The 71,182-nt window shown below is 48.1% G+C and overlaps 1 protein-coding gene and 1 long non-coding RNA gene across 3 annotated transcripts; both read right to left on the bottom strand.

Moving 5' to 3' along the window:
• Positions 1-442: 442 nt before the first annotated feature.
• LOC147369698 (uncharacterized) lies at positions 443-1,854 on the bottom strand. Its single transcript, XR_015167759.1, has 2 exons — positions 1,765-1,854; positions 443-680 (listed from the first exon to the last, which is right to left on the bottom strand). It is a non-coding gene; the product is annotated as an uncharacterized LOC147369698 (long non-coding RNA).
• Positions 1,855-3,237: 1,383 nt separating this feature from the next.
• On the bottom strand, positions 3,238-50,183 carry ANXA6 (annexin A6). Of its 2 annotated transcripts, XM_086412504.1 has the most exons (26): positions 50,076-50,183; positions 40,191-40,234; positions 35,236-35,326; positions 34,138-34,232; positions 33,529-33,642; positions 32,468-32,558; positions 31,480-31,559; positions 30,190-30,246; positions 29,303-29,396; positions 28,784-28,879; positions 27,472-27,530; positions 26,396-26,518; positions 25,047-25,105; positions 23,655-23,733; positions 21,884-21,965; positions 21,203-21,297; positions 20,614-20,727; positions 19,076-19,166; positions 18,216-18,295; positions 17,379-17,432; positions 12,841-12,858; positions 11,872-11,965; positions 10,637-10,732; positions 7,921-7,979; positions 6,465-6,587; positions 3,238-3,660 (listed from the first exon to the last, which is right to left on the bottom strand). In XM_086412504.1, the coding sequence occupies exons 2-26, from the start codon at positions 40,206-40,208 to the stop codon at positions 3,601-3,603; spliced, it is 2,022 nt and encodes a 673-aa protein (XP_086268630.1). In that variant the 5' UTR covers positions 40,209-40,234; positions 50,076-50,183; the 3' UTR covers positions 3,238-3,600. The 2 variants fall into 2 exon arrangements, with proteins under 2 accessions (XP_086268630.1, XP_086268631.1); XM_086412505.1 differs by lacking the exon at positions 12,841-12,858.
• Positions 50,184-71,182: the final 20,999 nt, after the last annotated feature.

Below are 71,182 nucleotides of genomic sequence, written 5' to 3' on the forward strand. Positions count from 1 at the left end.
TTGGGAGCTGGAGGGAGGCTGACTTTGGGCTGAAGCCCTCTAGGGAAGACTGAAGGAAGTGGAAGGACCTGCGGGGGTGTTGATAAGTGCTGGACTGGGGTCAGGATGTGCAGTTCCGGTTGTCTGCCACTGAAAGGCTCTGTGACCAAGGGCCTGTGAAGTGTCAGCTGTCTGTCTGGCTGAGAGGGAGGTGAGAATTTCTGAGGGCCCCTCCCACACTTAGGATGTCACGACCATCCTCCCGTGCTCCCACTTTGAGACAGCAGCGGTCTGGGTTCCGCTTTCTCTTTCCTTTCGTTTTTAATTTAGACCCCACCGCTTCTCTCTGTTGAACTTTGGCCACAGAAACAAGCTCCAGTGTCGTGTAATACTGTGTTTTGGAGAGAGGTGGGTGGGAGGGACACTGGAACAGAATCTCTTAAGGATGAGGACCACAAAGGTCTAACTTTTTTTATATCTTTAGTATCTTGCAAGTGGCATGGCACATAGGAGGCATTCGTAAGCACAAGCTGCCTGAGTGGATGGTTGGAGGAATGAGGTGTCTTGGATTCAGAACAGCGGTGACTCCTTCCTTCGTCACAGATCCGAGGAAAAAGCATGGTTTCTTCTGCAGGCACCCGGGACTTAGTGGGACTATTTTAATAGCCTTCCAACTGGTCTCTCTTCCTTCATAGCCTCTCCTTTTTAAAAATAAAATTTTTTTTTGGCATGCTGTATGGCACGTGGGATCTTAGCTTCCCGAGCAGGGATCGAACCCCTGCCCCCAACGGTGGAAGCACGGAGTCGTAACCACTGGACCACCAGAGAAGTCTCCCACTCCAAAGGCCAACCCTGGATTATGATATAGTCCTGATTTACAATCTCCTCTAATTGGACGCCAATTCCCATTTCTAATCATGTCTGCTGCTGCTGCTAAGTCACTTCAGTCGTGTCCGACTCTGTGCGACTGCTAAGTCACTTCAGTCGTGTCCGACTCTGTGCGACCCCATAGACGGCAGCCCACCAGGCTCCCTCGTCCCTGGGACTCTCCAGGCAAGAACACTGGAGCGGGTTGCCATTTCCTTCTCCAATGTATGAAAGTGAAAAGTGAAAGTGAAGTGGCTTAAGCGTGTCCGACTCTGGGAGACCCCATGGACTGCAGCCTTCCCGGCTCCTCCATCCATGGGATTTTCCAGGCAAGAGTACTGGAGTGGGGTGCCATTGCCTTCTCCCCTCAAAACACTGAGAGGGGACTTTACTGATGGTCCAGTGGCTAAGACTCTGAAATCCCAATGCAGGGGGCCTGGGTTCTATTCCTTGTCAGGGAACTAGCTTCCACAAGCTGACAACTAAGACCCTTTGCAGCCAAATAAATAAAACAAAAACAGCTGAGGGTCTCCCTCCTGCTGCCAACCAATCTCAGAAGGCAACATCCCTTAACTGAGAAAACTGCCTGTCGAGGGTTTGGAGTGGTTAGTACACAGGTAGGACTTCCTGGTTTCTAGGAATTCTAGAAATTCCTGGTTTCTCTGCTTCTGTGTTCCTCTGGGCCTATGAGGCCTTCCGACATCTATTCCCTCAGACTCCATCACTCTTTCCCTTCCACCCCCAACCTATTCGTCCCTCGGTGTGTATTTTTAGGACACTGTCGTATTTGTCTTGGGATGCCTCTGTGATCCACTGCTGACAAATTCTTGAAAGCAAAGCTCAAGGAAACATCTTGGGAGCCACCTCTCAGCTCTGACAGTGGCGCCTGGCTAAGGGTGGGTGGTCCCAGCCCCTTACTCTGGTCCAGGCAGCCCTGAACTTCCATAAACTATCTCATTTACTCCACAAAGGCTGTGCCGGAGGTAGGACTGGGCCCTGTCTTAGAGATGAGGAAACAGGCTCAGAGAGATAACATGCTCAGTCAGTGGCAAAGGTCTGACTCCACAGCTCTGAATCGCCGTGTTAATTTATCTAGGGTAACAATTAAGTTGGGCAAATACCCAAACAAGTCTCAGCTGACCCTCACAGGGTTGGGCTCACAGCCTGGTGGAGGGAAGGAAGTGGGAAAGACACAAGGTAACTGCCTTTCAGACTCATTACATTCAGATGGAGAGAGGGCTCTTCAAAACTGTCAGGTCCAACCCCTCACTGCACACATGAAGAGACCCAGAGAGGGCAGCGGCTGGTCCAAGGTCACACACGACCAGACCTGGGCCTTCCCTGGTGGTCCAGGGGTTAAGACTCTGAGCTTTTGCTGCTGGGGGTACAGGTTCAATCCCTGATCACTGAACTAACATTCCCCCATGCCACACAGTGCAGCTAGGAAAAAAAAAAAAAAGACTAGACCAGCATGTTTCCCAACACCCCTCACCCCGTTCCCTGATCAGTGAATAAACATATACTGAACTGCAGGAGAGGGCAGGTCAGCTGGGACAGGGAGCAGAGCCCTCCAGCCCCTAGGCACCCACATGCCACGGTACTAGACAGTTTGAGATCTGAATCCCAGAGCAGAGCCAGAGCTGAGGTAAGGGAGATGGAGAAAGTGCAGCTGACCTGTTCATCACTGATCTTCACAAAGAGGAAGCTTTCCACAGGCCTCCCCAGATCACGATCACATCTGGTGCCCCCGAAGAGTTCAAAAGAGGAAGTCTGGGCTCAGAGGTTAACAGATGAAGATCTCACAGAGAAACATCCAGGCAGCAGAGGGGAGAGAAGGGACCTGAAACCTAGAGCCAGCTGGGCCAGCCTTCCCAGTCTGGAGCCAAGCTCTGACCCTCATTTGGGGTGGGAAGACAGAAGCCACTCCTGGGTAGCTTAACACCTTGGCTCTAATGGCGACAACTCAGGCTGCAGGTTCTACATCAAAATCACAGACCCCCCTTGGAAATGCGATTATGCGCCTGTATGTGTCTGTTTATTTAAAGAGAGAAATGGAAAGGGGACGATTTGGAGGCACATCCTAGAATGTCAATGTTAGAAGAATAAGCCAAGATCTTTTTGTCGAACCCATATTTTGTGGATAAGAAAATAGAGACTCGGGGAGGGAAAGAGACTGGTGTAAGGTCACAAAGCAGGTGTGTGGCAGGTGCAAACTTGCACGCAGGTCTCCGGGCTCCTGGCTCAGTGCTCTAGCACCACAATCGGGATGAGGTGGCAGTGAAACAGTGGGAGGACTGCCAGCTGGCTCAGCACATTTCCTCCTCTCTCCCGCCCCCCAGAACTGGCACCTGCCACCACACCCCACCATAAAAGCACACACACATCACTCACTTCACAGACAGAGGCTCAGTATGTTTTTGGCTTCAATAAAGCCCAGACCAGGGCAGGGGCTGTGACAAGAGATGGAAGCTGGGAAGGCGTGAGGAGGAGGAGGATGGGGAGTGGAGGTGGACGGGATCAATGGCTCCGGTTCTTCGGCCGCTCAGACGTGAGCGGGGGTGACCGTGCCGGGCCCTCAGTGGCTCATGGGAGTGGGAGTTTCCCCTAAACCCCAGCTGAAGACAAGCGCCCACCCTGACCCCTCCCCCCACCCTGTCCCTTCTTTAGTCTCTCAAGCTGGAGCATCAGGCTGGGTCGTGGCAGGTGGTGCCGCTGACCATCTCTCAGCAGAGGTGCCCGTGAGCACCAGTGGCCTCAGTCCTCGCCTCCACAGATGGCCAGCAAGGCCTTCAGGAAGTGCCCGGAGGTGTCACCCTGGCAAGGTCAGAGGGAGAGCAGAGTGAGTGGAACAATACTGATGATCTCAAGGCCCCCTCCTCCCAGCTGCTCTCAGCCTGGATATCAAAGGCCCCCATGTCCCTTCTGTGGCTCCCTGTTATCCTCAGATGTCCAAGCTCTCAGCTTGGCCTCAAGGCCTTGTGTGGTCTGACCCTCATGAAGCTCTGTGGCTTCACCTCCCTCCTTTCCTTCTGGAAGCATCTTGAGCATCTTACTACCTAAACGCCTACCATTCCCCCATCCAGCATGCCCTCTGCACTGCCCCCAAATCCTGTCTACCATCAGGTGCCCCCTCTGCTGTGATCACAGCCCTCTATTCTGGCCTCTTCCCTTGTACTCTGCTAATACTTTTCCCCTAAGATCATTAATACATGTGTTATGGGATTCCTTATTTGAACAAACATTATTGAGCACTTGCTGGGTACCAGCCCTTGCAGAAATTTATGTGAACATCATTAGGTTTATGTTGTATGTCTGGCATGTTAGGGAAATGGAAGTGGAGGTAGCCTTATTTAGGCTTCAGAAGCAGGCCTCTGACCAACTCTGACCTTGCCTAGACTACGTGCCTGCCTGCAAGCACACCAGCAGCACTTTGGGTAAGAAAGCGGGTAGGTCTTGCACGTTCTTGAGCCCCTAATATCAAAGAAGTCTTATGATCCACAAGATGAAACAAAAAGCACTGTAAAAGTTATAGGAAAACCAGAGCTGCATGTTTGTGTACAAACTGATGATGATACCAGTCTGTAGCCTGAGATTATAATCGGGAGCACCCAGAGCTCACCTGTGGGGTGGATGCATCACCAGAGACCTTTTTCCCATTGAGACTCCAGATAGCTTTTACTTGGAACTTCCAAGTAAAAGCGCTATTCAAGTCTGAATGTGGGTTTCGGCTCAGTTTGGTGATGTATATGCTATTACCTTTCTCTATTGTTTCTATTTCTTTTCTTTTAACGACTGTACATGAAATTAAGTCAAATAATCCTCTTTTAAATATTAAAATTGTTTAATGTGTGTGTAATGAGTGGTCTCTTTTGTTAATGAATCCTTCAAACCTAAAATGAAAGTAAAACTTTCAGCCAAACAGGCCATTATGGAAAAAGTATGGAGATTCCTCAAAAAATAAAAAATAGAACCACCATATGTTTCAGCAATTTCACTCCTGGGTATTTATCCAAAGAAAACAAACATTACTTAGAAAAGATATATGCACCCCTATGTTCATAGCAGAATAATTTACAACAGCTAAGATGTGGAAGCAGCTCAAGTGCCCATCAACTGATGAGCAGATGAAGAAGATGTGGTATATACATGCAATGGAATATTACTCAGCCATAAAAATGAAATCTTGCCATTTGTAAGAACATAGGTGGCCCTAGAGATTATTGTGCTAAGTGAAATAGATCAGAAAAATACTGTATAGTTTCATTTATACTCAGAATCTAACAAAATAAATGAACAAATGTAACAAAAAAGAAAGAGCTATAGATACAGAGAGCAAATACCAATTCCCAGAGGAAAGGGGATTGAGGGAGGAAAGAAAAAGGTGAGGGAGACTGGAGGTACAAACTTCTAGTTGCCAAATAAAATGAGTCATGGGTATGAAATGTACACTGTGGTCATTGACTGTAATACAGTCAATAACTAATACTTTCGTATGGTAAGTAGACTTACTGTGGTGATCATTTTGAAATGTATAGAAAAGAAAAATCACTACATTGTATAATAGGAAATAACCCAGGGTTATAGATCAATTATAACTCAAAAACAAATAAATTCATAGAAACAGTTCAGATTTGTGGGTGGTGGGAGGAGGAACTGGATGATGTAGTCAAGAAGTACAAACTTCCAGTTAGAAGTACTAGGGATGCAACATACAACGTGAAACATATAATTAACACTGCTGTAATATATAATCTATATAAATTATATAATAATATACAAAAGTTGAGAGTAAATGCTAAAAGTTCTCATTACACACACAAAACATTTTTCTACTTCTTTAATTTTGTTTCTATATAACATGATGGATGTTCACTAAAGTCATTGTGATAAGCATTTCATGATTTTTGTAAGTCAACCATTATGCTGTACCCTTAAACTTACATGGTGTTATATGTCAATTATATCTCAATAAAACTGGAAGAAAAAATAATAAAGATGTTCTACCAATTCACATCTCCACCAAGTCTGTATGAGACTGCCTGTGAGCCTCCCCATGGTTTTGTCAACCAAGTCCAGCATCAAGCTTTAAGATCTTGGTCAATTTCAACGTCAAAGAAATGGGCTTCATAAATGAAAAAAGCAGACATATTATACCTGATTCCATTTACATGAGATAATCAGAAAAGGCAAATTTTTAGAGACAGAAAGTCACTTGAAAGTTGTCTAGAGCCGGCAGTGGAGACAGGTACAAGGGACAGCAGTGGGTTGGTGGAAACACTGAGCTGTGGAGAAGACTGTGCAATTTGTTCCATTTACTACAAATTACTGACTTATGCCCTTAAAACAGGTGAATTTTGTGATCTGTAAATTATGATTCAATAAAATTGCTTTTAAAAAGCAAGAAAAGGGGCTCGTTTTATTTGGAAATCCTAAATTATAAGCCTGCGATCCATCTGGAATTTATTTTGGTATGAACAGCAAGTAAGGCAGATCTCCTATCATTTAGCAACGTCTTAGTTGTTCTAAGAGGTGACACCCTGGGAATAAAAATAACTTCTATGTTGGAGCATCTGACACTCCCCCCTACCCCCTGACCTCTCATCCTGCTTGCCCCTCACCTCAATGGCTTGGTGGAGAGACTTGTCGTATTTCTCGATGAACTCCCGCCGGATGTTGAGCAGGTCGATCTCACTTCGTGAGACCATGATCCTGGTGAGGGTCTTCTCATCCGTGCCGGCACCCTGGTGGAGTCAGGTGACAGGGAGACACAGGGCAGGAGGAGGAAGAGGCTAGGTCAGGTAGGAGCTCGTGGGTGTCCATCTATCTGCTCCGCTCCCTTTCCCCTGCAACCTGGGGTGGGACATCCTGCCTCTGTCTTCCATAAACATTTCTGACTCCAACTCCCCTGTGCCTAGGACTGGGCAGACAGAGACAACAATTGCCTATATGAGCTGAATAGCATGCTCCCTGAATTCATGTCCACCTGGATCTTTACAAGGTGACCTACTTTGGAAATAGGGTCTTTGCACATGAAATTAGTAGAGGACATACTGCACTGGGGTGAGCCCGAGATCCAGTGACTGGTGTCCTTACATGAAGGACACGTGGACATACACGCAGATAAAGGCAGAGACTGGAGGGACTCAGCCACAAGCCAGGAAACACGAGGGTTCCAAACAACCACCGGAAGCTGGGGGAGAGGCATGGGAGAGCTTCTCCCTTAGGGCCTCCAGGAGGAACCCATCCTGCCAACACCTTCATTTTGGCCTCCTGGCCTCCAGAATCATGAAAGAATACACTGTTGTCACTCAATTTGTGACAGCAGCCCTGGGAAATTAATACAGGATCCAAGGAGCAGACATAGAACACGGAATATACGGGCAGCCAAGGCCCACCTCTGCCCCCCAGGAAGCTCAGAACACCAGCTGAGGAGTCAGGGCTGCACATGGCCAGGGCTCAAGAGATGGTTGTCATGTTTGGGGACAGCAGGCTAAGAGGGGTCTCAGGCGCACTCCCACTAAACAGAATGTTCAGGCTCTGTCAGCAGCTGGGGCTCCACTGTTGGGTTGGGAGGCTGGCCTGAGTGGCCTGGGTTTTCAGGAAGCCAGAGCTAGTCCCAGAGTTGAGCGCTCGCTTCCTTTTGTGATCATTTGTCACAGAAGACATTGTTTCACTTGCTAGAATGGGAGTGCCAAGGGGGCAGAGACTGTCCTTTTCAAGTTCCCAGAATAAGCTTGTCAACCTTGGCATCTGGGACCAGACCATTCTCTGCTGTGGGGGCTGTGTGAGCACTGGAGGATGTTCAGCAGCATTCCTGCTCTCTACCCACCAGATGCAAAAAGCAACACTCCCCAAGTTTTGACAACCAAATGCATCAAACATTGTCCAGTGTTCCCCAGGGGGCAACGTAACCCCTGGTTGAGAACTACTATCCTAGAACCAGACCTGGGACAAAGGCTGAGAAACATCAACCAGGTGGAAGCAACCCAATTCCTGACCCGGCGGGTGGTGCCCACCTGTGCACCAAAGTGGAAGTGCTCAAAGGGAAAGGAACACACAAGTAAGTTTTCTTACCTTCATGGATTTGTAAAGTTTGTCAGCAAAGAAGAGAGGCTTGTTCTTGACACTTTGAACTGGTAGGAAGAGGAAAGAGATGCAGGGTACTTGGTCAAAGGAGGTGTGGCCAGACCATGGGCTGCTGATGCTGCTACTGAAGTAGCATAGCCTATCCCAGCAACCTGTGCCCAAGGTCGTGGCCACACCAGGCTCACCCCCAGGCCTGACACCTTCACTCCCCCTTCCTGACACCTCCTCCTCTGTCTCATCCATGGACCTGGCTCTCACTCAGTTGCATCTCGTTTCCTGCTGAGGCGCTTGTAGCTAATCAAGGCTAGCAGAGGACTCAAAGGGAAGAAACCACTTGTGAAGCCACGGTACAGGGCCTCAGACTTCTAAGTGCAACAGAATCAAAGAACTTGAGGAAAACTCAGGTTTTAGGCTCCACCCTAGAGACTCAGATTCAAGAAATATTTCAAGCAGAGGTTCTCAAAGTTTAGTTCCTGGAAGTTGTCTGCATCATCTGGAACCTGGTAGAAATGTGCATTCTCGTGTCCCACCCCTGGGATGTGCTGAATCTGTACCTTGGAAGGTGGGTGACCAGCTCAGCCCACTTTGCCTGGGGCGTTCCTGGTGTTAGCACAAACCTGGCTGGTTGCCCACCTCACTGTGGCACAGCCTAATGTTTGAGAACTCCTGATTGAGAGAAACACCACACCAAAGAGAGACTGTCAGTGTAATTCAGGACGCTGCCAATCCCTGGGGCTGGGTGTTGCCCCAGAGTCTGCACATGTTTGCATCAACCTACCTAGCGCCACCCCAAATACTGCTTGCCTGATGTAACAACCTCCCACCCTCCAAGGCTGGGGAGGGTGGGTAGGTCTCTAGCCCTCAGCAGCTGCTGGATTCTAAGGCCCCAGAGCTCATAGGGATCAGAGGGGTGTCTCAGGTAGCTTAAGGAGGAGGATTCAGATGCCAGAGCCAAAACACTAGAACGACTCTAGATGTAAAAGTATCTCTATGAGGAGGGCAGGGGCCGAGAGGCTGGAGCGTGCATCCCAAGAGCACACTCATGCAGGAGACAGGCATATACCCTCCCCTGCAGCAGGTTCAGGACCCTCTGGGAAAGACTACATTATATACTGACCTTCCTGGGTCCTTATGTAGTTCCCTACCACCTCCTAAACAAAACCCAAGCTCCTTGACCTGAAAATCAAAGCTCCTGTCTCCCTTTGCTCTCTCATCGCTTCTGTTTCCCCAAGGTAAGGAGAAGTTTCCTGTCTGTCCTCCACTACTTTACCTCCCCAAATCTACATCCCCAGTCCTGTCACCTCCTCCAAGGAGACTGCCCTGACTGCAAGTGTGGGGCTCAGTCAGTGTGGCTAAGGAGGAGACTGGGCAGAAACTTCCATCCTCTATAACCAGCCCAGAAAGCCTTCCCCGGAACCTGAAGCCCGCCCAGCTGCCTCAGAGGACCCCGGGACCTGGCATGGGATGGAGTGAAGTGGAGCGGAACATCTATGCACACACTTGCACATACACGTGTTCTAGGTGGGAGAAGGGGAAAGCGGGAGCAACAAGAGCAGAGCAAGGTCGAGACGTGTCTCCAAAGATCAGTTACTCTGCGATTAATACGAGTCTGGGCTTTGGGCTCAGACGGCCTCTGGTTCCCGCCCTGCTTCCACTACTGCTACGTAACCTTGCTGAACCCCAACATCCCACTTTGTAAAACAGGCAGATAAAAGCACTTTGTGAGCATTCAAACAAAGCTGTGTGCAACTAACTTCACACAGGGCCTGACAGGAAATAACAATAGAAGCTAATATTTATCCAGTGCCTTTTATGTGCCAGGAGGCTGTTTTTTAAGTGTCGTATAATTAACTCCTTTAAATCTGGTACTATCATCACACGCACTTTACAGAGGAGGACAACTGAGGCACAGGGTTCTCATGACCTGTGAAAGGATATAACTGCACAGCTAATAAGCGGCACAGATGGGACTTAACCTGGATTTACTATGCTATTCTGTCTCCTAAGCGTTGCTCCCAGCGGGTAAAGATCCACTATAAATCAAATAATAACATCACGACAATAACACCTCTGCTTCCCATGTTCTAAAATAACTTTTCCTCGCATTTGAAGTCCCTAAAATCAACAGGCATCCTGTAATTGATGGCAATTATGTGAAAACGTTTCACTGATACCTCAAGGTAGGATTAAAAAAAAAAGTGCATCAATACAATGCATTGTATTGTAGTCATAAAATAAGATACTGCTAATCACTAACGCTAATAAAAACAAACCTGACCTTTGCTTGTATCTACTCAGTCATTTGTATACATGGAGAATTGAGATCCAAAAGGGGAGAGATTTTCCAAAGGCAAGAGCTAATATTACGCAATAAGAGAGTAACCAAAGAGCCCAGGTGCTGGGAGGAGGAAAAGGTGTGCGCGCGTACACACACCCTAGACCTGCAGGACACTGCACCCTACCCAGCCCAGCCGTCGCCCTCCCAGCCATGTCCCCAGAGAGAGCTCTTTCCTTACACTACCCTGCCGCCTAGAACGAGTCCTCATGTTACCCCGCCAATCACACGCTGACAGACCCCAAGAAGTGGCAGTGCTTATTTCCCAGAACTAGTAGTTTAAGAAGTTACAAAGGCCACACTCATCCAGGGACTCTGGACACGCTTCCTGTCCCTCCCCAGCCCTTGCCCTTGGTCCCCGCCAGTTACCAATGGCCACAAACACGTCTCGGACATCCCCAGACATCTCCTTCTTGATGGTGTGCTCCACGTCGTAGTTGGTCATCTTGACGAACTCCTGGAAGACTGGCCCCCAGAGAAGTCCCCGAGGTGGGAGGTGAGCTCTGATGCAGGGTTTGGGGGGACATCATCCTTTCCCCCACCACCCAGCAGCAGCAGGCGTGGCTGCAGCCCAGACCTAAATCTACCGGGCAGGGCTGTTGTGGAAAGGACATTCTGACCTCAAGGCTGCCTTGAGCTCTGAGCCAAGCCTGTATCAAGTCAGACACTGCCCCAGAGCTTCAGGCAAGTTTCAGGAACTCAGGCTGGGGTAGTAGAAGGAGCATGCATGCTATTCACAGCTGTCCCCAAGCTCACCGAAGGACCTTGGGTGAACCCCTCTCCCTTTCTGGGCCCCCCTTTCCTCCCGAGTCAAGTTGGGATAGAGATTAACGCAAGTAATCACAATGATAACACTAAGAAGTTATCAGGTACCAAGCGCTTTGGTGCATTAATAATTATCTTTTGCATCCTCACAACAGTCATGTGAGGTAGAATTAAAATCCCGTATTTATAGGTAAGGGAACAAAGGCACAAATATTCAGTAACTTGCCCAGGGTCACATGACTGATTAGTGGGAGATGTGAATCAAGCCAGTCCAGCTCCCAAGTCCATTCTTTTAGTCACTGTGCTAAAGCCCCTTAAGTATTTTACTGCAAGGTACCAGGTACGTGCACGTAAAAACCTCACTGTCTCAGTAGTCAGGGCCCCTCACAACCGCCAATGTGAGGGTCGCCGCATACAGCGGCGCATGTGGCAGCCTGTGTGTGTCTCTAAGACATGCACGTGGTCTCTGTGTCATCACCACCCTTGCTCCTGGCAGATGTCACCAAAGAACCGTGACACAGAACCTTCAAATCCTTCTCAACACAGCATTCTAGGCAGCCACTACCAACCCCATAGAGTTGGCCTTGGAGGCTAAAGCCACCTGCCATCCTTTATCCCAGGCATCACACGTGTTTCCCTAAGGAGGTGAGGGAAGTTGGCCCGAGGCTCAATGATGCTGTTAGCAGCAGAGCCAGGACCAGACCCTGGGGTTCCTGAGTCCCCGTCAGCCAACAAACTCCCTTGCTGGGGTAAGGGGCGGGTGAGTGGGCAGCTGGCTCCTCTTGTCAAGGGTTGGGGATCTTCCCACTGCCTTGGGAGGGGAGGGAGTTGGGTCTCACCTCTCCGGAGGTGCGGATAGCTCCGCGTGCAGAGGATCATCATGAATCGTGTCTCCAGGGAAGACTTGTCTCCACTGGTTGTGTCTGCTATTTCCTGCAGAGCCCAGGTGGGGGCAGGAATGGGGAGGGGAGACACAAGAAAGCCTGGTTGTTTTTCACTTTCCTGTCTGCCTGCGTCGAGGACGGTGAGAAGCTGGGCTAACCCAGCCACCCAAGGAGGCCCTTCCTCGGTCTCCACATCCCCTGTCCGGCTCCCAGGGACCATGCGGACTCACCCAGAGGAGCTGAGCACAGAGCACTCCCACCTTAGCCTTGGGGACACAGGACTGGGCCCGGGGAAAGGGCAAGCGGGGACTGGGCATGGAGACTCAGATTCTTCTTCCATCTTTAAACCCCTCTGAAAGCCTCTCTGGGGAAGTGTCTGTGCATGTGTGCAAGGAAAAATGGTCTAGCCAGTGTTTCCCCAAGTGTGGTAAACAGGCAAACGTGTTTACACACCACATATTTATTTCCACAGTGATCTTTGGGTCAGTTCTATTTACATCGATATGAAATTTCCTTTAAAGTAACTCAATTTGGGACTTCCCTGGTGGTTCAGCAATCAAGACTCTGTGCTCCCACTGCAAGGGGCAAGGATTTGATTCCTGGCCAGGGAACTAGGATCCCACAGGCCACACGGTGCATCCAGAAAGTAAAAAATAAAACAACTCATTTGGGGTTAAGATGAGAGTCCATTTAAAGCACTATTCACAGTTGGTGGTATATAGCACCATTCTGGCAAGTGGTTGAGTGGTGAAGTTTGGGAAACACTTGCCCAGCCCATTTTTCATGCAGTGGGGGTTTTTGGAGGTCCTGAAGGGGAGAGAGAGAACCTGGGGGACAGGCCCCCAAATCGTGCCCACTCAGCCCCACCCAGAGGCACAGCCAGACTCAGACCACTAAAATCCACGTGAAGAACACGGCACTCACCAAGATCTCAGCAGCCACCTGAGAGCAGGGAGGAGAGAGAAGGGAGAGAGGGGAAGGCGAGAGTCAGAGGAGGCTCAGAGAGGGGGCCCTGGGGTGCAGGTGAGGTAGCCTGGATTGGCAATGGGGAGCAGGGAGGGGCTGGGGGGACACCTTCCCCTGATCTTTGAGTTGGACTCAAAACGAGGACAGGTCTGAGAATTAATGATGGATGTGCTTACTGGAGGGATAACCAGAGGGTACAGGACAGGACCCCCTGCCCCTCATGCCTACCACTGAGAAGTTCAATGTGAGAAGTGCCCTGTTCCCTTCACCTTTTACCACGTCGGGGTTGAGGGTCCTCCAGAGACCTGTCACCACCCTCTCGTGTTACAGACAGGACACAGGAAAGCTGAGGCCTGGGGGGTGGGGACATGCAGCCAGTCGGGTGGGAAAATGCCAGCTGCCCCAGTCATCTCACAAGGGTGAACTTCCATCATTGCATCATGCTGAGCACAAAGTTCTGAGGTTAGGACACTATTTTGTTAGGCAAATGGCTGTGACTTGCAGGGCCTGAGAATGAAATACAGTCAGTCCTGCGCACCCCCCGGATGGAGTTTTGTTTTGTCTGTTTACCCAAAACCCTGCTGACTGATTTATTCTGTTGGGCAGACTGAAATCATCCTCTTTGTAAACTTCTCAATAGCCTTACTCTTTAGAAACCATTTTTGTTGCATAAATTTGTAATGTCTATCAAAATTCAAAATGCGCATGCCTTTGATCAAGCAACTATGTTGCTAGGAATTTCTCTTGCAAATAAACTAGCCAACTATATCTTTGGAGATATACTACAAGGGTGCTCACTGGTAATAGAGAAAAACTGGAAACCATCATCAGATTGCTTGTTAATTGAGCTATGGTTCATCTAGCAATGGAAATCCACTCAGCTAGTAAAAAGAATGGGACTGGTCTACAGGACTGCTAAGGAGAGAGCTTCCATTTAAATTAAGCAAGAAAGTACATTATGTTGCATATAAGTGTTTCTTTTACCTTGATAAGAAAAGATAAAGTGTGCCCACTCTTACATATTTACTGGGAAGTTGTGCTAGAGGGATAGTCAAGATACTATTGACAGTGATTACCTTTAAAGAGAAGGACTGGGGGAAGAACTTTGGCATTGTATTTTTCCTGAAATTTTATGTTTATATTTTCTCAACATGCAAATACATTATTTTAATTTTTTAGAAAAAAGTTAAATAGGAGCTGTCAGAGCCACTAGGATTATGGGATATTTCTGGGTTTTCTGTTGTTGTTTTGTTTGCTTTTTAAATGTATCTGGCTGCACCGTATCTTAGTTGCGGCATGTGGGATCTAGCTCCTTGACCAGGATGGAGCCCTGGCTCCCTGCATCGGGAGCATGGAGTCTTAGCCACTGGACCACCAGGGAAGTCCCTGCTTCCGGTTTTTATTTACACTTTCCCATATTAAAAACAACCTCGTTGAGACTTCCCTGACAGTCCAGTGGTTAGGACCCCTCGCTTCTACTGGAAGGAGCATGGGTCTGATCCCTAGTTGGGGAACTAGATCCTCCATGTGGAGCAGTACAGCAAAAATAAATAAATAAAAGCTCTTAAAGAAAAAGATCTATTAAATAAACAAACAAACCTAGTTGAACCTTGAAGACATTATGCAAAGTGAAATTAGTTAGAAAAGGACAAATACTATATGATTTCAAATATGTGAGGTACCTAGAGTAGTCAATTTCATGGAGATAAAAAGAACTAGAGCCTGTGGGGGCGGGGGGAAGAGAGGTTACTGTTTAATGAGTACAGACTTTTAGTTTTGTAGGATGAAGAGGTCAGTGGATGGATGGTAGAGATGGCTGCATAACAGCGTGAATGCACTTAGTGAGGAACCACACTTTGAAAAGGTTAAGATGGTAAATTGTAAGATGTGATAAATGTATTTTACCACAGTTTTTTCAAACGTTATGCTAAAAAGTCTAGGATTGCTATTTTAAAAAGAGGGAGATGTTTAAAAAAATTAAACAAAAAGGAACCTAAAGTACCAAAGATTCTTCACTTTAGATCAGAGAACTCCCAGATGTATTTGTTTTTTCAAAGCATGTTTAAAATCATAATATTTGTAATATGAGAAACACAGTGAGCTACTATAATAATTTTCCAGATAGTCAACACAAGAGCTTTTCCTTATTAGCTTGGCTACTTCATGCCAAAATTAATCTGGGCGATTCCTCCAAAAGGTAGACAGAGAGTTATCACATGACCCAGCAATGCTACTCCTATATAACCAAGGGAAACGAAAATATTCATGCACATAAAAACTTGTACATACATGTTTATAGTAATATTCATAATTGTGAAAAGTAGAAACAACCCAAATATCTATTAGCTAATGGAGGTAAAATATATATATATATATATATATCCATGAAATGAAATATTATTTGGCAATGGAAAGGAATGAAGTATTGATATATGATATGATATGGATGAAAATATATAAAAATATTACAATAAAGTAAAAGAAGCTAGCCACAAAAGCCACATATTGTAGGATTCCACTTATATGAAATGTCCAAAGTAGACAAATCTATATAAACAGACAGTAGATTAGTGGTTACACAGGGCTGGGGGTTGGGAGGAAATGAAAAGGAACGCAATTTGTACAGGGTTTCTTTTAGGGTGATGAAATGTTCTAAAATTACCACAGTGATGACTGCACAAGTCTGTGAAGATACAACCACTTAACTGTGTACTTTAAATGGGTCAGTAGTATGGTATGCAAATTATATTTCAATAAAGCTGTTGTATGAAAAAATAATCCAGAGATTGAATTATCTAAAAATGGCCACAACTCTTTATTTCACTCTGGGGCTATAATAATGAGATCATTTACATGATTTATTGCTCACATGGGAACACTAAGAGTAAAGAGGAAGCTATCTGCAATACTGTGGGGCAACAGGTAAACACCAGACATATGTCACCTGATCATAACAGAGCCAGACTCCCAGAGCTTAGGGTGCTCTCAGTGTCCTGAGCGAGAGCATGGGAAGGAAGAGGTATAAAACCATCAAGCGTTAATGTCATTATTTTTCTGGGGAACCTTGGCTCTGCATATCAAATGCCTTCAATTTTTGTATACATTTCCCTCTAGTATTCCCAACTCACCTCTAGAAATCTATTCTAAGGAAAAAAAAATAATAAAGATGATGAGAGTTGGTTACTAGGGAATGGGCTGGTTAAATAGTTCGGCAGATTCTTAGATGGAATAGTATTTAGCCATTAAATGATGCTGTTGATTTTTTTAAAATGATATATGGGATTTCCCTGACAGTCCAGTGGCTAAGATTCCGAACTTCTACTGCACAGGGCACAGGTCTGATCCCTGGGTAAGGACCTAAGGTCCCACATGCTGTGTGGTGCAGCCAAAAAACAAACAAACAAAAAAAAAAGTAACCATATTCACAAAATATTCATTTTTAACTGTTATAAACCAGGAATCTATTTCTATAAATCCATAAAGACAACTAGAATGATATACCCCATTAACAACAGTTATTACTAGTAGCAGGTTATATGGGGTTTTGTTTTTGGTATTTTCTAAAGTTTCTACAAAAGAATATGTATTACTTGAGAAACCAGTGTTCCTAGCTGTCAGACAGTGAGTCCACACTAAGATCAGGGTCCGGCATCTGTGAATCTGGAGAAGCAGCTGAGCTGGACAGGGCCTGGCTCTGGCTCCCTCAGTTGACTCCACCCAGGTTCTCTCTCCCGGCTTTTCTCCGGAAAAGGGGCTGCCAGCAAGGCCCACTATTGCCCCCTGCTGGCAGCAACTAGAAGCACAGCTTCCCAGGGAGACCCAAACACCGAGCGGAATTCCCTGGAGGATGAATTTTGGGATAGAGGATGGATTTGGGGTGAGTTTTAAGGAGGATGGGCTTCCTCGGTGGCTCAGGTGGTAAAGAATTTGCTTGCAATGCAGAAGACCTGGGTTGACCTCGATGAACTCCCTTTCGAGGGCTCCCAGGACATTCCCTTCGACCTGGATCCCATTTCAAAAATAATGACCCGAGACCTTTAGCACTCAAGCCCCCTTCCCAGTAAGCTCCAAGACCTGCTCAATCAGTGGCCCAACTCCACCTGGGCCACTGATTTGCTGTGTGAGTTTCAGGGGTCATTCACCTTCTCTGGGCCTCCATCTTCCAGTTATATTATAAGGAGTCTGACTCTGAGACACTCCTTAAGTCCTTTCCAGATCTGAAGATCTAGGGCTCAAGTCCTATTCTTCACACAGGAAATATCAGTAGAATTAGCACCACCCTCCCAAGTATCTCTCTGAAAGTTTTGGAAACTGTCACAGTCTCACTTCTAAGAGTGGAGAGTTGCAAGGGGCCAAAAGTCTTAGTGTCAACCAGTCACACCAGCCCTGCCCTGCCAGGCACCCTCCTCACTCCCAGACAGCCAGGGCTGGCATGGACAAAAGCCAGCTGGAGTCACTGGGCAGGGGGAAGGGGGTGGTGGGATGGGGTGTCTCACCTGGGCATCTTCCCGGGCCCGTTCCCGATCTTCTCCTCCCTCCTCACGGTTCCCCTGCAGCAGGACCAGAGAGAAAGGTCAGCCTCCAAACATCCGCTCTCTCCATCCCTCAGCAGCCAGAGGGCAGTACTCAGCCACTCACCTCTCTGAACGCTCTCCCCACATCTGTAACATGGGGACAGCGATCCTGCCTCCCCAGGGTGGCAGTCTTGAACATGAACATGATCACTGGGAAGGTACTTAGACCAAGGCCTGACTCGCACACAGTGAGCTTGCCATAACTGTGCCTCAGGGTGTGGTACCCGGGTTGCGAGAATTCAAGAGATGATAACAGCTGTTCCTTTCTTCCCCCCGTATTTATTTAATTTTTATTGGAGCATAGATGCTTAGTTTCTACTGTACAGCAAAGTGGATCAGCTCTACGTATACATGTATCCCTTCTTTTTTTGGATTTCCTTCCCATTTAAGTCACCACAGAACACCAAGTAGAGTTCCCTGAGCTATACGGTAGGTCCTCGGTAACAGAAGCTCTTGGATGATGACACAGGGAAAGGTCACACACAATGGCTCTGTCCTGTCAGCTGGGGGCCAACAAGCCAGGCTAAGAGCAATCAGGGAGGGCTGCCTGGAGAAGGGGGCACTAAGTCAGCTTTGAAAAGTGAACAATGGAGAAGGCGTTGCCCAAGTAGCAACTGCCTCAGTGGTAAGAATCTTAGGAGGCAGCAGGGGAAGACACCCTCTTTTCATCAGGAGTGAACCCCCTGCCTCTCGTAGCAACCCTTTCCCCACCTAGGGCCCCAGAGGGCCAAGCAGGCCTGGAGCCGTGAATTCACCCACCGTGGCCAGAGAGATGAGGATCCTCCTGAAGTGGCCAGACGTGTCTGAGCTCAGAGCATCCTCCAGGGACTTGTGATAGTCTGAGACAGGAAAAGGAGGTGTGAGTGGCTGCTGGCCAAGAGTGGGGGAGGGGTCCAGGAAGCACAGATTTAAGCCAGAGCAGTGCTGGCAGGGTGGTGGGGATGAAGGAGTTTGTCATTGGCTCCTGGGGGCCACCAGCCACCCTGCTGTTGATTTGCCATGGGTCCATCACCTCATTCTGCCCGTCCCTGCTGAGCGCTCAGTGCATCTCCCCTCTCCCAGACAACAGCCTCCCTGTCTTCACTCTCTCCTGCATAGCAGTGGCTGAACCCAGAAGCACAGCTCTGATCACGTCACTGCCCTGCTCAAAGACTCTACCATTTTAAAGCTGCTTAGAAGACAAAAACCTTAAACATTTTTGACTGATACTCAAGGTTCTTCAGACTAATACGGAAGCACTTATTGAAAAGTTATGAAGAATTGCAAGATGGTGATAGTTAAGCATGCAAACAGACACAGGGCCTTCTGAACATGGGGCCCTGTGTGAGTGCACAGGCCACACACCCGTGAAGCCGCTCTCCCCTCTCCAGGGGCCTGGGTGCTCTCTCTCCCACTCCCAGTCAAAACCCTCCTCTACCTCCAGGCCTTTGTCCTGCTGGGACTCTCTCCGGGGCACCTTCCCCAGACACAGGGCTGGGCGCACCCAGGGGGCTTATCACAGCCTTGTGGCCTGAGGTGGGCAGGCGGGGCAGGGCTACAGGGTGAGGTCAGGAGCCGGGGGGCCTGGTTCTTCCCCAAGGCCTCCCTACAGCACCGGGCCACAGGTCTCCTGCACTCACCCTCCTTGTAGGCCTTATTGATGGCCTGGATTTCGGCGTTGGTCCGAGTGGCCAGGATCTCGATGAGAGCCTTTTCATCTGTGCCAGCTCCCTAGAGGGTCAAGGCAAAGAGGATCTGAAGCACAGCCCTGACGCCTGTGGAGAGGCCCAAGGGGCCCAGGTCAAGGAGACTCCTGTTCCAGGACACTGCAGGTCAACACCCAGACCAAGCCTCCCTCATGTCCTCTTTACCCCCTGACCAGCCCTTGGCACAATCAAAGGACTCCACCAGCTTGTAAAGATTTCCAGAACCTCCCATGAGAATTGCTTTGGACCAAAAAATTTTAAAAGCAAAGAATATAGCGTATACGGGTGTGTGTGTATAAAAACGCTTATATGCGCATATCTCAATATAAATATTTATATATAAATACATAAAAAGGACAGAGGACACGCACACAGTGTAACAGTGACCGTGGTCTCTGGGTGGGTGAGGGAATCACAGATGATTTCAACATTCTTTTTTGCTCTGCTATATTTTCTCAAGGTTTCACGGTAAACACATATTTGTCAGAAGGAAAAAAGATGTTCTGTGCTTTAAGGAACTGGATGGGATGGGCGACACATGAGGATGGGTGACAGCTGAGGCAGCTGGGGAGCCCATTATGCTAAGGTCCTCACTTCGGGGGAGAGGAGGAAGCAGGTAAGACAGGCTGACTGACCGATGAGTTCAAGTGTCTGCTAAACACTGATTATGTGCCAGTCACTGTGTCAGCTGCTGGGGCAATTCTATAAAAATAAGACAAGTCTCTGTCTTGGGAGGTTACTGCCCAGGGGTCAAGCGTCCCTGAGTCCTCTGACCTGAAGGGTATCTTCACCGGTCTATTAAAAGTTGGTGTGGGGACTTCCCTGGCTGTTGAATTAAGACTCCACACTTCCAAGACAAAGGGCGTGGGTTCGATCCCTGGTTGGGAAACTAAGATCCTACGTGCTCATGCGGTGTGGCCAAAAAGTTAAGAAATAATGAAAATAAAAGCTGATGTGTGCTGAGGACAGCCTGATCCTCGGAGTGTCCTAAGATCCACAGTGCAGCCCAATCCTTCTCATTTTGTGTTTTAAGTCATCCACTTTTCTGTCCAGGAATTTTCAAGACAATAATCTTAATTGGCTTTGCCCAGGGAAAGTCTGTTCTTCTCTTTATCTTCAAGGAGCCTGAAACTCTAGTGGACTGATTCACGCGGTTGTCATATCAGGCTCTGGAGACAGACAGACTCGATCTGAATTCCAGCTCTGCTACTTTGTAGTGCTTTGACTCTGTGACCAAGTAACTTACGCTCTGAGCCTTAGCGTCCTCATCCATAAAATGGGCACAAAAGCAAAGCCTTACCTTGTGGGGTGACAAGACAAGGAACTACTAGCCAAGACTCTGAGCCCAGGACAGGTGTGGGAGGGGCTCCACCAAGGAGTTACACCCGCCCCACCTGGGCTCAGGAGGAGTGCCTGTGTCCCCTCAGCACCCACACAGACTGGACCCCATCCCTTTGGTGCCCACACTTTACCTCCATGGCTTTCTTCAACTGCTTGGCATCATAATGGGCCGGTGGCATCATGAGCCCCAGAATGAGCCTTGCCAGGTCTCCGGAGAGCTCAGACTTCAGGTCAGCCATCAAGTCCTGCAGAGGGCAGAGCCAAGGTCATGTCAACATCAGCATTGGCCCACACGTGACTTGGGACAGGTAGGAGACACGGAAGGAGGAGGCAGGCTCCACGAGATTTAGGAATAGTGGGCATCTGTGTCTGCTTTGGCTGATGTTGGGTTCAAAACCACCACCACCACCACCACCACCACAAAGAGGGTGGAGAAGACACCACGCAAGCGGGGGACCTGCCACTCTCCCTGGAGGCAGGAGACAGGGAAGCAAAGGGGGTGGTACCATTTCCATCCTGGGAGAAACTAGTCAGCCAAAGCCAGATGCCACTAACACAGCTCACATCCCTGATCGCAGCCCTAAGGGGAGCCAGTCACAAGCACACTGCTGATCACAGGGAACGCGGGGTGCAGCGGGAAGGAGAGGCGTGTGTCCACGCCAGGCTCCGTCAGAGGAGGAGCGTGGACGCAGGGCCCAGGGTCTAGGCTGAGGCCCTTACCCGGCCAAAGTGAGACTTGAAGGTCTGGCGGATCTGCTGCCGCTGGGCGTTGCTGCGGTGGGCGATGATGTCGATGATGGTGTCCTCGTCAGTTCCTGAGACCCCAAAGCCACAGATCAGAGCAAGGCCGTGGTCCCCACCTCCCCCAGCGATGGGCCCCAGCGTCTTTGCTGGGGGAGAGGCCAGGCTCGCCAGCTTTATGCCCCTGCAGAAGCCTTGCTTCTGGCCCAATCACTAACTTCCCCTGGATTCCTTCTGCACTTTTCTGCTGGGTCACTGATCAAGATAAAACAGAGCCCTGGGTTGAGGGTCAGGGCCTCTGAGTTCTAGTCCTGGGATACTGAGACCCCTAGATGGGTTATGGGACTTGCTCAAAGTCACATGGTGAGTTAGCAATAAAGCCAGAGCAAAAACCCCACCTCATCACCTAGCACTTCTATACCAGGACCTGGGAGCACTGTGGTCTCTGGGAAGGTTCCTGAGAAAGCCCCTCACTACCCTCCTCTCTATACTTAAGGGAGCTGGAGGTTCCAGGGGGCTGGAGACTCAAGGTAAATAAAGTCCTCATCACCCTGCAGACTCCAGTCTGAAGCCTCAGCTCTTGCCCCTGCCGATCCCATTGCAGACCCACTACCCTCCAATGCCCCAGAGGCTACCCGACCCCTTTCAGGTGCCCCTTACCAAGCCCCTTCATGGCTTTCCGCAAGGCTTTGGCATCTGCATCAGGGTTGAAGTCACCAGCTGGGCGCACGGTTCCTTTCAGCTACAAGAGGCACAAAGTGAGTCAGCAGGTGTCTGGAGGCCCCCCAGGGGCCAGGCCAGGTGAGGAGCATGCGAGGGAGGGGAAGCTTTCCCCAAGAGCCCCAAACCAAGCAGCTTGGGGGAAAAGGCGGGGGTGAAGGCACAGCAGACAGACTCCTGCCCTAGAGCTGAGACAGGGAGGAGGAGAGAGACAGACCCAGGCCTGGGAGCCGGGTAAGTGCTGTCAAGGGCAGAGGGGCCAGGCTCCTGCCCCAAGAGCCAGCTCTGGCTCCGCCCCACTGGAAACCAGGCTCTTACAACCCAGCCCTGCTCCCAGGGTCCTCTCATTTCATAGAGCAACGCTCTCCCTGAAAAGGTAACTGAAATGTTCTGAAATACTGGAACAGAGTGCCCAGATTTCAGTTACCCCCAAATGATTTTCCCAATGTTTTCTGTATCTGTGCATGCCCTATGCTATTTCTTAATATTTTAACTTAATTCAGCTACTTTTCTGTTTTACTTAAATGCATTCATTTTAAAGTGCACTGAATACTCCTAAAGGGCAAGGGTTTTGGTCCGTTTCATTCTTTGATATAACGCAAGTACCTGACACGGGGTAAGCACTCAAAAAATATCTGCTCAGTGAGTTAATGAATGAAAACAATTTTATATCACTATTATGAATAGAAAGTTGGTGTCATGTGTCATAATCAGATAATCCACAAAAATAAATGCCATAAAAACAAAAATATATGCTTTCAAATATCACCAAATTTAACAAGATACCATGGCTCGCCAAGAGCTCTGAACTTGAAGCTAGCTCTCTCAGCTCGTCATGAAAAGGGAACATTAGCGACTGTGGCACCAAACAGAGACTTCCTCCTTGACATTAACAATAATTGATTACTGATTTAAATATTGGTTAAACCAAAGTGGAGTAGCTTTCACACTGCATGAGGGTCAGTGTTATTTAATGCCAAGCAGGTCTCTACCCAACAAAAAAACACAATTCATTTCTCATATGACTTAAGATCATCTTCAATGACAGCTCTTGCCTCACAACTTGGCGAAACACTGTCCTAGAGCATCCGTGCACAGGAGCCCTCGGAGGGCACCCGGACCGCCATGTCCAACAGCCTCTTTTTGGAGATAGAGATAGAGAGAGGCGGGGGCCTGCCAAAGGTAGCTAGCAAGTGAGCAATGGAGTCCAAGGTTCCAAATATTTTTGTAGGGGCCAAGTGCTACCTCGGGGCTGGTTTGCCCTGAGGACTTCTGTGAAACTTTTTTTTTTTGCCCTGTGTAGACCCTGGGTCTGAGGATGCTCAGGACAACCAAGAATCCTCTAGTACACCCCGGGATGCCCATCTGTTCTCAGCTTCCATGCCTCCAAAACCCAACTATTGGACCCAGGATGGGATAGGCCCCTCCAAAGAACCAACCAAGTCTCCATCAGCAAGATCTGTACGTAGTTAGTGGGCCAGAAGGCTCCCCAGCATGTTAGAGGTGAATGCAGGAATCAGATGCCAACACCAGAGTGCCCGCCCACCAATCCATCACTCTGCAGAGAACAGGAAGCTTCAAGACGTGAGACTCAGTGTCTCTGGTTGGCCACCAGGGGGCAGCTGGGTGCCAACCAGAGCAGCAGGAAGGTGCGAGCACAAGAGTGGAAGCTGTGGTCAAGAGGTCAAGCAGGAGGCGGGGAGGGTCTGACCTCTACTCGGGCCACTGCACTAAGTTCCCACATCTGATAGGCCACCTGCGCTGCCTCCGGGAAGAACTGGCCAGCAGCACTGGAATGGAGGGTGTTAGGGAGAGGACAGGAGGGAAGGTCATCGTGGGCACACTTCACACATACAACACACACACACACACCCACACACTTCAAGTAAACCCATCTGACTTTACCCCCTCTCCAGCCTGGGCCCCACCCACTCACCAGAGCCCTCCCTTCACCTCTGAGAACCTTCTACCCTGTTTCGACTCCCGACGGTGCTAGCTCTGACCAGCAGCCTTCCTGGCCCCCACTCCCAGGCAGGAGATTTCTCGAATCCCTCATCCTCCCCTTTCCCATATAAGTCTCCCCTCTCAAACATGTCCATGACCAGCTTCGAGCCATGTCATCTCTACCTCTCCTTCTGCCAAGCACCTTGGTTTACCAGCTGCCAGGTAAAAATCTGCTGAACTGAACCAGCTCCTAAGGCACCTACCAAAGGTAAACAGAAGGCTCTCGTATTCCCTGTTTAACTGGATCCTTAGAAGTTCCGGATAAGGGAAATCAGAGTACCTGTAGATCCCTTCCCAGCAACCCAAATCTGTTCAAGTTATGCTCCAGTTTAATCCTCATCCAGTGGCTGGTTCTCTGCTCTCCTTAGGGGAGATTCATGTGCCAGGAAGAAGTCCCAGGCCCTGCCCACCTCTCAGCCTCATATCTTCCCAGCGCGATACAAAAGTGTGACCTCAGCTACATAAATGAGCCAGGTGGCACCTTCTCATCTCCAGGCTCTCTCTCCACCCCTAACACTCTCCCTCCAGGCCCTGTCTTCACCCCATCACCTTTCTCCTTGGATCTCAGCCTCATTATCTCCAGGAGCCTCCCCACCCCCAACCGGGAGAGTGCACATAGAAACGTACACTTCCCTACCATGGACACACGCCCAGGTCTGTGTGCTTTTCTAGGCCAGAGGCTTCATCAGTGCTTCCCCTCAAGGTCTGCACGTGGAGAGTGCTTAATGCATAGATGCTGAATAAACGAGCAGCCAGGGCAGGCATCTGTACTTTTTCCATTTAACAGATGATGAACCAGAGAAGCACCTGAGAAGTTAGTAGCAGGGCCTAGACCCTCATATTGTGATTGCTGATGCACATCCCTAGACTGCTTTCCAAGTTCACACGAGCAGACATCTCCATGTATGGGAGACCACACTCATTTGCGCGTACATGGACACTCAGACTTTCACCTGTACGGTGTTCTGACCTTCAAGGAATTCCCAAGTCCATCTAATCCATCCATCTATCCATCCATCCATCATGAAGAGGCCAAGAGAATCCTGACCAGCCACACCCGAGGCCACGCCCTCCAGCCTGGGGCCAGGAGGCCACTTACTCATCATCTCCCCCACACAGCTTCAGCAGAGTCTTCTTGTATTCGCCAGAGGTATCGTTCTGGGGAGAAAGACAGAGGGAAAGGTCACCTCTCACCCAGCCCTGGGATCCTCTCAGACAAGAAGGGGAGGTCCTGCATAGCCCCAAACAGGGGCAGGCTGACCATGTATTTACAGCAGCCCTCACTCTCAGCCTGTCTGGAGGTGACTGAGACCAAATAGCGGTGTGATGGTAAGCACTTACCAACTGGCTCTTTGGGAAAAAGAGAAAAAGTCCTAATTTGTAGTGTTTGCTAATTTCCTCTAATGGACAATTCCAAGCTACCAGTATGACTTCGCTACACGTGGAATTAAGAAAAGATGCTTTTGGGACTTCATTGGTAGTCCAGTGGCTAAGACTCTGCACTTCCAATGCAGGGGGCCTGGGTTCTGTCCCTGGTCAGGGAACTAGATCCTACACGCCTCAACTAAAGATCCCACACACCACAGCAAAGACCTGGAGTGCTGCAGCCAGACCTGGTGCAGCCAAATAAATACATGTTTTTAAAAATTAGAAAAAGAAGAAGAGATGCTTCCCAAGCCAGTGTGAGCTGGCCCCAGCACACCCCTGCCACCAGATAACCCTAGCCCAGCCCTCCTATGTTAAATAGTCCATAAAATGGACTGAGCAAAAACACTGGGAAATGCCAAAACCAAACAAATGTATGTTTGATAGACACGGCATATTCTACATCCCTCCTGGGGCCTCATAGTGAACAAACTACAGTGAAGGCTGTGAGAAGTTCTTGGTAAAGAAGCAGACTTATTTTGCTTATTCTAGCTTTTCCCAGACATTTCCCATGAGCTATTTTTGCACACAATGCCTATATAATTCTTTAGAAACACACTTTAGGGAGCACAGCTTGAACTCCGAAAGCTTTATCCCACTCACCCAGAACAAGGAGAAACCATCCAGCTTTACATCTGTCTCTGGAGCGAGTCTCATGGGCTGGCCAGCCCAGAGCCATCCCCTGGCCCAGGGCCTGGGAGTCCCCAGTGAAGCCTCCTCTGGCCTCCCGCCTCACGCTGCCTCTAGGAGGCTGGCCTCTCACCGCCCTAGTAAGGAGCCTTCATCCCAGATTCAGCCTTGCCCCTATCACGACCCAGTCCTGCCTTCCTCTGAAGAGGTGCCTCGTGTCTTAGAAGCACCTTGCCTGTCAGGTGACACTTGCTTCTCCGTAGTCGCCTTCAACTCCCTGAAGTGGCACAGGCAGGGCTCCTGCAATTCCCACCAGACTCCAGCTTTCTAGGATGACACCTTTTCTCCTGGGAGAGCACCCCAGCCCTCTCTGGAGCTCCATGAGCACCTCACCTTGATCATACTGTACAGGGACTTCTCGTACTTGGTCCGGAATATCTCCCGGATGTCGAGCATGTCCAGCTCACTGCGGGAGACCATGATGCGGATCAGGGTGTTGTCCCGAGTCCCCAGGCCCTGCAAGACGAGTGGGTTTGGGGGGTGGAGAATTGAGAGGAGGCTAGACTGCTAAGAGTCCCCTGCTCAACTGAAAATACAACGTTTGTAATAAAACATTAAAATTAAGAAGGAAAGAAGCCAGACATTGTCATTCCCTCTGAAGCTCCCTGATGTCCCTCCTGCTTTTGGTGTCTTCTTCCCCCACCTCGTGTCATTTCCATCTTTGACTTCCTCATAACTCTAAGCAAGGTATGGTTTAGATTTGCACATTTTGGAGCTCTGTAAATACACCACTATGCATTATTTGTCCATCTACTCCTGACAGGCATTGGGCTGTTTCTAGTTTTTTCATGACATGGACCATACTGCTATGAATGTTTTTATGAACACATCATAAAAATGCTTGTCTCTGGACCCAGCTGGGTCCAGTCTGGAGCTGAAGACAGAGAATGGGCCACTTGCAGGAACTTTGGGCCTGTGGCCTCTGACAACAAATGACTGTGTTCATTCACCCTGGTGCACTATGAAGATATTACCACCTTCTGTGTTGTGTGTGTAAAGTCCTGGGAAAATCTGTTCTCAGTACTCGCCAGGAGCAGAATCCCCGAGTCCCTGGGATGAACATCACAAGTCTTGGCAGGCAATGCCAAAATGTCTTTCACTTCCTATGTACATTATATATAAACATTCTAGTTAATTAGCGTTTAGAAATAAAGCATGGGCTTACAACCCAGTTGGCTGGCTGGACTGGGGGCATGATGCACCCCTGAACAATCATGAGAATAGGGTAGGTATCTGGGTGGGAAGGTGTATGACCTGGGACCAAGTGCCATCACTTGGTTTTATGGCCAATGCCTTGAATGCTCTCTTTGGCCAATGGACTCCCAAGGATTTGCCAGAGTCCTGACAATCTTTTGGGGGTGCAAAGAGCCCCTCTCCCCAACCTCGGGCGCATCAACCACACCACGCACCTTCATGGCCTTGAATAGCCTCTCAGCAAAATACTCTGCGGTGCTCCGGATACACTTCACTGAGAAGAGGAAGGAAGAGGTAGTTATTTTGGCTGCCTTGGAAGGGTGATGGGGCGGTCTGACCCGTTCTTTATTTCCATTCCTTGGGAGCCACCAAGTTCAAATCTGAGAAGAATCCTGCTTCCTGATCGTCTGAAATCCCTGAGGACCCCAGGCCCACCACTTTTATCCCAGGGGACAGAGAAATCAGAACATGGGCCTGCTGTAATGTCGGGAGTGCAAAGACCCCTTCACCTTTCTGGTCCTTTGGTGTGTGAAGGAACTGGGCTGGGTGGGGAGGACCTGAGGTGGGGCTAGGCAAGGTGGTTCTTTAGAGTCTGTTATGATAGAACATTACTGGCCCAGCCTCTGGATCTTGCTGCCGAGCGGGGCCACAACTTGATTACCTGAGATAGGGCTGGTGGGGGACAGCTCTGGGCAAGAGGATGAGTGCTGGGCCTTAGCTCGTTCCCAAGAAACACACTCATGCGACCTACCCCAGGCTCAGACACAGTGACTCTTGGAACGTCTGGCTGGCAAACTGACATTCTGGTTTTCTCCTTCCCACCTCTGTACCACAGAGCTCTCCTTTCCATTCTTAGCCCCGTGTTCCTGGCCCAGAGTCCCAGAATGCCCTGGGAATGCGGTGTCAGGATGTGCCCACAGCCTCTGGGTCAGGCGGCTACTCCCCACCCCCATTTACCAGATGAGGAAACTGAGGCCCACTGAGCATAAGTGACTTTCTCCAAGTCAACAGCAGACTGAGAAGACACCTGAGCTTTGAATCTTGACTCCACCATTGATTAGTCAGCTCCTGGCTTCCCCCATGCCCAGAGTACCCCAATTCATTACAAAACTACCCCTTGGCAAGAAATACAGCCTCTGTGAGCTGCGGTTTTCTCATCCGTGAAATGGAGACGATGACAGTGTCCACTCCTGGGTCATTTGTAAAGAGTAAACACTCAGTGGAGCGCCAGGCCCACAAGCAGATGCTCCGCAAAACCCGCTTTCCTGATCATGACTGCCTGACCCCTGACAACATGTGCTTTTCGGCCCCATCACAAACATGGGAGGAGGGAGTGGGAGGCAGCAGTGTCCAAGGCTTGACCCCCAGCTCCCAGGCCTCAGCCACAAGGCCCTAGCTAGACCTTTAGAATTCACCACCTGTCTGGTTTTCTCCTTCCCATCTCCATACCATACAATCCCCATGTTCCCATTCAGGCCAGAGTCCCTGAATCCCTCAAAGGCCCTAGAAATGAAACCTCGGACATACCCACAGCCAGCATCAGCTTCTCAAAGTCCCCAGACAGCTCCCCTCGGATGCTGGCTTCAATCGGTTTCCCCGTGGTCTTCAGATACTCATCAAACACTGAGTCAGACAGAGAGACAGGGTGTCAAAGCCACGCTCGTAACATTGGAAGCATCAGGGACTTTGGGAGGGGATACGCAGTGGCCAGGACCACAGCGCCACCGTGAAGGCAGGGCTGGCACTTAGGGAGGTGGCGGGAAGGTCGTACATGTCACCGGCCACCACGCAGCCTCACTGTGTCTGCTGTGAGGGACTGTGTACACGTCCTGCTCCAACATGAAGACAGGGACTGTACTGAGGCGGAGGGGCTGAACACCCTGTTAAGACCTCTCATAAGGGACCACAGAAGCCACGTGTTAAAATCAGGACTAGTGTTTGGGTTGTGGGTGAAGCACTATCATGCTCCTTAGCAGAAAAGGAAATGAGAAAGGAAAGCTTGGCACAACCCCCAGGGGACAGCTGCAGGTCTTCTCTGGAGCTCACCCAACCGGAGATGCTGCTTGCTGCGATTTCCCAAAATGTAAATGAACTGGGCTTCATCTGTTCCCCATTTCAGTTCCCCTGCCTCGTACAGGTCCTGGAGGGGAAGAAGTGGGACTTAATTAAGAGAAGAAACCTCAGGAAACAACTTACCAGCCAAGCCACTCAGAACCTCTGCCAGATCCTTGAACATGCTAGTAAATGCATACACCTCTCAGCCTCTTTCCTTTCTTTCTGGGGAAACTCCTATTCAACCTTCAGGGTCCAGACTAAACATCCCATTTGTTTTCAAAGCACTTCCTGATGTCCCCAGGCGGAGTTCTCTTTCCCTCACTCCCTTTTCTAGACTTTTGTGTCTTTATAGCTTTGATTCACTGTATATTATAATACATAATATTTATATGCCTGGCTTCCCACTACAGCATCGACTCCTCAAGAATAGGAATTATGTTCTACATTCTCTGTAGCTACCTACAGTATTACTGGCATATAGTGGGAGCTCAAAACACCTGGAATATATGGTGTATCCACAGAAAATGTGACTGTGTGATTGACATATGTCTGATCCCCAGTACTGTTTGACTTTGCTCACTTGTGATTCCCCAATGCTTGGCATTCAGAATGATTGGCATATAGTAAGTGTTCAATAAATATTAATTAACTGAATGAAAAATGAACAAATAATGAAAGCTCCAAAATTGATCTCACCAGCTTTACATATGCTATGTACCTTTGAAAGGTAACTTCAACCCTTCCTTCAGTGAAGTGCTGTATAATGATGGCTGTAAGTCAGTTATTTCTGGTATCTGGTGCAAATTACTTTGCCTCCACCCCTCCCCCTTCTCGGGCTGCCTGGCTGTGCCCAGCAATCTCCACTGGTGCTTATTTACCTGAACGTCCTGCTGCACCAAGTCCTCGCTCACTACGTCATCCTCCTCCCTGGTACCCTGGGAAGAAAAACAAGGGACACTGGTTCAAATACCAGAGCCGGGAGAAAGCCTGGATGCCAGTGGTGGAGACAGGGAGGACTAGGAAAACCGTGGTGGCCCGGGGTGTCCAGGGGAAGAGACTGACAGCTGCCTCCAGAACAAGACCGCAGCACCTGGGAATTCCCTGGTGGTTCGGTGGTTAGGACTCTGCATTCTCACTGCTTCAGGCCAGGGCTCAGTCCTTGGTTGGGAAACAAAATTCCCACAAGCTGCAGGGTGCGGCACACACACAGAGGACCACAGCAGCTATTTTGCAGGGAATCACAGGGCCCCTGCCACCGGATTCTCCCCTCATCGTTTGGAGTATGGACCAAACAGTTCTCACTGCTTCAGGCCAGGGCTCAGTCCTTGGTTGGGGAACAAAATTCCTACAAGCTGCAGGGTGCGGCACACACACAGAGGACCACAGCAGCTATTTTGCAGGGAATCACAGGGCCCCTGCCACCGGATTCTCCCCTCATCGTTTGGAGTATGGACCAAACAGGGCGGTCCTGAGAAGAAGCAGGCCTGCTGTTCCCAGCACTTTTCGATTATTCAAAAGAATCCAGAGATATGATTTTGGAGCAAAATCTCTCTAGTTTTAGAAGTTAGCAACTAACTCAAAGTGTAAAAAAAACACACACAAAGGAAAATGAACAAAGGAAAAAGCAGAGCTTGAGCAGGTAGAATTCAGCTGTGACACCACTGTGCAGCCTCTTCATGTTCTTTTTTATGTTGTTATGACATCCTTGGTTGGGAGGGATCAGCAGGGCTGTTCTGTGGGGCAGGCCACTCAGGGGGCTCAGAGAGGCCACGGCCCTGCTGGCGCCCCTGCTGGGAAAGCCATGGCAAGAGAGGCTGGGGCATAGAGGAGGGGACACTTGTGGAGAGAAAAAGCAGGACAGAGAAGCACAAGAGCGACAGGGTGTGTGAAAAGAAATGCAGGTCACCTGCCTGTGCAAACCACGGGGGACAGAACAGACCCTGGACGCTCAGCTTCTACACTCAGGCAAGCCAAAGAGACCATCTCAAGTTTGAGGATAAGATGGGGAGAGGGGGAGAGGTGGCCAGAAAACACGAGGAGGATTTTACACCTGAAGAGCCACCAAGGAGCCTCTCACGAGCCACACTGTCTAGGGGAACAGGGACAAGGCGTTCCGAGCCCTCTGCACCCTGGGGGAGAGCTCAGGGAGGGCCCCAAGGTAGACCAACCTGCAGCAGGACCACGAGCATCTTCCGGAAGTGGCCAGAGGTGTCCCCAGTGATGTCAGCCTCCAGGTCTCGCTCGTAGGCTGCCAGGAAAGAACACAAGCTCTGGTCCCACCCCCAGGACATCCCAGGGAACCAGGATAGAGGTCCCCGCTGCCCCTAAATTACTCAGATATTTGTTACAAATCCCCAAATCCAGTCTCCACGCTGGCCGGTATTTTCTCAATTCTTTGTGCTGACTCATGACATGGTGAGATGGAATCTGCGCACATCTCTCCATCTTCACCTGTGGTGTCCTACTCCAGACACCACTGTCGCTCACCTGCACAGCGGCTACAGCCTTCTGACTGTTCTTTCTGCTTCTCCGATCCAGAACAACACGAGAGACTGTCTTAGAGCCCACACTCATCACAGGCTCCTCTGCTTCCCACTAGGTTTGGAATAAACATTGTCTCTTTGCCTTGGCCTGCACAGCCCTGTGTGATCCTGTCCCGCCCTCTGCTGTTCTAGCTTTGCACTGGACACCAGGCTTATTCAGCTTGGGGACCTTTGGACTTGTCCTTCCCGCTCCTGCCAGGGTCTTCTCCCCACTCTGTGTACAATTGGCTCCTGCTCGTCTCCTCCCAAGACAGGCTTCCCCAGCCACCTATCTGAAGCATGTCCTCTCCAGTTGGATGCTTGTTTTCTGTTTGTGTCCTTCTGAACTCTTTACCACATGTCATCATCCCATTTGTTTATCTGTTTATTATCTATATCCCTCATTATCTCATTAATACTTAAGCTCTCAGGCGTAAACAGTATGGATGCCCACAACCATATGCTGAGAACCCAGAAGAAAGTAGGTACTCACTAAATGAATAGATGGATGGACAGACAGATCAGAGGGAAGGAGGAAAAAAGGTGGACGGGTAGAGTCTTAGGGTCCCTGCTCTTGTGAGCACCTTCATTACACATCTGAAAAACCTTGAACGGCCCCTCTTGCCCATCTCACCATCTTTGTATGCTGCCACCAGCTGGTGGATCTGCTCGTTGGTCCGAGAAGCCAAGATCTCAATGAGGCACTTCTCATCGGTCCCAATGCCCTGGGAGAAAAGAAGGGGCGTGTGAGTCAAGGGTTGAAAAGCGAGGCCACCAGCCCCGAGTTGGGAACCTGGGGTGGTCAGAGCTGGGAAACTCCCAGCACTCAGGGTGTTCCTAACACAGGTCTTAGGCATTGATTCAGAGCTGCAGCCCTGAGAATCTAAAGACGGGGATTCTAGTGCCGCCTCTGCCTGCAACTTGCTTTGTGATGGCTCATTAAAAAAACTTCATCTTCCTGGGCCTTACTTTTCTCATCTTTAAAATGGAAATGATACTAGTTGCTCTGCTGAACTCACAGAAAGAATGAGAATGTGATACTCTTTTACACTGTTAAGTTTACTAGCTTATGAAAACAAGTTCATATAGCTCATCTGAGACAAAGATCATAGCACTTTATAAAGTGCCAAGTTACACTCAAAGGCCTTTGAGCTCTCCCTGCTTTGTAGGGAGAAACCCTCCACCTCCACTAGACTGGGCTGCCCCTCATATCCTGAACACACTTCCACAACCACTTACTCTCCAGCCTAGAATGACCTGCCCCTTCTGGTCAACCAAACCTTCTCCAGGCTTCAGGCCCAACTCGATCCCCTCATCTTCTATGATGCCCTCTCCAGCCACCCCAAGCCCAGGGCCTGTCCTCCTGATCTCCTTTACGATGCCCCCGGCCTTTGGGTGTTGGACACAATCTGTTTCCACATCCCCATGTCCTGCTTCCTCAGGACTGTAAACGACTGGGGTGGGGTGTGGGCCCAGGGCCCCCTTTCACAGGGTGGGCGTCACACCAACGCCTATGCCACCTCCATCCATCTGGAGGGACCATGGCACCCTCTGGGACAGGACTTGGGCTGCTGCCTCAAAGCAGGGCATATGTGTGGGGTGGGTATAGGGCTTACTGAATTTCTGCTGTAGAAGCTACAATCTCCCATGAACCACACCCCCAACCCTCAAACATGCACAGACCCTGCTTCTTACCGAGATGGCATCTTTAATTTCTTTGGCATCAGCATAGGCAGGTGGCCTCATAAGACCCACAATCAGGCGTTCAAACTTCCCCGTCAACTCATACTTCAAGTCTGCAATGAGGTCCTGGTTGGGGGAGGGGTGGAAGGAGGAGGAAATGGAAGAAGATGGGGAAGCGCAGTTATAATGATAAGAATTACACTGAATGAGCACTTACTCTGTACAGGCACTGAGAGAAGTAATCCAACTTAATCGTCACTCTGGGGGTACATACTCTCATTGGCCTTCAGAAATGGGCTTAGAGACATCAGGTAACTTGCCCAGTCCGCAGCACAGTGCCCCTCCCTGCCGCTACGTGCTCACTTGCTCACTGTCTCTCCCACTGTGAGCCCACAGGTTGACACCCTCTTATTTATCTGGGTAGCCCTAACCCCTAGCATAGTGCCTAGCAGGCGCTCTAGATGCAATTACGGTTGGATGATCCCTGCCTGACTGAGAGAAGAAAAAAGGAGGGCAGAAGTGCCAGCATAGAAGCTGAGCAGGAGTAAAATACTCAGGAAAGGGCCTGGATGAATCAGAGCATGCCTCCTCCGCCCCCAACCCTCTGGTTGTCATGGTTACCTTGCCATAGAGGGACTTGTAGTTCTGGCAGATCTCCTGCCTCTGCCTGTTGCTCCGGGAAGTAATCAACTCCAGGATGGCCTCCTTGTCACTGCCTACAAGAGGGGAGGCACCCGTCACCCTACCCAACCTGCCTCCAGGAAGCCCAACAGGGGTGCTCCCTGCAGTCCTTGGCATCAGCCTCCTGCTCACGAGAGGCACTGGCATCAGACGGGGGCTCTGTGGGGACCTGACGAGCCCCCCTGAGAGAGATGCTAGCACATGTAGTATCTCAGTTCAGACGGCCCATGATCTAGCTCCTCGTCACACACACGAGGAAACTGGGGCCCAGAGAGGAGCATGGAGTCCCCCGCGGTCTCCCAGTGAGCTTGGCTTAGAAAAACCCAGGTGTCCTAACGTTCAGGATGGGTTCTTTCACTGACAGGAAAAATAAAAGGAAATAATAAGCTGCAAATTGAGGGTAGTGCTTACCCGCAAGACAAAAGGCAAAGTGATGTTATCAGGAGGGGGACCTACCATGATGTTGCAGCTACGTGAGCGAGCAAGTGCCAGTTCTCAAGCTGGGTGGCAGGTCTACTGGTAAAGCTTCTTCTACTCATGAGACTGTTTTATTAGCCTGGAGTGTGCATGTGTGCCAAGTCGCTTAAGTCATGTCTGACTCTGCGACCCTGTGGATCATAGCCCACCAGGTTCCTCTGTCCATGGGATTCCCCAGGCAAGAAGACTGGAGTAGGTTGTCATGTCCTTCTCCAGGGGATCTTCCTGGGCCAGGGATTGAACCTGCATCTCTTGTATCTCCTGCATTGGCAGGCGGGTTCTTTACCACTAGCGCCATTGGAAGAGTCCATTATAAAATTATAAAAAGAAGAGACAAGGGAATGTGCTGGCAGTCCACTGGTTAGGATTCTACACTTCCACTGCAGGGGCCCAGGTTCAGTCACGGCTTGGGGAACTTAGATCCCGCATGCCATGTATCATGGCCAAAAAAGAGAGACAAAAGAATGACTGAATAACCAAAAGGGGGGGACACCCCCAAGCCTAGGTGAATCCTGCTTCCTTTCCTGTGGGTCCCTTTCCCCACAGTGGCTGAGCACCCACCAAAGCCCTTCATGGCATTGTACAGAGTCTCGGCATCCTGGCTGGGGTTGAAGTCGGGGAAGTCACGAATGGAGCCCCGGTACTTGGCACCCTGTGGAGAGACGAGCAGAGGGTGAGCTGCTGACCTGGCCCTGAATGGGGCTCCCAGCCCTAACCCCAGCTTACCTCCCAACCCTGGCCATGGGATAAAAGTCCCTGCTGCTCCTAGAATGCTCAGATATTCGTTACAAATCCCCAGACTCAGTCTCCATAACGGCATGGCAAGAGCCAAGGTGTGTTTTCACAGTCTTTGGACTGAACAAAGACGATGCGACAGAATCTGCCACGTCTCTCCATCTTCACCTGCACTGCCTCGCCCCAGACTGCGACCGCTCACCTGGACAGTGGCTCAGCTCCCTGCCCCTAAAGTGGAGAGCCGGCTACACAAAGCCGCAACCAGGGTAGGGAGGGCTCTCCCCGTACCTCCTGCCACCACCTGCCCCAAGGACAGTGCCTTTTCCCTGTGGCAGGAAGGCTCAGCCAAGCCCCCAGCTCTGCACCACTTTCTCAGAACCTGGGAGAGATAAGAGCCCAGACAGAGTGCAGGGGGTGGGAGTCGTTTCTGCAAAACAAACAAGAGCCCCTCATGTGCTTATGTCTCTCTGTGGTGTAGAAAGCCCTTTCACCTTTATAAATTTGATTATTATAGCATTTTATAGAAGCACTTAAGATGCTCTCTGTCACAGAAACAAAGAAACCGAGCCCCACAAAGGGAAGCCACTTGCTGGGGTCACACAGAACCCACATCTCTGTCCAGTGACCCTTTGTTCTCCAGCTCCAGAAACCTTGCAGCTGCCAGCTTCCAGGGGGGAGAGGGGTGCCTTGGCCCAGAGTGGGAGGCCCAGAGTCACGCTCAGAATCTGCCCAGACGAGGTGCCGCTCTTCTAGGCCTAGTAAACTGAGCCGTGAGCTGGCATCTGAGGACAAGCTGGCTGGGTTGTTGGGGCAAAGGTGGGGAGTGAATCTTAGATGTTAAACCTGAATGCACAAAGGGCTGTTCACAGAGAAGTCAGATGTGGGTCAGACACACAGCCCTGAGAACCATGGGGCCCGGAGAGCAACCAAGAGCTGAGAGAGTGGAGGATGCCAGAGCCTGGGGCACTAGGCACACCGCCTGGTGACTGGGCACTTAGCCTGTGCCAGGCGCTTCACGAAGGGTTGAAGATTATGGGAGAAAGAAGACCCAAGCCTGACTTTCATGAGCTTCCAACCCAGGGGAGGAGAGAGACTAGCCTACAAATTAGCATAGAGCTAGTAATAAATACTCCACTAGAGGGGCAAAGGAATGCCAGGAAACAGTGGAGGGAGATTCAAGCTGGACGAGGGGATCGGGACGGGTGGGGTGGCTCACATAATCCTGTTTGAAACAATAAGAAGCGCATGGGAGCCCGTGAGCCTCTGGACCATCTCCTGGGTCTCCCAGCGCCCGCACCGCAGGGCCTGGCCAGGCACTCAGGGGCCCTGTGGTTTATGTCTGCCATTGCTGGCTCCTTCAAGGCATGCATGCGTGGGCACAGAAGTGCTATTTAAAGTTCTGGCAGAACGGACGACCAGAAAGGGACACGGCTCCCTTCCCGCCACCCGTGAATCCCCTGCAACCTAATCACACTGCTGGGCAGAGAAGGAAAGAGTAACACAGGCCAACTGCCTGGACCAGAAGAGACACTCCCTTTTGAAAGCTCCACGAGAGTCTGTCTTGCCCACTTATGTCACCCCAGCACCTAGCTCAGGGCTTGGCACAACTAGGCACTCTACTGGCTTCTTAGGTAGACAGGTGTGCGGGCGGATATGTGCCTGTGAATACACCCAGAGCAGATCAAAGAAGACTTCCTGGAAGGGAAGTCTAAGTCGAGTAGAGCGCTAAAGGATGAGCAACAGCTGGCCCAGGGGGAGGGAAGGAGAGGCTTCACACAGAGCAGCAGTATGGCAGAGGCCCAGAGCTAAGAGCAAGAGGGGCACTCAGGGAGGCGGGCCCAGACTCTGCAGTGCTTATGCGGATGTCCAAAGCTGCCAAGATGCTGGGACTGTAAGTGGCCAGGAAGGAAGGAGAAGAGGGCAAGATGGCAGCAGAGCCCCCTAGAGGAAGGGCAGAGGTCCTGGCAGCAAGTTGCCTCCTTCCCTCCGGGCCCTGCCCCTCCTCACCCCAGGGTGGAGACAGAGGCTGCAGCTGAAAGATGAGGCTGTATGGAGCAGAGGAAGTCTAATGCAGACACAGTTCAGTTCAGCTCAGTCGTGTCCGACTGTTTGCAACCCCATGAATCGCAGCACGCCAGGCTTCCCTGTCCATCACCAACTCCCGGAGTTCACTCAGACTCACGACCATCGAGTCAGTGATGCCATCCAGCCATCTCATCCTCTGTTGTCCCCTTCTCCTCCTGCCCCCAATCCCTCCCAGCATCAGAGTCTTTTCCAATGAGTCAACTCTTCGCATGAGGTGGCCAAAATACTGGAGTTTCAGCTTTAGCATCATTCCTTCCAAAGAAATCCCAGGGCTGATCTCCTTCAGAATGGACTGGTTGGATCTCCTTGCAGTCCAAGGGACTCTCAAGAGTCTTCTCCAACACCACAGTTCAACAGCATCAATTCTTCGGCGCTCAGCCTTCTTCACAGTCCAACTCTCACATCCATACATGACCACAGGAAAAACCACAGCCTTGACTAGACGGACCTTTGTTGGCAAAGTAATGTCTCTGCTTTTGAATATGCTATCTAGGTTGGTCATAACTTTCCTTCCAAGGAGTAAGCATCTTTTAATTTCATGGCTGCAGTCACCATCTGCAGTGATTTTGGATCCCAAAAAAATAAAGTCTGACACTGTTTCCACTGTTTCCCCATTTATTTCCCATGAAGTGATGGGACTGGATGCCATGATCTTTGTTTTCTGAATGTTGAGCTTTAAGCCAACTTTTTCACTCTCCACTTTCACTTTCATCAAGAGGCTTTTGAGTTCCTCTTCACTTTCTGCCATGAGGGTGGTGTCATCTGCATATATGAGGTTATTGATATTTCTCCCGGCAATCTTGATTCCAGCTTGTGTTTCTTCCAGTCCAGCATTTCTCATGATGTACTCTGCATATAAGTTAAATAAGCAGGGTGACAATATACAGCCTTGACGTACTTCTTTTCCTATTTGGAACCAGTCTGTTGTTCCATGTCCAGTTCTAACTGTTGCTTCCTGACCTGCATACAGATTAGAGATACCAAGGGAACATTTCATGCAAAGATGGGCGCGATAAAGGACAGAAATGGTATGGACCTAACAGAAGCAGAGGATATCAAGAAGAGGTGGCAAGAATACACAGAAGAACTGTACAAAATAGATCTTCACAACCCAGATAATCACAATGGTGTGATCACTCACCTAGAGCCAGACATCCTGGAATGTGAAGTCAAGTGGGCCTTAGGAAGCATCACTACGAACAAAGCTAGTGGAGGTGATGGAATTCCAATTGAGCTATTCCAAATCCTGAAAGACGATGCTGTGAAAGTGCTGCACTCAATAAGCCAGCAAATTTGGAAAACTCAGCAGTGGCCACAGGACTGGAAAAGGACATTCCGATCCCAAAGAAAGGCAATGCCAAAGAATGCTCAAACTACCGTACAATTGCACTCATCTCACATGCTAGTAAAGTAATGCTCAAAATTCTCCAAGCCAGTCTTTAGCAATATGTGAACTGTGAACTTCCTGATGTTCAAGCTGGTTTTAGAAAAGGCAGAGGAACCAGAGATCAAATTGCCAACATCCGCTGGATCATGGAAAAAGCAAGAGAGTTCCAGAAAAACATCTATTTCTGCTTTATTGACTATGCCAAAGCCTTTGACTGTGTGGATCACAATAAACTGTGGAAAATTCTTCAAGAGATGGGAATACCAGACCACCTGACCTGCCTCTTGAGAACTGCAGACATAAGTCCCAGTCAAAAGGCTCCCTTAGCGGTGGGCTTGGCCTACAGCATGGCAGTCTTTCTCCCTCTGTGGTCTTTGCACAATGATAATAAATAGCCTGCTAGCAGGATCACAGCCACTGGGAGAGGGGGGCTCCAGGGACCCCAGCACTGGTCACATTTAAACACGCAGGAACAGTCCTTCAGATCACCCAGGTTTCCCACCGTCAGTCATTCTCACACCAACCTGGTGAATTTGACATTTCCAAGCGCCACCTGCGTGGCCAACACTACTCCTTCACCTCACCCTGACTGCCTGCCACTCCCCCAGCAGACAGTTTCCTGGCCCTGTACCCCACAAAGGGAGGGGAGAGAGGAGGAGAAAGGACTTTCCACACTGAAATATTCAGCAGGCCCTGAGGCCAGCTGATGAGCAGCTGGGACCCCGGGCTGCATGCAGGCTGCTGCTCGGGCAGGCATCCTGAGGCCTCTCAGAAGCTGAAGCGACATGACTCAGAGAGATGGCTGCGTGGCAGGGACTCCGCCAGATCCAAGTTACCCAGGCCCAGCCAATGAAAACCAAACCCAGGACTTCCCCTGGAATCATGTGGTATAAATTATGTTGTTTCCTGCATGTTGCCCAGGAAGCAGAAGGGAAGCCTAGAGCTTCCGGTAGCTAGTATGAGAAATCAAGGAAGAATCTGTCCAAGAATGAAGCCACCCAGATGAGACGCAGTTCATGGAGGCAGAATCCTGACAATATCAGGTGGGCCCCTGGATCCAGCCAGACCTGAAGCCCTGGGCTTCTCAGTCATGTGAGCCAACACACACACTTTGTGTTTAGGATGTTGTGTGTTCTCATTGGTCACGTGCATCTGAAAGAGCTGTGACTTGTAATAGGAGCAAGCAAACCCTGAGACCCTCTTCAGCTCCTTTCAAACTGATGGTACTGGGGATCTGTATCGAAGCAAGTGACTCCAGGAAAAGCCCAGGCCCACGGGAAGTACTACAGAAAGGGGAGAACCTCCTTACCTGTGCTGGTTTGGCCATGGTCTCAGGTTCTGCAGCAGAAAACACTGCGGGGGAAAAAGAAATGCTGTGAGATGCCTCTGCACTCTGACTCCCTCTATTCTCTCCCCCAGATTTCCCCTCCTTTCCTTCCTCCCAAGGGAGAATGTGCTCCGCCTGCTCTTTCTCAATTGCTTCCAGCCCTTCAGGTTAAACCACAGCCAGAGATGTGGCTCAGGGACAGGCACATTTTTGGGAGGATAATAGATGGACTCTTCAGGGTCCAGGTGCTCACACCATGATGGGAAAGACTCCCAGAACTGGGAGAATTTGGAAGAGGAAGAGAGGACATGACCACTGACCAGAACGATTCCTCCAGGCCATGCAGGGCACTTTCCCAGATGCTCTCTCACCTAACCCTTCCAGCCATCCTTTCTGGCACCAAAGTCCCTTTTCTCATAGAGGAGGAAACTGAGGATGGGGAGGTTAAACAATTTGTCCAAGATCATACAGGTTAAATAGACGGCAGCCCACCAGGCTCCCCCGTTCCTGGGATTCTCCAGGCAAGAACACTGGAGTGGGTTGCCATTTCTTCTCCAATGCATGAAAATGAAAAGTGAAAGTGAAGTCGCTCAGTCATGTCCGACTCTTAGCGACCCCATGGACTGCAGCTCACCAGGCTCCTCCATCCATGGGATTTTCCAGGCAAGGGTACTGGAGTGGGGTGCCATTGCCTTCTCCAAAACTGAATTACTACATACAAAATAGATAAAGAAGGACCTACTATATAGTTAATATCTTGTGATAACACATAATGGAAAAGAATTTGAAAAAGAATATACAGATACGTTGGAGAAGGCAATGGCACCCCACTCCAGTACTCTTGCCTGGAAAATCCCATGGTTGGAGAAGCCTGGTAGGCTGCAGTCCATGGGGTCGCTAAGAGTCGGACACGACAGAGCGACTTCACTTTCACGAAAGTGGGTCACCTGCTGTCACCCCCCTTCGAGCGTTTGGAGGTATCATGAACCATGTTGCTCCCTGAGGGCAGTGAGGTCAAGGAGCTCAGTGTGGCTAGTATGGTGGCAGGGAGTGGGGTGGGGGCACTGGTAGGATGTGGCATCAAGGGACCAGTGCTTGAGGCCACTGTGAAGACTTTGGGTTTTTCTCTGATGGGACAGATCATGGGTGAGGGTGGAGAATGAACAAACAGGACACCCAATCTCATTGAAAGCGGTGTCAGGACACAGAATCTACAGGGGAGGAATAAGAAACAAACATATCTTACCCCAAAAGAAATGCAAAAGGGAATGTTAACTGCTTTGGAAAGGGGAAGAGAAGGGTGGAGGGGCTGGGCTATGAAGCCCTCTTGGCAGATGGGCAGAGATGGAAGAGATGCAATCTTGGGATTAGAGAAGAAAGAAGGACTAGGCTTTCCATTTAATTGGGACAGTACAATTTGATCTTTTTAAATCAGGTCTATGTATTACTTTTTAAAAGTAAAAGTAACAAACTCTTATCAGACTTAAATTCAGTAAGACCCCACAAGGAGCTGAACCAGAAGAGAGGGTATAAACGAAGGAGACGCTTAATCTGCCTGCTTCCCAGGTCTTCACATACCATCACCCCCATCCTACACCCCCAGCCCCTGATCTCAGCGCATAATCCTGCTCTCACTCTGGGGCCACTGGAGACCTGCAAGAGAGTGGGAACACAGGTTTGGAGTCAGACAGACAGACCTGGACTCAAGTCCGTTTTGTCACTAACTCGCCATGTGACTTTGGGCACATTGCTCATCTCTGAATTCAAGGTTATCTTAAGTACAAAACTGGGGCTTTCCCCTTCCTGCCTTGGGGAGTTGGAGGATGAGACTCAACTTATGTCAAGGCCAGGCAGAGATGTGTTCTCAGGAAGTGGTGGCCTTCAGTGTGCTGGGTGATATGCTAAGGACAGGGCTCTGTTGTGTTTATCTATGTGTCCCTACTGCCTGAATTCAAGTCCCCCAAACCACAGTTAGCAGACAGACTTGAGTGAAGAGCAGAGGGCAGCGATTTGCCTGTAACCGCAGAGAGCTCAGAGTGGAGCTTGAGGAAACCCTGCTGTTTCCCTGACAACCAGGGGCCCTCCGGTACAAAATTGAGCTCGCCTCAGGAAATGGAAACTCTCCCAGCGGGTAGGGAGCCCACATCTACCCCGAGGTTCAACCAGGAGCCAGCTCTGGGTTTCCCTAGGCCAGGGGGACAGTGTGGGCAAATGTGAGGGAGCACCAAGGTCAGCAGAGGAAAGGGACCACGGGAGGGGCAGGAAGTCACCTGCATCTCCAGCTTCAAAGCATTTTCCTTTGGCCTTGTTGCTGGAAACTTTAGCAGCTGGCGGCAGCCCAGGCCCATCTGGATGGCTCAGAGGAGGGGCCTCCAAGTCTTGGGGAAAATGCTCTGGGTTTTGAGAGCAGTTTGTGTGTGCCTCTAGCGAGCGCATGTCTTGTGTATACATAGAAAGCAAACATCGTCCAGAACTGCATGTTCTGAGTGCAGTTCAAGGAAGCTGAGCTTTGGCAGCCCCTCCTCTGAGGGCTGGGGGAAGCTCTGGAGCTAATCACAGAGGCGCCATGGAGGCTTTACGAGGGGCTCTGATCCCTTCCAGGGTGACCCAGACCACACTTCTCAAATTGCCTGAATAAATGTTTTACATCCAGTGTTTCAGAATCCCAGATCTAACAACCCACTGCTTCAAGTCCCTCACTTTCTAGACAAAGATAAAGGCATGTCAGGCCCAGACAATGGCCCACCTCTCCGCCTCCCATATTCAGGTCATCACAAGCCTCCACATAGAAGTGAGCCCTCACTGCAATAGGACGTGAGGAAGAGGCCAAAGGAAAAGACCCAGGTTCGGTTCCCAGCCTGCCCCTCTGTTCAGACAAGCTCAGACAAGCCAGGTTGCCTCTCTCAACCTCAGTTTCTTCATCAGCAAAATGTGGACAATGTTACTCCATCTTTGGGAAAACCGAAAGAGTGTGGGTGTGAGAGATTTTTGCAGATACCATCCAGGGATTCTCACAGCAGAATCTCAGAACATCAGTCCTAGGAGAGTTCTCCCCCAAGGCCACAGGACTCCTCTCTATCCCCATCCCACCCTCAATATGCAAGTTTCATCATCTTGGTTGAAATAGCTTATCAAGACTGGCAGGTATGGCCACTCTACACTGGTGCCTCTCTCCTCCCAGAAGCTCTGAATCTCTTCAAACATGGATTTCCATGAAGGTTCATCAGGACAGATCATTCCAGAAACCCATTCAAGGCAGAGTGGCCTCCTGGCCTTGTGCTTCTGTGACTACCTCCTGCCTTGGTCCTTCAGGCTGCCAGCAAACAGGACTGACTCCAGGAGGAACACTCCAGGGTACAAAATACCAGGGCTGGCTCGACCACCAATGCCCAACTATAGCATTGTGGAAACTGAGAACCAGACAGAAAGTCTCGTCCAAGTCCTGCAATAGGCATGGGCTTGGAGGTCAGACTCAGTCACAGCTTTACCCCCTAGCAATTTATAACTTTGTAAGTTACCTAAACATGAATCTCAATTTCCACATCTACAAAATAAAGTCCCAAACATTTACAAAGGACACAGCATGGCATTTTGTAATTAAGACCGCAGGCTTTGCAGTCACAGCCTACATTCAAATTCTAACTGCTCATGGCCATGGGTGAATTGCATCATTTCTCTCTTACTCAGTTTCTTTGTCTCTAAATGATAATCTCATACGGTTTTTGTGAATATTCAATAAAGTAAGGCAGGTAAAATACTTAGCATGGTGACGTGCAGAGTAAATGTTGAATTAGTGGTGCTAGCTTCTGGTAAGTGGACTTCCCTGGTGGCTCAGACGGTAGACCATCTGTCTACAATGCGGGAGACCCGGGTTCGGTCCCTGGGTCGGGAAGATCCGCTGGAGAAGGAAATGGCAATCCACTCCAGTACTATTGCCTGGAAAATGCCATGGACAGAGGAGCCTGGTAGGCTACAGCCCATGAGGTCGCAAAGAGTCGGACACGACTGAGCGACTTCACTTACTTACTTAGCTTCTGTTAAAATAATCATTAGAGCAGTGATTATTAGTGTCATTAGAGCAGTGGTCTCCAAAGCGGGGTACCAGACACAATGATCCATTGGGCTGCAGGATGAGAATACTACAACTTACAACTTTTTAAATTGATCTTGGGACTTCCCTGGTGGTCCGGTGGCTATGAATCTGAGTTCCCAATGCAGGGGGCACAGGTTTAATCCTTGGTCAGGGAACTAGATTCCACACGCTACAACAGAGAGTTCACAAGACGTAGCTAAAGACCCCGAGTGCCTCATCTAAGACCTGGCACAACTAAACAGACAGATAAAAATAACAAGTTGATCTTGTCCTTTCATGCTCCATTTTTATGTCTGCTATACATGGGCGGAGGAGCCTGGTGGGCTGCAGTCCATGGGGTCGAGAAGAGTCGGACACGACTGAGCGACTTCACTTTCCCTTTTCCTTTCATGCATTGGAGAAGGAAATGGCAACCCACTCCAGTGGTCTTGCCTGGAGAATCCCAGGGACGGGGGAGCCTGGTGGGCTGCCGTCTATGGGGTCGCACAGAGTCGGACACAACTGAAGTGACTTAGCAGCAGCCGCATGCACATATAAAGTAAAAGATGCGTATTAGGGATAGAGGCTGACAGAAGTACAAAGTCAAGAATATGGACTCAATGGAATGAAGCAGAGGAAGGAGAAGAAAGAGGGGAGAAGAAGCACCAGCACGAGAAAAAGCACTTCTGTCTTCAAAATGCAGCTTGCCGGCTTTGGAGGAATTGAGTGCACTTTGGGGAGGAGAGAGATGTTGAGTATGAGGTCAGGTGTGGAGGGTAAGGGCAAATTGAGGAAAATTTTATAAATAATCTGGAAAATCATGCAAAAAAATCACCCAAACCTCTGTGCCCCAGGAGTGCCCAAGGGACTGCCCACTCCTCTCCAAAGGCCTCCTTCAATGTAGGCCCTCTGAGCTCGGCATTCAAGGCCCTTGACATCCTTCCTGATTTGCTTGCCCTCCTCTTCCTCTTCACCCACCACCACACCCTCTTTCCCCCTAAACCAGCTTCCACTAGCACTTTCCACTTTCACTAGCACTTTCTAACTAGTCTTCTGGCGTCAAAATCTGTGCTTTTTCAATTCTGACTTCATTAATAACCTCCTGGGGAGTTTTTCAAACTTAGCAAAGCATAAGACCACCTCTGGAGACTCAACAGGCCACAGATGAGGCCTGGGCTTTTGAAATTTTTGAAAACTTTCCTAAGTGACTCTAACTCTTCTAGGAAGCCAAGAGGGACTTTTCCCACCTTTGAACCACAGCGTGACTCTGAAACCATCTACTCGTGAGAGGCTTGGGTCAACCGCTGTGGATTTATCATTCCTCAATTAGATGGAGGCTGTTTGTCTTCAAGGTATTACAAGGGGAAAAAAAAATCTATAAAAACACAATTCTTAGAGACATGCTCATTCTGTCCTCTCTGATAAAAAGCTGGGTGGATTTCCCTCCCTTTCCCCTCCCCCACCTCTGGTGGAAAAACCCGTTTACCTCCATTTGCACATTCCTTTTGATATAAAAGCAACTACTTATTCTCTTCTGAGCTGGTTCTAACATCTGCCTGGGCCAGTCATTGATTATTGAATAGAATAAAATCTTTTGCACATGATCATTTTTATATCTGTGTGAGTGATATAAAGGTTGAATCACTTTACCTTTTTACCTTTTCCTGAAAATCATTGTGTATGTTTCCTTAATGCACCCCCTACTACCAAGGGTGGTTTATAAGGATTGTTGAGTGAAAGATACTGAGTAATTTCCACGCTTTAGTGACTCCTTTGAAAAAAATCATAGAATAAAAAGAAATCATCTTGCCAATCAGTTTTCAAACTCATTATACAGCCAGGACAGGAAATTACTTGAGGGGTTAAGCAACTTTCCCCGCTCATACAAAACATTAGTGATTAAGCAGGGCCTCATTTTTCAAAACCTATATATTGAGTGCCTCCTGCATGCCCATCGGCAGGAGCTGGGGGGTAAAAAAGATGAAAGGACAGATGAATCTCCCACCTCGATGAAGCTGACAAATTTTTGTGCGGTGACCTGCATTTTTTTTTTTTTGACCACATATACCACCAGTAACAGAAGAAAAAAACACATCATTCTTTACGATAAACTGTTTGAGCATGAGATTAAAAACATATATAGTAAGAGGCCTAACAGTTTCTTCTGGCATCCCAGGAAATCATCTTTAGTGTTTCCCAGGGTCTGCACACCCCTCTTGGAGGCCCCTGGGCTACAAAACCTAGATCCTCCCCTTTCTCCTTTCCTGATGGCTCCTCCCCACCACAGTCTGCAGGAAGACACCAAGGGCCGGCCCCTCCCCCTGCCAGGACCTGCCTTAATGAAGCCAGAGTAAATGCCTTTCCTGGCCCTGTGCCCGGGTACACCCCCTAGCTCACAGCACTCGGATTTCTTAGAGAGCAGTGTCTTCCCCTCTTGTGACCCAGAACCATTGATCCTCAGGCAGGATAAGGCCCCAGGAGACAATCTGGGATGGCCTAGGTTTGGAGTTGGACTGGCCTGGGTTTGAATCCCAGTTCAGGCCACTTTCGTGAGCAACAACAAAGCACAGTGTCTCCCAGCACACAGGCAGGAGCCAGACTGCCCGAGACTGGAGCCCGATCTGCCGTTGAGGAGCTTGAGTGGCCTTGGGCATGTACTTAGCTTCAAATGTAAAATAGGGGATAAAATAGTGCCTACCTCAGAGGAGTTGTGGTGAGCGTGAAAAAAGTTAACACATATCTAGAGCTTAGAAGGGGGCTTCCCAGGTGGCTCAGAGGTAAAGAATCCACCTGCACAGCAGAAGACCCGGGTTTGATCCCTGGATAGGGAAGTCCCCTGGAGAAGGGAATGGCTACCCACTGGTCTTCTTGCCTGGGAAACCCAAAGGACAGAGGAGCCTGGTGGGCTACAGCCCATAGGGTCACAAAAGAGTCGGACACAACTTAGTGACTAAAGAACAACAGTGCTTAGAAGACCTCCTGGAACACAGGACACCCTGTGTAAATGTTAGTGCTCTTTCTACCCCAAACATCTGATAACTGAGTTTCCACATATGCAGAAAGGGCATGGTAACAGCATCCAATATACCAAGGGTTCAGCCAAGAAACTGGTAAGTTAGAAGGTTCAATAAATAATAGAAGTTACTATTTTATTATTATTTACAAAAACACCCGTTTTGTAGATGAGGAACCCGAGGCTCAGGTCGTCTGTTTCCTCAAGCACCACACCCTTCTGAGATTATAGCAGTAGCACCTGATTCTCTGGGCAGGGCGCTCTCAGTTTACAAAACACTTTTTCACACCTGCCATTTTATAATTGGAGAAGGAAATGGCAACCCACTCCAGTGTTCTTGCCTGGCGAATCCCAGGGACGGGGGAGCCTGGTGGGCTGCCGTCTATGGGGTCGCACAGAGTCGGACACAACTGAAGCGACTTAGCAGCAGCAGCCATTTTATAATCTCGTGAGGGTGAATATCAACCTCACCCTCATTTTACAGATGGGGGATCTGAGGCTCAGAGAACCCAAGCTCAGGCATTCCTCCTTAGCCAGTCTCTGGGGAGAGCTTCTCAACCCCAAAAGGAAAGGGAGTGTGGCTGGATTCCAAACCAACACATTTTAAAGGATGAATAAAGGCTCCCTGACCCAAGACTTCTTCTCCTCTTTTGAGATGGAGCTAGAGGAACAGGCAAGTTGAAAATCAGGGTCGAGACCACATCCTGTGCTTTGTCCTCACCCAGGAAGCATCTTGGAGGGGTTGGGTGGGGTGAGGTTGGGGACATGACTGGACCTCTGTGGAAAATTCTAGAATGGTGCATGAAGAGCCAGCAGCTGCAAACCATTTGACCAGCCGGGTCCCCTGAGCACAGCTCTTATCCCTCTAAAGAGGAAGGGGACTAAGGCCCAGAGCGGTAGTAGTGTGCCTGGGGCCCCGCTGGCTAGTGCAAGGCAGAGGCTGGGGCTGGGTGTGGCTGGAGCGCCTCTGGGTGCTGCAGTGCAGATGTTCCAGACGCTGGCGGGCGCCCAACACCGCAGAGCTCCCCGACCCCGTCTCATGAATGAGCCCAACAGGCCAGGTCCCTGGCTTCCCAGGGGCAGCCCCCTCTTCTGCACACTCCAAGACAGAGTCTGCTTCAGTAACAGCTGCGGCCCTTACCCAGAAACCACAAATATTTTCTGTATCCCAGCAGCCTGGGCCTCAGGAACAAAGAGTGGAAGGCAAAGAAAGATGGATGAGTGACTGTCACAGCTGCCCAGGGGGATGGGTGCCTCTGCCCCACCCTATTCCCCACAATCCTAAGGCTCAGAACAGTTGAATCCTAGACCACCAGTGCAGCAAGAGGCAGTCAGTCAGTTCAGCAGACTTTCCTACAGAAGGGTAACTAACGCACAGAGCGGGAAGGGATTTGCCCAAGGACCCCGACCTGGAACTGTGACCCAACTTTTCACTGACCCCTAGGCCAGTGCCCTCTGCCTTGGTGCAGAGCTTGTCAGCCAGAAGGGCAGGGTCCATGACAACTGAAACTGGGAGGCCATTCACCTCCAAAGTGGAGGCTAAGCAGGTCATGATAACAGGCTGGGTCAGTGCGGCCGGCAATTTAAGGTGTGCTTTGGGTAGGGGAGGAAGAGGAAGTGAGAGGAAAGGGTGGACCAGGGAAACCAGAGCTCTTTTACAAACTCCGGGGCCTATGTCCAAATTTGGAATTGTCGGTGAAGACCCACCAAGGTTCAGAGGAAAGGAAGGGGAGGGAGGAAGCAAAGGACCACACCCCGCCCCTTCCCCTTGCTAGGCCGAGCTGGGTAGGCCAAGCTTCCCAAGCTTGTTATCAAGACTTCCCAAATCTGTCATCATTCTCTGCAGCCGACAAATCAATTTTCACAGTCATTGCTTCCTCTGAGAGGGGCTGGGTTTTTCAGTTCTGGACTTGGAGACAGAAACTGAGGCTCAGAAAGGGCATGCTAGGGCTTCAAGGTCACACTGCAAGCTGCTGGTGGAGCCAGGATTGGATTCAGGGAAAATCACACCCATGCTAGTATCTGAGGTGTCATCTGAGGCCCCCAAGCTTTGGAAAGGCCAACCCTGGAACGAGGGGATCAGGAGGAAGGGTGGGGCCTCCACGCCATCACAAGGCCCCTGGAGCCCAGCTGGGAGTCTCCTCTAGAAGAGAGGAGTGGTCCCTAGAGGGCGGGCGGGTCCACGGGGGCCCTGAATTGTGGACAGCCTGCCCCTCGTCGGTCAGCACACAAAGGGCCCTCCCTCGGGGACACACACAAGCCATTTCAGGTGCAGCCGCAGGGTCTGATTCTTTTTGCCCAGTCTTCGGCTCCAGCCACACCCTTCCCTGCGGGCCCTTAAACCCCCACCCAGGTGCCTCCAACCCGGGGCCTTCAAAGTCTCTCAAGCCCCGCACGGCAGGGGTCCCGGGGCCCCCCGCCCCTCCTCCACACCCTCTGCAGAGCAGCACCCCCTGTCCCCTCCCTCCTCCTCTCCTTTTCTCCTTTCCAAGCCGCAGCCCGCGCGCCCTCCGCCTCCGCTTCCCCGCCTGCGGCCGTGGATTTGCTCCACTGCGCTGCCCCAGACACGCGCTGCCCGCGACCCTCTCGGGTTACCGCGCCCTCGAGTTCCCGGTCCCCGCGCCCCTCCCCGGAGCCGGCGGCAGGCGTGGGTCAGCGATGACTGGGCGTTTACGGCTGTCCCTTCAGGTCCCTACAACCCCCCCCCCCCACCTCCCGCAATGAGTTGGGTGGGGGGGGGGCTCCCCTGGAGCGATCCCGTTTCCAGCCTCAACCTACTCACCCCGCGGCGGAAGCCTCCCGTAGCGGACGGACAGACTGGCAGACCGACACGCGGACGCGGAGCTCGCTGGGTCAGAGCCCGTTAGCAGAGCTGTAGCAGCTGCAGCGCAAGGGCGGGCCAGGACAGTCTTCGGCTCCCGGGCCGGACACGTGGCGCGCGGGGGCCAATCGGGCTCGCCTCGCCTCCCCCACCCCCACCCTTCCCCCATCCCCAAACTCATTCGCTCCTGGAATCTTAGAATGTCACCAGCCGGGAGGGGCCTCTCCAGGAGAACCTCCGTCCAAGCTCAGTCCCGGGACCCGCGCGACCTGGAGGGAAGGCGGACTTGGCCAAGGTCACTCGGCCATTCAGGACCAAAAGTCAGAGCTCCCGACTCCAGTTCTGTACGCTTTCCCCCAAATTCCTACTGCTCGCCCTAGCTTTGTTGAGAAACAGGACCTTGAAGCTTAACAAAGTTAAAGCCAAGCATTTAATCTGCCTGATCAAATTCTATTCCTCAACAGCCCCATCAGGTCTGTGACATGACTTAGCCACTTTCCAGAGGAGAGCCCAGAGAAGCCCAGTTTTTAAACGAAGGTCACACAGCTAGTGAGTTGTGTAGCGGGGATTCCAACCTGGGCCAGGTGATTCCGGAGGGTCGCTTGCTCCAGCTTTGCTCTGGGGAGCGCACAGTCCCCAGGAAAGGGAAACAGACTAGTAGTTATAATTTGGGGCTGTGGGGGGAACCATAGAATAATTAGAAAGGGATAAACTTCGGGAATCCAGAGGAACTGAGAATGACTGTCCCCCAGAGGATTTGTAATGACTTCCTGCAGGAGGTGATGCTGCAGTAAAATCAGAAGTACTTCCCACCCTCACCCACCCCTTAGAAATTCTGCGTTGATGGGAAGATGGCAATCCTGGGCTGCTGAGTCTTCATAGGCAAGACTCTTAGATGCTCTGATTTTCAATTTGCTCAACCAAAAGAGGGATCATCAAAGCTCCTTCCAAATGTTGTCTTCAATCTGTCACTAGTTTAGAGAACTCTAGCAAGGAGTATGTTCATCTATTGATTCCCCCAACATTTACTGAGCACCTGCTTCATGCTGGGCACTGAGCTGGGAGACCAGGAAACAAATAGTAAATGAAGCCCAGACCTGCCCTCAGGGAGCTTCTACTCTTATGGAAGACAGATGGTTAGGTCTTTGTTAATATAAAGATTATGTAGTTACAATCTGGCAGCAATAAAAGATGCTTTAATGGCAGATGGATCCCGCCTAACCTACATCTTTGAATGAGAGTGGTGTTAAATTGTGACCAAAAGATGAATGGAATCTAGTAGGAGACTAAGAAGAAATTAAAGTAATTAATGGTTTAAATAAGTAATTACATGATTAACTTAAGATGACATCTGCTCTCAGCAGAAGTGTTACCGGACACGGGTTCCTGCAGAATAACTCAAAGGTATTGCTATGTATATTCATTCAGGAGGACCAGGACCCTGCCTCAAGACTGCACTATTTTCACTGCTCCTCCTTTGTTTCTACACCCCCTCCCTTCCCTGATTAGCAACTGTTTGAACTTACCCCCTTGGAACTCAGGGAAGGTCATGGAGGCTGATGAAAGCCTGTTTTTCTACAAACAAGAAATGGGGATGCAGAAAGGATTTATATGTGGGAGCCCCACAGGGTCCTGCTTGGCTTCAGAAGCAACACCTTCCGAGATGGAAGGAGGCTGGCTGGCCCAAGCAAGGATGGAGGTGAGGTCTCCTCAAGCATCATAACAGTATCTGCTATTTATTGAGAATTTTGTATGAGCCAGGCACCATTATAAATGCTTTACTTGCAATGCCACATTGAATCCTCACAATTCATTAGTAAATATTTATTCAGCACCTCCTCTGTAGCAGGCACTATTTTAAACTTTATCAGCAAACACAATGATCTCTGCCCTCATGGAATCTGCATTCCAGCAGAGGGGAGATAGATACACAGTAAGTAGTCGTGACAGTATGTTAGAAGGTGATAAGTGCTTTGGACCAAAAGAAGAAAAAGCAGATGAAGTATCCCAGGCTGGTGGGGGAAGTTGCAATGTTACATAGGGTTTCAGCAGAGGAAACAGCTGGAACAAATGCTCCAGGGCTGGAGCAAGCCTGGAATGTTGAAGGAGCAGCAAGGAGGCCAGTGAAGTGGAGTGGGCCAGAGGGAGGCTGGGGCGGGAAGGTAGGGACAGGGATGAGCAGGGAGACGAGAAGATATAGCTTCTGACGTCTATAAAGGCAGGAACAGGGAGATTTTCCAGCTCAACAAGAGACAGTGAATTTGCCCTTCATTTGCCTTTTGTTCCATTAGGTCCCTCAATGGATTGGATGATTTCTACCCTATTGGTGAGGGCAAGCCTCTGCACTCAGTCTCCTGAATCAAACACTTATCTCTTAGCTTATCAAATATTAACCCCAAAATAATCTTTTACTTAGCTCTCTGGGCAGCCCCCTTGTGGAAGGAAAATCCAAATGGACTTAGTATTTGTTTGAGCTCTCTAAATATGGAGCCTGGATGCCATTGAAAAAGTGTGACTTATGCTTATCTTAGCCTAGATGGAATCTGATGGAATTTGTTCTTGTCCAGAACAACTATTTTCATCCAGAGGCTAATACTCAGGTACTCATCAAACCCTTACCCTAAAAGAACTTAAAACAGCCATCCCTTAAGGACAAATGCTTACTTTCTTACGTTAGAGTCCAGCCTCATGGCTTTTTAGTACAAGTGCAGTTTTTTGTTTTTTGTTTTTTCTTTTTTTGCCACACTGCACAGCTTGGAGGATCATGGTTCCCTAACCAGGGGTTGATCTTGGCTGTGAAAACACACAGTCCCAACTATTGGACTACCAGGGAATTCCCAGCTTCATCGCTTTTGCCTGTAATTATAAGCCCTTGACTCTTTCTCTTCTTTGGAACACTATTTCAGTTTTACAGGAATCTGTGTCTCCCAGGGAGAAGGCAATGGCACCCCACTCCAGTACTCTCGCCTGGAAAATCCCATGGATGGAGGAGCCTGGTGGGCTACAGTCCATGGGGTCACTAAGAGTCGGACATAACTGAGCGACTTCACTTTCACTTTTCACTTTCATGTGTTGGAGAAGGAAATGGCAACCCACTCCAGTTTTCTCGCCTGGAGAATCCCAGGGACGGGGGAGCCTAGTGGGCTGCCGTCTATGGGGTCGCACAGAGTCAGACACGACTGAAGCGACTAGCAGCAGCAGCAGCAGTGTCTCCCAAATAGCAATTCGTAAGACCAAATAAACTCTTTTCTTATTTGCAGCCTTCTGCACTTCTTTCTTTGACCTGGTCAGACAAATGGGATAGAGTGACATGCCTCTGCCCTCACTCCAGCATCACCGTGGATTGGAATAAAGCACCTACCAGAGTCCACTGTGCTCTACTGTTTTCTTAGGTGGTTCTGCCTTGTGGTGCTAAGTCCTGTACCTGAACCTCCCTCCTTAGAAGAAGTTCGATTCTATTTCAGTGTCCTCTGTGCCAGTTTTCAGGACTTTGTTTCCCATTTTGGTGTGGTGAGTAATCACTCTTGGAAAAATGAAATTTTTCCTCTCTAAAGGTAAGGCTCCAGTATTCTTGCATAGAGAATCCCATGGACAGAGGAGCCTGGTGGGCTACAGTCCATGGGGTCGCAAGAGTTGGACACGACTTAGCAACTAAACCACCACCACCAAAGGTGAGTCTGTAGAGCAGCCTCCCTGGAACTCCTGTGGAACAACTGTGTACTCCAGTCCTGCAAGTGTTTATTTTGCTGGACTATAATTACCTGGGATGATTTACAATTAAATCGGCCAACTTGGGGCTTATTGGAAATGCCTGGAGAATCCCAGGGACGGCAGAACCTGGCGGGCTGCCGTCTATGGGGTCGCACAGAGTCGGACACGACTGAAGTGACTTAGCAGCAGTAGCAGCAGCACACAGTTAATTAGAAAAAGGATGTAAAACAACAAATAACAGGAACCCTATTTCAATTGGTATTGGGAGCCTCCAAATATAATGAACCCAAAACCACTTCCCTGGGAGAAACACAATTATCTCAGAGCATTTCCACTTTGAAAAAATCTCTGAGGCTCCTGAGAGTGCTCTCTCTAGCTTCCTCTGCTCCTTCCTGTTCCTCTGAATGTCCACCACAATGTTCTCCTACCAGCTGTCCATCTATCTCTGAACTTCCTTTTTGTAACCCTGAGATTTATCCCCTGCATACTGCCCTTTCTGTTATGACAGTCCCCTTTAAAACCAGATATTATGCAGCTGGATGGGTGGATCAATCTACAATGTCATTTAAGTTACATCTTACAAATTTTTGCACAATTGTAAATGCAGCTCTAGAGGCAGTTCAGATTCTACCCATTCCTCTTCATGAATCCCAAAACCATCCCTATTAATCTCAAAAGGCTTGTAACCTCTCTGGGAACTCTTACCTAAGCCATCTCTGATTCCCAAGATGGGAGAAAAAAATTTTAAAAAAGGAAAAGAGGTATTTTTAAACTCAAATTGCCTAAAGGACTCTGTTGTTCAAATTACATCCTTAAAATTGCTTGTCAAAGGCATATATACCTATGGCTGATTCATGTTGAAGTTTGACAGAAAACAACAAAATTCTGTAAAGCAATTATCCTTCAGTTAAAAAATAAATGAAATTTTAAAAATTGCTTGTCAAGGGCAAATACAGGTCTTAAAGATATTCTCCACAAATAATGAAAGACTTTATTTAGCCTTCTGAGTGACTATACAATTTATTCCAATACTATTTTTTAAACTAATGAGGTTTTTTTTGTCTTTTTATTGACATATAGTTGATTTACCATTCAGTTCAGTTCAGTTCAATTGCTCAGTCGTGTCCGACTCTTTGCAACCCCATGAATCGTAGCATGCCAGGCCTCCCTGTCCATCACCAACTCCCGGAGTTCACTCAGACTCACGTCCATCAAGTCAGTGATGCCATCCAGCCATCTCATCCTCTGTCGTCCCCTTCTCCTCCTGCTCCCAATCCCTCCCAGCATCAGAGTCTTTTCCAATGAGTCAACTCTTTGCATGAGGTGGCCAAAGTACTGGAGTTTCAGCTTTAGCATCATTCCTTCCAAAGAAATCCCAGGGCTGATGTCCTTCAGAATGGACTGGTTGGATCTCCTTGCAGTCCAAGGGACTCTAGTTTCAAGCATATAGCAAAGTGATTCAGTTATATATTCTTTTTCAGATTCTGTTCCTTTATAGGTTATTACAAGTTATTGAATATAGTCCCTGTGCTATACAGTAGGTTCTTGTTACTTATTTGTACCCATCTACCTACCTATCATTTTTTTTTGACTGTGCAGAAAGTGTGGGATCTTAGATCCCTGACCAAGCATCGAAAGTCTTAACCACTGGATTGCCAGGGAAATCCCACTTACCAATTTTGTACGCAGTAGCGTGTATATGTTAACCCCCAACTCCTGATTTATCTCCCACCTCCTCCCTTTGATAACAATGAGATTATTTTCTCTGTCTGTGAGTCTGTTTCTGTTTTGTAAATGAGCTCATTTGTATCCTTTTTTAGATTCTGCAAATAAGCAATATCATACATTTGTCTTCTGTCTGACTTACTTCACTTGGTATAATAGTCTCTACAAACTAGTGAGTTTTGTATTACACCTGATTAAGGACTAAAGTTTTAAAATGAAAACTGTGAGATCTTTGTGTCTGTTTGTGTAGATATCTATGTATGTACATTATAATATAGATATGGTATTTTTTTCTACATTCAGATGGTGTTGCTAAAACTAATTTGTAAAAGAGCCCTATTTAATTGGCTTAAAACAAAAAAGCACTATATAAATTGAGTATATTCCCTGATATATAACAGAAACTAAGCCAAATGTTTTTCAGGTTCACATGATCTAGGATTAATCCACAGTAAATAAAGCTAATTTGTTTATTGGCTTATTCCTATTGGTCTGCTCTTGATAATAAGTGAGTGTAAAAGGTAGAGCTTATTTTGCCAAAATTACACCTTATTTTCTACATTGTCTTTATCAGGTCTTTAGTCCTCCGGATATTAAAAAAGCTAAATTTTGCTCAGAACTATATAATGTGCTATGTTTGCCTATGAAGTCATTGTTATTATTATTTAAATGGATAACTAAGTATATTTTCACAGTGACCTATGATCCTGTTTGACCAAGTGTTTTGCAAACTTTTGATATTTTTGACAAACTTTCCAAAATGAAATTCTCAACAAAGTCTTTTGGACTTAGAACTAACTCTGAGATTTGAAATATTTCATAGGGTCTCTCAAATGTACCAAAGATTTGTTTCCTCTCCTTGTAAAAAGGGAGATGTCAAACTAATTAGGCTTATCTGATATGTTACATTACACGGGAAGCACTGTTTCCTGTGCTGTGAAGAGCAGACTCGTTGGATTGTCGCGGGTACAGACTTGACTGGAATGGGCTGAGGATTACAGAATGGGCTGCTTATTCCAGGAGCTTTGCTGTAAAAGCCGGCAAAGATACGTAGCAGTTTCTGGCAGGGGGATGGGGTCAAGGGAGGGTTTTGGGTTTTTTTTTAATGATTGGAGGCATCACAGCATATTCACGTGCTGATGGGAATGATCAGATAGAGAGGGACAGCACAGATGATGGACAAAGAGTGGGAACTAAGGGACTTCCTTAGTGGTTCAGTAGTTAAGACTTCAAGCTCCCAATGCAGGGGGCCTCAGTTTGATCCCTGGTCAGGGAATTAGAGCCCAAATGCTGCAACTAAAGTTCCCACATGCAACAACTAAGACCTTTATTTACTTGGTGCAGTCAAATAAATAATAATTTTTTTAAAAGAGTGGAATCTAGTGTACAAGTGTAGGGATTTGCAGTAAGGTTAACTGAAGTTCGGAGAAATTATGGCCTTTGCCCAAAGTCAGCCCAAGGGACCGAGAGCAGGAGTGAAAGACAGGTCCCCTTAACTGCAGAGCCCAGGGCCTTATTCCCGGATCTACAGAAAAAAGTCTAATATATCACTCATTCTTTCTGAGCCGATCATTTCATTTCTGGGAATTAATCCTAAGAAATTTTAGTCCAAAGGAAATAGTTTGAAATACAGAGAAAGCTTTTTTAGGCCCAACAGTGTATTTCTTAACTGCAAAAAAGGAAACAAGCTAAGCATGCAGGGACTGTGAAATAGCATATGTCACACAGCCTCATTGGCTGGTGGAAACAAAGCCTGAAAGGAGACAAACAAAGGATTTCTGTGTTAGGAACAGAGAGCAGGCTAAGATGACTGCATCTCTTTGGCACTGACCCAAGCCCCCTCCTCCACGGAGTGGCCCTTCCAAAAGTGTTAAGAGACGGTGTGGTGCTGTGACACAGGTCAGAACAAGGGACTGAGATTCCAGACTTTCTCACATTCCTTCGCTGGACTGTGGTTTCTCTGATTTAAGATGAGAGAAGTTCAAGATCTGGTTGGTGACACTAGTTGTAAAGAACCCGCCTGCCAATGCAGGAGAGGTAAGAGATGCAGGTTCAATCCTTGGGTGGTGAAGACCCCCTGTAGGAAGGTGTGGCAACTCACTCCAGACACTGACAAGGAACACAGGCATGCACACCCCCTGGGGAAGCTTGAGACAGTCAGATACTGCCACCTACTGGCAGTTCCTAGTTCTGCCTGCCTCCCTCCAGAGAGGTGAGCCACTGTTGGGTGGTCCCAGAGTTGGGTCTCATTTTACTTTTTTAAAAACTGTTTGGCTATACTACATAACTTGTGGGGTCCTAGGTCCCCGACCAGGGATTTAACTTGGGTTCCCAGCGGTGGAACTGTGGAGTCCTAACTACTGGACCACCAGGAAATTTCTGGGTCTATTTTATTTTATTATTTTTTATTTATATTTTTAGGCCACACTGCACTGCCTGTGGGATATTAGTCCCCTGACCAGGGATCAAACCCACACCCCCTGCATTGAAAGCACAGAGTCTTAACCACTGGAACACCAGGGGGGTCCCCCCAGGTCACACTTTAAATTCATTTGAGAACGACACCCCAGACTGCTCACATGGCCACCAGGAAGAACCTTTTCCTCCACCACTCCTCTAAAAGCCTGTTTCAGTGCCTGGCATTTCTCCATAGGACTCGAGGGTCACTTCTGTCTAAGGAAAAGCACATAAGGGGTTTCACTTGGCACAAAGATTGTTTTCTGCTCTGGGGTCTTACGAGGACACTTAGTTTTGGGCAGGCAGCTCACTGAGAGGATAAAGAGATGGGGAAGCAGTGTACTAAAGGAAGACAGGCTTAGAAATCACAGACCCACTTTTCTCATTGTTTCATTCCTCATTATAAAAATAATGGGTGTGCATTATAGATAATCAAAAGATGAAAAAAAATTAAAGCCATGATTTTACAATCCAAAGATAGCCTACAGCATCACATCATTCTTTATCATAACACAATATTATTACTGTATTATAATAGCAATAATAGCAACATTTACGGAGAACTTTCGTGCCACTGGAGAAGGGAATGGCAAACCACTTCGTATTCTTGCCTTGGGAAGCCCATGAACAGTATGAAAAGACAAAAAGATAGGACACTGAAAGAGGAACTCCCCAGGTCGGTAGGTGCTCAATATGCTACTGGAGATCAGTGGAAAAATAGCTCCAGAAAGAAAGAAGAGACAGGGCCAAAGCAAAAACAATACCCAGTTGTGGGTGCAACTGGTGATGGAAGCAAGGTCCGATGCTGTAAAGAACAATATTGCATAGGAATCTGGTATGTTAGGTCCATGAATCAAGGCAAATTGGAAGTGGTCAAACAGGAGATGGCAAGAGTGAATATCTACATTTTAGGAATCAGCAAACTAAAATGGACTGAAATGGGTGAATTTAACTCAGATGACCATTATATCTACTACTGTGGGCAGGAATCCCTCAGAAGAAATGGAGTAGCCATCATAGTCAACAAAAGAGTCCGAAATGCAGTACTTGGATGCAATCTCAAAAACAACAGAATAATCTCTGTTCGTTTTCAAGGCAAACCATTCAATATCACAGTAATCCAAGTCTATGTCCCAACCAGTAACGCTGAAGAAGCTGAAGTTTAATGATTCTATGAAGACCTACAAGACCTTTTAGAACTAACACCCAAAAAAGATGTCCTTTTCATTGTAGGGGACTGGAATGCAAAAGTAGGAAATCAAGAAACACCTGGAGTAACAGGCAAATTTTGGCCTTGGAGTACAGAATGAAGCAGGGCAAAGACTAATAGAGTTTTGCCAAGAGAACTCACTAGTCATAGCAAACACCCTCTTCCAACAACACAAGAGAAGACTCTATACATGGACATCACCAGACTGTCAACACCGAAATCAGATTGAGTATATTCTTTGCAGCCAAAGATGGAGAAGCTCTATACAGTCAACAAAAACAAGACCGGAAGCTAACTGTGGCTCAGATCATGAACTCCTTATTGCCAAATTCAGACTTAAATTGAAGAAAGTAGGGAAAACCACTAGACCATTCAGGTATGACCTAAATCAAATCCCTTACAGATACACAGTGGAAGTGAGAAATAGATTTAAGGGACTAGATCTGATAGACAGAGTGCCTGAAGAACTATGGATGGAGGTTCGTGACATTGTACAGGAGACAGGGATCAAGACTATCCCCAAGAAAAAGAAATGCAAAAAAGCAAAATGGCTGTCTGAGGAGGCCTTCCAAATAGCTGTGAAAAGAAGAGAAGCGAAAAGCAAAGGAGAAAGGGAAAGATATACCCATTTGAATGCAGAGTTCCAAAGAATAGCAAGGAGAGATAAGAAAGCCTTCCACAGTGATCAGTGCAAAGAAATAAAGAAAAACAATAGAATGGGAAAGACTAGAGATCTCTTCAAGAAAATTAGAGATACTGAGGGAACGTTTCATGCAAAGATGGGCTGAATAAAGGACAGAAATGGTATGGACCTAACAGAAGCAGAAGATATTAAGAAGAGGTGGCAAGAATACACAGAAGAACTGTACAAAAAAGACCTTCATGACTCAGATAATCACGATGGTGTGATCACTCACCTAGAGCCAGACATCCTTGAATGTGAAGTCAAGCAGGCCTAGGAAGCATCACTATGAACAAAGCTAGGGGAGGGGATGGAATTCCAGTTGCACTATTTCAAATCCTAAAAGATGATGCTGTGAAAGTGCTGAACTCAATATGCCAGCAAATTTGGAAAACTCAGCAGTGGCCACAGGACTGGAAAAGGTCAGTTTTCATTCCAATCCCAATGAAACACAAGGCAAAGAATGCTCAAACTACCGCACAATTGCACTCATCTCAGTCCAGTTCAGTTCAGTTCAGTCGCTCAGTCATGTCCGACTCTTTGCAACACTATGAATTGCAGCATGCCAGGCCTCCCTGTCCATCACCAACTCCCAGAGTTCATTCAAACTCAAGTCAATCAAGTCGGTGATGCCATTCAGCCATCTCATCCTCTGTCGTCCCCTTCTCCTCCTGCCCTCAATCCCTCCCAGCATCAGAGTCTTTTCCAATGAGTCAACTCTTCGCATGAGGTGGCCAAAGTACTGGAGTTTCAGTAGCATCATTCTTTCCAAAGAACACCCAGGACTGATCTCCTTTAGAATGGACTGGTTGGATCTCCTTGCTGTCCAAGGGACTCTCAAGAGTCTTCTCCAACACGATAGTTCAAAAACATCAATTCTTTGGCACTCAGCTTTCCTCACAGTCCAACTCTCACATCCATACCTGACTACTGGAAAAACCATAGCCTTGAATAGATGGACCTTTGTTGGCAAAGTAATGTCTCTGCTTTTGAATATGCTATCTAGGTTGGTCATAACTTTCCTTCCAAGGAGTAAGTGTCTTTTAATTTCATGGCTGCAATCACCATCTGCAGTGATTTTGGAGCCCCCCCAAAATAAAGTCTGACACTGTTTCCACTGTTTCCCCATTTATTTCCCATGAAGTGATGGGACCAGATATCATGCGTTAGTAAAGTAATGCTCAAAATTCTCCAAGCCAGGCTTCAACAATACGTGAACCGTGAACTTCCAGATGTTCATGCTGGTTTTAGAAAAGGCAGAGGAACAAGAGATCAAATTGCCAACATCTGCTGGATCATTGAAAAAGCAAGGGAGTTCCAGAAAAACCTCTATTTCTGCTTTGTTGACTATGCCAAAGCCTTTGACTGTGTGGATCACAATAAACTGTGGAAAATTCTTTAAGAGATGGGAATACCAGGCCACCTGACCTGCCTCTTGAGAAACCTGTATGCAGGTCAGGAAGCAACAGTTAGAACTGGACATGGAACAACAGACTGGTTCCAAACAGGAAAAGGAGTACATCAAGGCTGTATATTGTCATGAGAAATGCTGGGCTGGATGAAGCACAAGCTGGAGTCAAGATTTCTGGGAGAAATATCAATAACCTCAGATATGCAGATGACACCACGCTTATGGCAGAAAGTGAAGAGGAACTAAAGAGCCTCTTGATGAAAGTGAAAGAGGAGAGTGAAAAAGTTGGCTTAAAGCTCAACATTCAGAAAACTCAGATCATGGCATCTGGTCCCATTACTTCATGGCAAATAGATGGGGAAACAGTGGCAGCCGTTTTGGGCTCCAAAATCACAGCAGATGGTGATTGCAGCCATGAAATTAAAAGACACTTACTCCTTGGAAGGAAAGTTGTGACCAACTTAGATAACATTATTAAAAAGCAGAGACATTACTTTGCCAACAAAGGTCCATCTAGTCAAGGCTATGGTTTTTCCAGTAGTCAGGTATGAATGTGAGAGTTGAACTATAAAGAAAGCTGAGTGCCGAAGAATTGATGCTTTTGAACTGTTGTGTTGGAGAAGACTCTTGAGAGTCCCTTGGACTGCAAGGAGATGCAACCAGTCCATCCTAAAGGAAATCAGTCCTGAATATTCATTGGAAGGACTGATGCTGAAGCTGAAACTCCAATACTTTGGCCACCTGAAGAACTGACTCACTAGAAAAGACCCTGATGCTGGGAAAGATCGAAGGCAGAAGGAGAAGGGATGACAGAGGATGAGACGGTTGGATGGTATCACCGACTCAATGGACATGAGTTTGAGTAAACTACAGGAGTTGGTGGTGGAGAGTGAGGCCTGGCATGCTGCAGTCCATGGGGTTGCAAAAAGTCGGACACGACTGAGTGAGTGAACTGAACTGAACTATGTGCCACACACAGACTTTTCTTTGCAAAAAAACTGTAACATATTGAAAATATTTTTTAATAAGTTGATTTTTATTTTTTTCACAAATAACTTGTTTTTAAAAGTCGTATTTATTTATTTATTTTTGACTGTGCCATGAAGCCTGTGGGCTCCTATTTCCCTGACCAGGGATTGAACCCGAACACTCTGCAAAGTCTTAATTGATGGACCACGAGGGAAGTCTTGCAAATATTACTTTATCCTCCATAAATCTTTATTTTAAACATTTTTTCATGCAATTGAATATTGTTATTCAAAACATTTAAGTAGCTGGATCAAATTCCTTTCCATGATAATAGTATAATTTACTTATCTAATTGCCTGATGTTGAATGTTTAGGTTGATTCTGTTTTTTTCAGCACACTTTTGAGATTATTTTCTAAAACTTGAATTCCAAATAAAAAGAGTAGTGAATATTTTTTGAGGCTTCTGATAAATATTACCAAATTACCCTCCATTTAGAGGAAATCAGTGTACACTGTCAAAGAGAAACCCCTGAACTGTAGAATCATTACCTGTATTTCATACATCAAGAAACACGTTGTCCTCCATTATCTCAGCACAGTTGAGGCAGACAGATCTGGTGCTATAGTCCCATCTAAAGGACATGGAACCTGAGACCCCAGGAAGCTCCGTGACTGAGTCACATAACACAGCTAGTTAGTGCCCAAGCTCAGACTCGAACTCAGGTTCTCTCACTGTGTCTCTTGAGTCTCATAAGCAAACTCACTTCTTTTACATTTGACACCACATCTAGGTCTTCAGTTTTCTTCCCATTTGCCATGAAGTGATGGGACCCGATGCCATGATGTTCATTTTTTGAATGTTGAGTTTTCAGCCAGCTTTTTTAAAGCCAGCTTTTCAACCAAGTGACTGAACAACAACAACAACAACAACATCTATGTCTTCAGAAGGCTTCTTCGACTGGAGAATGTACTGTGGACCCTCCAGACAGCTCATCACCCCACAGCAAAGCTGAACTACGAGATTCCCTTAACCCCTAAGGAGAAGGTCACAGCAAAGCTAGGGTCATGGTGGAAAAAGCAGACTTGAAAGCCACCGTTATTAGAAAAGGAGGCATAGTACAGTGCTTTAGAGCAGGCTTTTTTTTTTTTTTTTAAGTTGCCCTGAGGCATGTGAGATCTTAGTTCCCCAACCAGGGATTGAACCCTTGTCCCCTGCATTGGAAGGCAGATTTTTAACCACTGGACCACCAGGGAAGTCTCTAGAGCATAGTCTTTAAATTAAAAAGCAAATAACCATCAAAGCTGTAGGGGTCTGGTTCCACCACATCCAGCAGAGCAACTGTGAACCCTTTATTTTTCTGAGATTCTGTTTTTTCAGTTACAATACATGGATATTATAAAAGTATCTACCTTGCAAGTTTGATGTTGGAATTTACTGATATAATGATATAAATCCCTTAGCAGCAATTAGCACTTAGTAGAGACTATCAATTTAAGCATCATTATGGCTCAGTCAGTAAAGAATCTGTCTGCAATGCAGGAGACCCTGGCTCGATTCCTGGGTAGGGAAGATCCCCTGGAGAAGGAAATGGCAATCCACTCCAGTATTCTTGCCTGGAAAATCCCATGGACAAAGGAACCTGGCAGGCTATAGTCCATGGTGTTGCAAGAGTCGAACTTGACTTATCGACTAAGCCACCACCAAGCTGCCACCACCATGATTACTATTTATTAAATGGATGTTATCCTGATCTGTAAATAGTAAGAGGCAGGAGCTACTCTGGCTGGGTTATATGACCTTGCAGTGTAGTTTTTGTTTTGTTACTATCTGTACATTAGTAGAGAGGAGGGGATGGGGAAAAAAATGATCTCTTAAGATTGCCTTTCTATTTGTCTGTGAAGATTTAGTCTGTAACATTCTAAGATTCCATTTGCTGTTGAGGAATCTGTTTCTTTCAAGATTCTGTGAGATGAAGGCTCTGTAACTTTAAGGTCATCTCTCTGGGATTCTGAAATCCCATGCCTCACTCACAATTCTATTGAAAGAGTCCATTTGCATGGAATGAGAGCTTTCCTTCAAAGCTTGCCTGACTAACTCTCATTATTCTTGTGGGTTTCTCCTTAAATAGCACTTCTTCAGAAATTCCTTTCAGCCCTTCCTCCAGTGCACTTTATACACCCTTCTCCATTGTCTCTCAGGGAATCCTATCCTTTTTCATCACAACTTGGGCCCCAGTTGGTATTTATATATTTACTTGTGTGTTTGGTTAATGACTGTCTTCATGTCTCCACTGATTGTAGATTTTCATTCATCACTTCGGATGAATGAAAAATAAACTGGTAGCGCAGTGGTTAGGGGTCCACCTGCCAGTGCAGGGGACATGGATTTGATTTCTGGTCTGGGAGGAGTCCACATGCCAAGCAAAAGCGAGGCCTGTGTGTCACAAGTTCTGAGCCTGTGTGCGGCAACTACTGAAGTCTGCACGCCTAGAGCCTGTGCTCTTCAAAAAGAGAAGCCACCAAAACGAGAAGCCTGCGAACCACTTCAGAAAAGTAGCTCCTGCTCGATGCAACTAGAGAAAGTCCACACAAAGCAACAAAGACTCAGCGCAGCCATAAATAAACACATTCCACAATTTTAAGATTCCATGAGTGTTTAGTCCCACCCTTACCCCTTCGGAGGGCTGACAGGAAGGCAGTGACCTTTCCAATTCCATGATGTTTCCTCCACCATTTATGTCCTGCCCCCCTCTATTCCCCACCTTTCTGTTACTTGCCACTTTGGGAGCTCTTGGATTAGAGAAGAGGCTGGGCTATGTCCCTCTGTTGAAACCAGCCTGGAGCAGTTCATTCAGTCATTCATTCAGCACATGTGTGTCTAGTGCCCACAAAGTGCCAGGCAGCGTGCAGGAGGCTGGAACAAGGTGGGAGCCAAGCAGACCTGGTCCCAGCTTCACAGAGCTCACACCCTAGAGCGTTGCAGGTGAACAATCACAAATTATCATAAAATTACAAACTGAATTAGATGCTGTGGGACAAAGAGGGATGGAGGGTCTCTGAGATTGTGTAATGACCTGCAGTCTAGACCCAGAATCTTGAGTGGCTCCGCCACGCTCATTATCTGGGACACATGGCTGCTCTCCTGGTGAAACTGCTCCCTTAGGGAATGGTCAACAAAAGCTTGAGTATGAAGTGGTGACTTGCCCAGCATCTAGCACCTCCATTAAGAGCACTGTGCCCATGAAACTGGGAGTTAAACCGGGAGCTCTAGGTGTCTCCTCTTGGAACTGATGGGGAAACTGAGGCCCAAAGGGAAGAAGAGGCTCCTCAAGGTCACACAGAAAGTGGCAAAGTGAGCACCAGACCCCAAGCCCCTCAGGCCCCCCATGCTCTGCTGCCTCCTGCCGCTACACACTACTTCCCTCCTTCTAAGAATGACTGTTAAACATATATACATGGGGAGTCTTGTCTCAACAAAGAGACAGGAGGGTTTCTACCAGCTCACAAACCACAGAATGTTGGTTAGAATGTTGACCAGACTTTGCAGGAGAGCAAAGGCCCCACCAGGCTCTGTTTAGAAAGACTTGCATGGTCGTGTTCACGTAGGTCACAAACATATGTGAATGAAAACCCATCCATGACATGCCTGTGTTGAATATATTCTTTTCCTTTAACAAACATTTTCTTGGAGTAAATGTAGCTATGTGAGCCTTGAAATGCTAGTTCCTGCTCACTGTAGCATGGTTTCCTGTAGCAAAAAAAATGGAAACGACTGCTACTGAAACAGCCTAATTAACATCTGTTGCTAAAGCAACAGATGAACGGTGGTAGAACCAAGGCATCAGCCACTCGGTAGCACTTTAAAAGGACAGCAGTAGGCCTGTACAGGGGGCTACTGCTCATTGTTGAGTTAAAAAAAAAGAAAAAGCAAGTTTAGGAAAAATATCTACAGTGTAAAACCACATACAGAAAACAAAAGAACTCATGAAACAATCCTGTATCTTTCTGTGGATACACATGTGCTTATATAAATGTAGAAATAAAATCTGGAAAAACACACACCAAGTTAATAAATAACATCAGAGGCAAGGGGAAGGGGCCATGTATTGGGGGAAGAGGTTATGTATTGGGGGAGGGACTGGTCAAATGGAACCTCATCAGCAAAAGAGACAGAGATGTATAGTCTTTTGGACTCTGTGAGAGAAGGCGAGGGAGGGATGATTTGGGAGAATGACATTGAAACATGTATATTATAATATGTGAAATGAATCGCCAGTCTGATGCATGAGACAGGGTGCTTGGGGCTGGTGCACTGGGATGACCCAGAGGGATGGGATGGGGAGGGAGGTGGGAGTGGGGTTCAGGGTGGGGAACACATGAATCCTGTGGCGGATTCTGACATGAATCCTGACATGAATCCTGTGGCGGATTCATGTCAATGTATGGCAAAACCACTACAATATTGTAATTAGCCTCTGATTAAAATAAATAAATTTATTAAAAAAAGAATAGACAAGAAAAAATTTATTTGCACATTATTTACTTAAACTATTTTAAATTATTTATCTATTTATCAATATTTATATTTTGGCCATGCTGTGTGGCATGTGGGATCTTAGTTCCCCAACAAGGGATCAAAGCTGTGTCCCCTGCATTGGAAATGCAGAGTTTTAACCACTGGACTACCAGGGGAGTCCCAAGTTACACTAGTTTATAGAAATACTATACTTTTTTTTATATTGGAGTATAATTGATTTACAGAGTTGTATAGTTTCAGATGTACAGCAAAGTGATTCAGTTATACACATTTCATATACTATTCTTTTACAGATTCTTTTCCCATTTAGGTTATTACAAAATATTATATATTGAGTAGAATTCCCTGTGCTATGGGCTTCCCAGGGGTTCAAGTGGTAAAGAATTTGCCTGCCAATGCAGGAGCTGCAGGAGATGTGTATTTGATCCCTGGATCGGGGAGGTCCCCTGAAGGAGGAAATGGCAACCTACTCCAATATTCTTGCTGGGAAATCCCATGGACAGAGGAGGAGCCTGGTGGGCTACAGTCCAGGAGTCAGAGAGTCAGACATGACTGAGCAACTGAGCATATATAGCCCCCTGTGCTAAACCGTAGGTCCTTGATGGTTATCTATTTTATATACAGTACACTGTGGTGGGTATATGCTAATCCCAAACTCCTAATTTATCCCTTGCCCCACCTTTGCCCTTTGGGAACCATAAATTTATTTTCTAAGTCTGTGAGTCTGTTTCTGCTTTGTCAATAAATTCATTTGTATGGTGTGTGTGTGTGTGTGTGTTTTAGATTTCACATATAAGTGATATCATATGATATTTGTCTTTCTCTGTCTAACTTCACTTAGTATGATAATCTCTAGCTCCATCCATGTTGCTGCAAATGGCATGAAAAATACCTTTAGAGCCAGGGCTGACAAAGTTTTCCTGTCTGTGAAGTGAAGTGAGAGTCTCTCAGTTGTGTCTGACTCATTGCAACCCATGGACTGTAGCCTGTCAGGCTCCTCTGTCCATGGAATTCTCCAGGTAAGAATACTGGAATGGGTAGCTGTTCCCTTCTCCAGGGGATCTTCACAACCCAGGGATCAAACCCAGGTCTCCTGCATTGCAGGTGGATTCTTTTACTGTTGGAGCTACCAGAGAAGCCCAGAGGTAGCAGTAAATATTTTAGGCTCTGTGGGCTATAGTCTGCTGTCGTAAGTGCAAATGCAGTCCTGAACAGTACATACAAGAATGAGTGTGGCCGTTTTCAAATACGACTTTATTTATGGACACTAAAATTTGAATTTCACATATTTTCATATGTCATCAAATATTTTCTCTAACCATTTTAAAATGTTAAGACTATTCTCAGGTCACTGGCTCTCTTGAAGCAGGCAACAGGAGATCTGGCACCAAGGCAGTAGCCAGACCCTGCTCTAAGTCCAGTCAAACCCCTCCCTGCTAGCCACACACATTTTTTTTGTCCTCAAGTATTCCTGTCCTTCAGGCTCCCTCATGGCCCTCTAGTGACCTGCAGTGGCCCCTCCAGCTGCCTCCTAGGTCCACCTGTCTGCCCTTTGGGACCCACCTTGCAGAGCTGCAGGGCTGTTTTTCACTGAGCTAGGCCTCTGAATGGCTCCATTCACCTTAGCAGGGGGAACACAGAGAAAATAATTGTGTGTGGAGCCTACTGGAGGAACCAGAACTTTGATTTGCCTTTGAAATTAGCCCTCTCCTCCCCTGCTGTTCCCAGGGATCCCTCCCACTTCCCTAATCACACCTTGCTTTTGCCATCTCTCCCCTGCAGGCCCACAGCTGCATCAGCATCTCAGTTCCAGGTGGCTCCACCATGGACCCCAGAGCTTTTTGCTTCCTGTCCTGGTGTCTGCTCATCTGAGTCATGTCAGGTATGGACGACTTCTTCCATCTCAGCAGATCTTTTTCCTCCCCAGTCCTCTTGAGGACTCCTTGCCCCAACCTTGCCTCTTCTTTCCCAGGAGTGTCTCTTGACAGCACTGGAGTGATGCTGGAACAGAGCACTCAGCCCAGCTCCTCCCTCACTGTCTGTGGCCCACTCTCTGTGCTGGGTCCTGTCACCTCTTTGAGCTCAGCTTCCTTATTTCATAGTGACAAGGACGGACTGTGTGCATTATCTCCCATGTCTCTTCCAGACCCAACAAGCCTATCTGGTCTGAAAGTCAGAAACTATGAAGTCTAGTAGTCTGGGGTTCACCTGTGGTTCAGTGTGTGGAACTCTGAAATCTGACAGAATAAAACCTGGCTCCTATGATCACTGATAAGATTTAACAAAACCAAGACTCAGTTTATTTGTGAGTAGAGTGGGTATAACAGTTAATCATAGAATTATAGAGTAGTTTCAATGATTAATTTATATAATGCATATACACATCTTTCTTTAGTGCTTAGCTTTCTTTATAGTCCAACTCTCACATCCATACATGACTTCTGGAAAAACCAAAGCTTTAACTAGACAGACCTTTGCTGGTAAAGAAATGTCTCTGCTTTTAAATATACTGTCTAGGTTGGTCATATAAAGATGCTGAGCACCGAAGAATTGATGCTTTTGAACTGTGGCGTTGGAGAAGACTTAAGAGTCCCTTGGACAGCAAGGAGATCCAACCAGTCCATCCTAAAGGAAATAAGTTCTGAATATTTATTGGAAGGACTGATGCTGAAGCTGAAACTCCAATACCTTGGCCATCTGATGTGAAGAGCTGACTCCTTGGGAAAGACCCTGATGCTGGGAATGATTGAAGGCAGGAGGAGAAGGGGATGACAGAGGATGAGATGGTTGGATGGCATCACTGACTCAATGGATATGAGCTTGAGTAAGCTCTGGGAGTTGGTGATGGACAGGGAAGCATGGTGTGCTGCAGTCCATGGGTCACAAGAGTCGGACACGACTGAGCGACTGAACTGAACTGAACTGATATAAACATCTGGCCTGGAGCCTCACACACAAACACTCAATAAGTGGTAGCACTATTAATTTAAAGGAACTTGATTATACTTGATCATACCAAGATTATGTAATTCTAAGCATCTAGAAGTGTTTATTTCTAGATTCTATGACTCTGTTAGTTGCTCAGTCATGTCCAGGTCTTTGTGACACCATGGACTATAGCCTGCCAGGCTCCTCTGTCCATGGGATTCTCTAGGCAAGAACACTGGAGTGGGTAGCCATTCCCTTCTCCAGGGGATCTTCCCAACCCAGGGGTTGAACCTGGGTTTCCTGCATTGCAGGCAGATTCTTTACCATCTGAGCCACCAAGGAAGCCCCTCTCTAAGAATCTCTGATTTTTCTCACAAAGATCAACAGTTGTAGGGCTCCATCAGGCATACAGCCTGAAGGATTTCTGACGGTCAGTAAATGCTCAGGGGAGGCTCAGTCCCCAGGGAGACGTTCTTCTATCTCTCTGCTTCTAACCATCCCAGGAAGAGGCTGGGGCCGTAACAATCTCTGCGAGATTTCAGCTGTGGCTGAAATAGGATTTAGAGAGCTTGCATCACCCCAGATGTCCTCTCCCAGATGTGTCTGGTCATTGGCACCAGGTATTCCCATGTGGTGCTATCAGATGCTCTTTAGAGAGCCTCAGATGGAAGGGAAGGGCGGGCACCCTCTTGATAATAAGGCAGCAGTTTAAGAAAGGGTTAATTGTTGAGACTGGAGGGTTTATTTGAAGGGGAAGGAGTTGGAGGATGGGGATACTGGAGGTGATGTGGTCATACATTTAGAGCATGGGCACTGAGAATGATCCTTGAGAGCTCATCCAGACCAGAAATTTAAAAATGATGCCTGAAGGAATCCATTCTATTGCCTTACTGCCTACTTTGGGGTCAGGACAAGAGACGGGGAGAGTAATGTTTGAAAAGCTGGTTGGGTGAGTCTACAGCCCCCTCAATTCTTCAACCAGAAGGATCCCACCCCCCTTTTTTTTCTCAACATGTCTAGAGAGGGTTCTGTTATCCAGAGTGTGTCTATTCATTGGTTTGTTTTTTAAAATGGAAAATCTTGGTTTTCCAACCTCTTCATTTTATAAGTACAAAAACGGAGGTCCAGAGACAACAAGATGAGGAATAAAGAGGTAGCATCTAAGAATCTCCATCCTGGGAGGTCCGGCCTCTGCTAGTGAAGTGTTTGCAGCCACCCTGTAATCAGGGCTTGCTCTGGGTACTGGCTGAATCCAGCCAGGACAACCCTAGCACTGGGAGCTGCTCTATCCCAGTCAGTGGTCACATTTTAACTCCAGACCAAATAGGGTTTCAGACCCAAGTCCCAGAGATACCCCCAGCTGGTTGCTCTGATAAGATCTTCTCAATTTGGGCAATCAAAGAACCAGCCAGTGTTCCTGGCCCCTCTTTTATCCTG

The sequence above is a fragment of the Bos grunniens genome, chromosome 7, assembly GCF_055505025.1.
Source record: "Bos grunniens cultivar Pamir isolate PY7600 chromosome 7, Bosgru_T2T1.0, whole genome shotgun sequence".
Classification (NCBI taxonomy): Eukaryota; Metazoa; Chordata; class Mammalia; order Artiodactyla; family Bovidae; genus Bos; species Bos grunniens.

Excerpts from the sequence above, each read along its gene's own strand:
- ANXA6 (XM_086412504.1), bottom strand. Across the intron at positions 34,233-35,235 it reads CAATGCCATGAAGGGCTTTG|GCAGTGACAAGGAGGCCATC; the intron begins GTGGGTGCTCAG and ends CCCCTCTTGTAG. Across the intron at positions 33,643-34,137 it reads ACAAGTCCCTCTATGGCAAG|GACCTCATTGCAGACTTGAA; the intron begins GTAACCATGACA and ends TCCCCCAACCAG.